The 68703-nt window shown below is 51.4% G+C and overlaps 5 protein-coding genes and 1 pseudogene across 5 annotated transcripts; 1 reads left to right on the top strand and 5 right to left on the bottom strand.

Moving 5' to 3' along the window:
* Nucleotides 1-9655: 9655 nt before the first annotated feature.
* Nucleotides 9656-13044, bottom strand: LOC102930743 (C-C motif chemokine 5-like). Its single transcript, XM_007070462.3, has 3 exons — nt 12744-13044; nt 11401-11518; nt 9656-10040 (listed from the first exon to the last, which is right to left on the bottom strand). Exons 1-3 carry the CDS (start codon nt 12814-12816, stop codon nt 9929-9931), a joined length of 303 nt encoding a protein of 100 aa, XP_007070524.2. The 5' UTR covers nt 12817-13044; the 3' UTR covers nt 9656-9928.
* A 4055-nt stretch (nt 13045-17099) lies between these two features.
* On the bottom strand, nt 17100-20535 carry LOC119563925 (C-C motif chemokine 13-like). The gene is made up of 3 exons (XM_037880888.2): nt 20400-20535; nt 19328-19442; nt 17100-18389 (listed from the first exon to the last, which is right to left on the bottom strand). The coding sequence occupies exons 1-3, from the start codon at nt 20470-20472 to the stop codon at nt 18284-18286; spliced, it is 294 nt and encodes a 97-aa protein (XP_037736816.1). The 5' UTR covers nt 20473-20535; the 3' UTR covers nt 17100-18283.
* Nucleotides 20536-29285: 8750 nt separating this feature from the next.
* LOC119563890 (interleukin-8-like) lies at nt 29286-32193 on the bottom strand. The gene is made up of 3 exons (XM_037880565.2): nt 31869-32193; nt 30977-31094; nt 29286-29634 (listed from the first exon to the last, which is right to left on the bottom strand). The coding sequence occupies exons 1-3, from the start codon at nt 31939-31941 to the stop codon at nt 29478-29480; spliced, it is 348 nt and encodes a 115-aa protein (XP_037736493.1). The 5' UTR covers nt 31942-32193; the 3' UTR covers nt 29286-29477.
* Nucleotides 32194-35006: 2813 nt separating this feature from the next.
* Nucleotides 35007-40979, bottom strand: LOC119563915 (annotated as a pseudogene).
* LOC114022034 (interleukin-8) lies at nt 40841-43749 on the top strand. The gene is made up of 3 exons (XM_027832643.3): nt 40841-41177; nt 41952-42069; nt 43412-43749. The coding sequence occupies exons 1-3, from the start codon at nt 41105-41107 to the stop codon at nt 43554-43556; spliced, it is 336 nt and encodes a 111-aa protein (XP_027688444.2). The 5' UTR covers nt 40841-41104; the 3' UTR covers nt 43557-43749.
* An 11452-nt stretch (nt 43750-55201) lies between these two features.
* On the bottom strand, nt 55202-61558 carry LOC102930302 (C-C motif chemokine 4). The gene is made up of 3 exons (XM_007070461.4): nt 61441-61558; nt 58355-58469; nt 55202-55757 (listed from the first exon to the last, which is right to left on the bottom strand). The coding sequence occupies exons 1-3, from the start codon at nt 61511-61513 to the stop codon at nt 55661-55663; spliced, it is 285 nt and encodes a 94-aa protein (XP_007070523.2). The 5' UTR covers nt 61514-61558; the 3' UTR covers nt 55202-55660.
* Nucleotides 61559-68703: the final 7145 nt, after the last annotated feature.

The following is a 68703-nucleotide window of genomic DNA, read 5'->3' as shown; positions in this document are numbered from 1 at the left end:
GAGGGAAAGGGATAGGAAGGGATAAAATAAGAGGGCGAGAAGTATAGGGAAGGGGAGAGAGGCTGCCCGTTCCTGACTTGTGCTGGGAACACCTCTCGGGGTAGGGGGGGTGACAGGGACTGTGATGGGTGCCCAAGGCCACTGATCCCCTGTTATCTGAAAGAGCTGAGCCAAGCGCCGTCCCGGCCGTGTGCAGGCAGAGCTCCCCAGAGCGGCCAGTTGTCTAGCCAGCGGGATGGAGGCCAGAGCTCAGCTGCAGTTCGGCTCACCTGGGCCCAGTCGCGGCCCCCAGCAGACAGCGCAAAGCACAGCTGGATTCAGCCACAGGCCGCGGCCCCCAGCAGACGGCGTGGCAGTGAGAGCAGTGGGGTGCGCTCCAGCTGGAGCAGAGGAATTCACAGCAACCATCTACATCAGCTCAGCGACTCTGCTGAGGCCTCCCTGTCCGAGCTGCTGCCATCATTATAGCAGGGCAGGAGGTTTAGCCCCAGCTGTCTACGAAACCGGCCCCCTGATTTTCCTGGACCCTTGGAACCACGGACTGTGAGTGAGGAAGTTGGGGGAGTCCTGCACTGAGAGTGGGAGGACAAAAACTGCACCAGCCCTTCAGGGTCCAATTGTCTGGGACTGTGACTTGTGCACTGTGATGTAACTGGGGGTGCAAGGTGTTAAAGTGTAACTCTTTGACTCAGGTCAACCTGGCCTTTCCCTTTTCTCTGCCCCCCACCCCCTCCGTAAAGTTTGTTTGTTTAAACCTCTGTGCTTGCAAGTGGGTATGGATTTGCCTAACAAAGGCACCCAGCGTGGTTATAGGTTCCCAGATTATGGGGTGGGGTCCTGAGCCGAAAAATGAAGAAATTATAGAGAATCCCCTAAAATAAGGCGCAATTGGCAGGAGGTTGCATTTTGCACTCTGCGTTGGATACAGGGCTTCCCATGGGAGGCTCTTTGTGACCGAATGCACCCTTGTATTCAGACCTGACCCACAATTGTGGTAATCTTTGTACAAAACATGGCTCATGAGGTATCATTTGAAAACTAATAACTAGGGCTGTCAATTAATCGCAGTTAACTCACGCAATTAACTCAAAAAAATTAATGGCGATTGAAAAAATTAATCACGCTTAATCGCAGTTTTAATTGCACAGTTAAACAATAGAAACCAATTGAAATTTATTAAATATTTTGGATGTTTTACTACATTTTCAAATATATTGATTTCAATTACAACACAGGATACAAAGTGTAAAGTACTCACTTTATATTATTTTTATTACAAATATTTGCACTGTAAAAATTATAAACAAAAGAAATAGTATTTTTCAATTCACCTCATACAAGTACTGTAGTGCAATTTCTTTATTGTGAAAGCAATACTTACAAATGTAGATTTTTCGTTACCTAACTGCACTAAAAAACAAAACAATGTAAAACTTTAGAGCCTACAAGTCCACTCAGTCCTACTTTTTGTTCAGCCAATCGCTAAGAGAAACAAGTTCTTTACATTTACATGAGATAATGCTGTCTGCTTCTTATTTACAATGTCACCTGAAAGTGAGAACAGATGTTCGCATGCCACTTTTGTAGCCAGCATTGCAAGGTATTTACGTGCCAGATATGCTAAACATTCGTACGCCCCTTCACGCTTTGGCCACCATTCCAAAGGACATGCTTTGGATGAACACTTTCACTGCAGATTTGACAAAACGCAAAGAACGTACAAATGTGAAATTTCTAAAGATAGCTACAGCACTTGACCCAAGGTTTATGAATCTGAAGTGCCTTCCAAAATCTGATCAGCATGTGGTGTGGAACATGCTTTCAGAGGTCTTAAAAGACCAACACTCCAATGCGGAAACTACAGAACCTGAACCACCAAAAAAGAAAATCAACCTTCTGCTGGTGGCATCTGACTCAGATGATGAAAATGAACATGCGTTGGTCTGCTCTGCTTTGGATCGTTATTGAGCAGAACCCATCTTCAGCATGGACGCATTTCTCCTGGAATGATGGTTGAAGCATGACAGGACATATGAATCTTTAATGCTTCTGGCACATAAATATCTTGCAACACCGGCTACAACAGTGCCATGCGAATGCCTGTTCTCACTTTCAGGTTCATTGTAAACAAGAACCAGGCAGCGTTATCTCCTGCAAATATAAACAAACTTGTTTGTCTGAGTGATTGGCTGAACAAGAAGTAGGACTGAGTGGACTTGTAGGCTCTAAAGTTTTATATTGTTTTATTTTTGAATGCAGTTATTTTTTGTACATAATTCTACATTTGTAAGTTCAACTTTCAAGAGATTGCACTACAGTACTTGTATGAAGTGAATTGAAAAATACTATTTCTTTTATTTTTACTGTCCAAATATTTGTAATAAAAAATAAAGTGAGCGCTGTACATTTTGTATTCTGTGTTGTAATTGAAATGAATATTTTTGAAAATGTGGAAAACATCCAAAATATTTATATAAATAGTATTCTATTATTGTTTAACAGTGCGATTAATCGCCATTAATTTTTTTAATTGCGTGATTAATCACGATTAATTTTTTTAATCACTTGACAGCCCTACTGATAACTCACTGGTCAATAACGCCATGACGAAATATGGGTAGCAACATTATATGTAAAGTTATAAGCATAAAATGGAATTAGGTCTGAAATGGGTTTACCAGATTAGTGTGGATAAACCAGTTTCTCAAAGACAAAAGACAAACTGACGCCTCTAGCCAGGCGTCCTGAAAGTTGATGGTCAATTACCTATCCAGTGGCTGTTCTTTGGCAAGGAAGTGGGACAGGAACAAACAGATCTGCATTTTAACAAACAACAGCATGGAACCTCTTTCACCATCAGACTCTTTGTCTCCATCCTCACAGCAGGGACGAACTTTATCTAGGGGTAACCCTCAGAAAAATGCATTTCAAAGAGGACTGGGCTATAAAAGTGAGGGGCAAAAACACCACAAGGGTATCTCTCCCTATCTATCTCTCTTTCTTTTTCACCTAAGAAGATAAAAGAAACAGCCATTTGACTTTGGGAGACATCCTGACCTGAAATTTGGTCAACCCTGTTGCTTGGAGCCTGTGGTAAAGATTTTATGGTTCTGAGAAGCTATCTTTCTGGCCTGTTTAATTAAGGAGAACCCCTCCCATTCCCTCTATCCCTCCTGTGTCCTTTGTCCCCCAGTGACTGTGTGATGGGGAAGCGACTCTCTGCCAACACCACTGTCATTCTCTCTGCAGACACAATAAAGTCCAGTGTTATCTAACATGTCCCAGTGCTGCAACTGATGTGAGTAGGAAATGTCCCCCCATTTCCTGAGCAAGGATGGGCCTTGTCACCATGGTGTCACAATGGAGACCCAAGAATGGGCCATATCACTGTGGTGTCACTATGCAGACTCAAGGATGGGCCTTGTCACCATGGTGTCACAATGGAGACCCAAGAATGGGCCGTATCACTGTGGTGTAACTATGCAGACTCGAGGATGGACCATATCACTGTGGCGTCACTATGGAGACCAAGGATGGACCAAGTCACCATGGCATGTCCATGCAGACAATTCCCCTCCCTCATTACATTGGGTGGGAGCTGGAATATAATTTTGTTCCTTTCTCCCCCAGCCACAGACTGATGGAGGGGGATTCTCCCTTCCCAGCTATGAGCAGAGGAGGACCCAGCCTTCCTGCTGTGGGCAGGGGCTGCTCTGGCAGAGGACGGGAAAGAACATCTGCTCGGGACTTTAGGGGGGCTCTGGGGCAGGGCCAGAAAGGCTGGAATGTCTGGGTCCATCATCAGCTAACAAGCCCAGCTTCCCTCTGCCAGAGCTCGGTGGAAGAGATTTGTCCTGCCGTGAGATGCTGTCAGTGGGTTAGGGATGAAAGGCCACTGAGGAGCCGGATGTTGCATTGTCATCATCCCTTTCCTGCCTGACCAGGTGCCAGTCTCGGCACAGAGACACCCCTGGCTTTGTTGCTTCCCTGACATAATGGCCAGGGAGCTCTGGATTATTCATGCTGAGGATATCCAGGGAATGATGTGTCACACGGGCAGTGCAGGGCCAATGTAAGAATCTGGAGAGGGAGGAATTGCAGGTGTTGCTAGAGTCACGCCCTGGGTTTCCCCGGTGTGAATAATCCAGACCTCCCTGGGCTGGGACTTTCAATTAGCCTCACAGTTTCCACAACACAGGCTCTCTCTCTCTCCCTCTCTCTCTCTCTCTCTCTAATTATATGGGGAACAAGTAGAGGTGTTGATAGTCAAGCTTGCCCGACTATTCCCAGTTCTTTCCACGTTTGGGGCTCTAACAGGTGGTGGTTGAGAGGGCTGCCTGGCCTGCTCCCTTCTCCAGCCCTGCTGCCGGGGGGTGGCCCTGCACGGGGAGAGGCCTCTGAAAGTGCGGGTGAGCTCAGCCGGCGAGCCCGGCCATCCATTCCCCGCCTCCGGGGGCCCCCTGAGCCGGCGCACACCCCCCCAGTCATGATCCTTCAGAGCCCTCGGGGAAAACATTGTTGGGACTTTCCCGCCATTCTGCGGCCTTGGGAAACTCTCAAACACTTGCAGGCTCTGGACAGGGAGACCAGATGGCCGGGCACTTGGCAGTGTTCCCAGCCTCCATCCCCCAGCCAGGCCGACCCTGGGGAGGGGCATGGAACTTCGCATTGCCCCGGGGAGACCGGGAAATTGGGTAGGGTCCCCAGACTCCCAGGGGGGCATTGCCTTTCATGGCTCACCAGCGGGCACCGGTCCTGGCTTCCCCACCCACCAGTGTCTGGGGGCCCCTTCTTCCTCCTCCTCCTTTGGTGACCCCTGGCTAGGCTGAGCCAAGGGACCCGGAGCTCAGCATGACTTCACATTGCGCTGGCTGGGACATGGATACCTTCCGCACTGAGAACTCAGCCAGCACTGGCCCTGCTCGGGAGCTTGCCCCTGCCCAGACCCTCTGGGAGGCTGGGAGGGAGAAGAACAGCAAAGGCACGTATTAAGTGTTTAATCTGTTGATTTCTAAGCCTGTCTCATTATTCTGGGGGATCCGGCTCCCGGTGTTTGGAGGCTCAAAGTTGGCCGTGCTGCGCAGGGGGCATTTTCTGTTCTGTGCATCAAACTCAGCACTGGGACAAATGTCTCCAGCCTGCAAGTCGGACCCTCTGCAAAGCCTCTGCATTTCCCATCCCAGCCTCCCCATCAGAGGGGGTAAAACTCAGATAGTTTGTGAGATCAGGGAGATCCCAGCCCCTTCCTCACAACACTGCTGGGGGTAGGGGGGAGCATAGAAATAGCACATTGATTTATCACTCCCAGCTGGCATCTCTCAGGAATCCTCCTTACCCTCCCCCTTCACTCCTCTCCCACTCGGTGCACAGCGCCTTAGAAACTCAGAGCTAGCTTCTGCCCCCCGGCTTGGAGCTGGCCACCCCCAGGCGAGGCCCTTTGCCGTGCACTGAGTGCTGATTGCATGGAGTGACTGGGCGCTGTATCTTCCGTAAGGGGGTTTGCCCTTGTGCCCCCTTACACTAGAGTCAGCCAGTGTGTAACGACTGAGCTGTGGGCAGAGGGGTACTCTGCTAGCTAGATTCAGCAAAGCAACTCGCCCCAGGGAGAATCCTGCACCTGCTCCCTGCTGGGAAAAGTGGCAGGGTTTTACTCCACTGAACTCAGCCCTGCCCCACACTCTTGTGCCTCGGGGAAGCATGGACCAGAAGACAATTCAATGCAGCTCAGACTTCCTGAGTCCAGGCAGAATTTAGATGCTGTGGTTTTCAGCTCATGCTAATTTCCCTCGCCCTGTTGGAATTTCAGTGGGATTGTTCTGCCCCATAGCTCCAGTGGGCTTGGGTCGTAAGGACACCCTACTGCCTGTTAAGGAGATTGACAGATGACGATGATATGACAGGAAGTCCCACCTACCTGTCACAGGAAGTCCCACCCTTCTCAATGTCACTGGAAGTCCCGCCTTACCTGACAATGACGATATCACAGAAAATGATGTTATGCACTATTTTTCCTCTCCCAGCCCCCAACTCAGCTACGGGCCTTACTGAGACTTTAATAAATAGACGTTCAACAGCTCTCGCTGAAAAATTGTACAGCAGGCAGCTTAGTTTTGTTGAATCATTTCACAGAACGAAGAAAACACAACACACGATTTCACAGGGCAGAGTTTTGGAGCGATTTAGATTTAGGGCACTGTTCTGTATGGCACCCTCTGTGTGTGGATATTACAGGTGCTCATACACACACGCACACATTCAACCACACTGTCACACCTTAATAATAGAAAGGCCAGGGCGTCTCCCAGTTAATAGGCATGACTTCCTTCCCCAGAGGGAATCAGTCTCGGAGCCCTGGAATGTCAGTCTCTCTTAGACGGCGTGTTGGTGTGAAAGGCGAAGGACTTCTGCCTGTACTTTAATGTTTATGGCGATGATTCGAGCTTACCCCACCTTATAGTGCCGCCTCTGGGCAAATCAGGTGTAAAGTACGCCCGGGATAAGGCCAACACGGCCCAACCCTGTTGAAGGGAGGCAGCCTTTGGGCCAATGTCAGTTGGGAAGAGTCCTGCTTAACTCTGAAGTTTTCTTAAAATATTCATTGTTGCAACCCACATGCAGGGTGGCTTTGTGGACGTCACAGATATCGAAAAGAAAGGAGAGGCCAGTTCTGAGAAAGTTTCCACAGCCTGACCTGAGGGTTAAGCAGCCGTGTGCTAACATCTGGCCACCTCAAAAGGAAAAGGGGCCTGCAGACCATGAACATAACTCATGGTAGACAGTTTTAAACTCCTCTTCATGCGTCCATCACCATTCTTAATAAGAAACGTGGACAGGTGACAGCGGATGTCGCAGCTTTGCTTTGCAAACAAGAGAAGTGGAGAAGTCAGTGGCTGTTACAGGCTAGCTGGGTAAAAGATTACACAACTTGTTTCCTCCAGTAGTTTCTCTCTTAACAGAAAATTGACTTAAAGGTTGTCAAAATAAATTCCATCTGCAACAGAATTAACTGAAGTCTCTAGCAGGTCTGCAGTCCCACACACATTGTCTTTCTCACCTAGTCCCTCACCCCAGTGAGGTGTTACTGCAGAATTCTTTAGTCCAAAGGGGGTAAATTACATCAAATAAACTTTTTCCAGAGTAGCCATCATTTCCTATATTGCTAACAGAATACAAGGTGACATTCAATATTACAATATCCTGCAGGTTATCACATAATTAGTTTCTTATTCTTTAATTAATAATTAACTTCATGTGTAATTTCATTTTCCTTAGTAACAGGAACATAATCAAAGATTACCAAATCGTATGTCAGGTTTCAGAGTAACAGCCGTGTTAGTCTGTATTCGTGAAAAGAAAAGGAGTACTTGTGGCACCTTAGAGACTAACCAATTTATTTGAGCATGAGCTTTCGTGAGCTACAGCTCACTTCATCGGATGCATAGCATGCATAGGATGCATGGTTTCCACGATATGCTATGCATCCGATGAAGTGAGCTGTAGCTCACGAAAGCTCATGCTCAAATAAACTGGTTAGTCTCTAAGGTGCCACAAGTCCTCCTTTTCATTTTACAAATCGTATGTGTTAGTTTGATCTTAATCCCCATTGCCACCAGGTGAACCCGTGTAATGTTGTGGCCTACACCAACCCAGGGGAGTTCCGTGAGTTCGTTATCCAGGGGTCTTCTGCCATAAGTGTTGGTGGAAGGGGTCTTCCACCACATGGGAAGGTTTGTGTCATGAGAAGAACAAGAGCAAAACGCAGAGATAAAAGCATGCAATCAAGATTCAGCCTGCATGTATCCTGCCTGCGCCCCCTCTCTCTGCCTGGAGGCCGGGGCAGCTCCTGAGTCTGCTCCCTGTTAAGGGAGGGTCTCTAGGTCAGACCCTTAGGGAACCATGTAGGAATCACAGGGAGATGCAGGTTTGTATCTCAGCTGCTGCCCGGCACCAGGGGAGGCCAAAGGGAAAAGGCAGAAATGCTCCAAATATTGTTAGGAAAAACCAAAACCAAACTGCTTGTTCCCTGGCACAGTTTGTGCATTAATGGTGCCATGGAAAGGGAAGGAGTCTGTGATGTCCTAGCCCCTCAGCACTGTCAGTGTTGTCACGGGGAAGGGGAGCAGAAAGGGGGGAGGGAGAAGAGGGAGCACATGGGCGCATTGGGCCTGTGGGGGGATGGCGAGGGGCTGATCCAAGGGGTGCAGGAGGGTTTTGGAGATGGAATGAAAGCAGGTTGGGAGCAAATATCGATGGGGGATGGGCTTTTCCTAGGCCTGTGGGAAGTTTTCGGGGGTCTGTTTGAGGTGATTGCCGTTGGAGGTGGGGGGGAGGGGTGTCGCCTGCTCCTCAGCCCCCCGGCCTCCTACATGAGAAAACCAAAGGCAGTTTCAAAAGTTATGGACTCTTAGCCATAGAGGGCAGGTCCAGCTCCCACTAGAGTCAGTGGAAAGAGCCATCAACGTCCCTGGGAGGTGGACCAGGTGCTTAAACAGTAAGACCCCAGTAGCTGCAATCGCATTTGCAGCTTCTAGTGGCACCCAACTGTCCAGACAGCCTCCCACCCCACCATGTGTCCGTTACCGGCAGTGCCTTGTCAGCCTGGGACAGGGACAAGCTACCAGGGAATTCGCATCCAAGAACTTTCCTTCTCCTAAGTCCTTCACAAACAGGGAAACCCAGGAACTCCAGGCCGGAGGGCCCATCAGCTTCCCATCCATTAGATCCACAGCTTGGAGCAGAGCCTGAGGCGGACTCAGAGCAAACAGATCAAGCAAAGCTGGGGGGAGGCTCAGCTTCTCTTCTGAACCCCAGTGGGGATCTGGGCCTTGGTTATCAGAACAGAAAGGCTAGTGCAGTGGGTTCCCCACCTTCTCCACACTGCAACCCCTTCCCATCTAGCCGAGATCCTGCTCCCCACAGCGATACGGGAAGGGTAGGCTGGCGTAGTGCCCTGGCATTTGTTCTGGTGTGGTGCCCCCCAGGCTGAGAACCTCGGGCTACTGCATTTAACCCCCTGGCATGCCTTATCCTCTGCCAGGTACCAAGGGCAGGGGACAGCAGGTAAATCAGTAAAGGAACCCCTGAGCCTGACTCTGGTCTCCCTCACTCTGGCACCCAGGGGAAGGGAGCTGCCCAGTGCCCGGTGGGAGCAAGATCGGAGTCAGCCCTGTGGTCACTGCCATCCCAGTGCTGGCACCAGTGAGCTACTACGAGGGCTGCAGCCAGCCTGGCCAGGGGACCAAGCACACCAGTCCTGCCTGGGCCACTGCCCTGCCTCCTGGGAGCAGCAGCCAATCAGGGCTGCTGCAGGAAGCAGCCAGAGCTCTGCCCTGCCCCCCTTGCCTCTCAAGAGCCAAAGGGGTTTTTTGGGGGGAGAGGGGGAGCAGCCTGCACCATTCGCACAGGAGGGAAGGGGGAAGGATGGAGCAGAACAAGCCCAGAAACCCAGAGTGGCCCTGTCCCCTCTTCCCCACGCACGTCCTGTGAGCAAGGATCAGTCCACTCCCTGATTCCCCCCTCCATTGCACCCCACAGCATCCTTGGTTCTCCATAGTGACACCATGGTGACAAGGCCCATCCTTGTTCCGAAATGGGAGGACATTTCCTACTCACATTAGTGACAGCACTGGGACATGTTAGAAACCACTGGATTTTATTGTGTCTGCAGAGCGTGACAGTGGCTTTGGCCAGCTGCCCCATCACATGCTCGGGGGGGAAAGGACACAAAAGGGATGGAGGGAATGGAAGGGTTTTTTCACATAAATTAACAGGACTAGAAAAATAAATTAGCAAAACGTTACACTGGTACATCAGTGCCAAATAAATAACATGGCGTGTTAAACCGAGATATAAATATAACGAGATATATATATATAAGTTATAAATAACATGGCGTGTTAAACCGAGATCGTGTCCAGCTGCTGCTGTCTCAGACCCGCAGGCCAAGTTTCTTTAAGGAGTTTTTCTGGTTTTCTTTGTACGTCTTGAACCATTCCGCACTGGGATCGACACAGACTTCCTTCCCCCTTCGCAACACCACACTGTGAATGGAAAGAGAAAGGGCCATGAGGCAGGTTCCCTTAGGAATGGGGCAGAGACGCACACAGACTCTGATCACGGCTCACGTGGCTAGGGGCCAGGGCAGTGACTGGGAGAGCGCTGGGAACGAAGGCACTTGTCCCTGAAACGGTCTGGTTCCGGAGTGAAATCGGTTCTCTTGAACGCAGGAGGCTGACAGAGTTGCTGGTCCCAGGCCCGGTGCTGTGGGGCTGCTGCTGTGGGCACCTCCCCCAGCTTTGACAACACACCTCAATCCGGACCTGCAACATCTTATGCTTCTGCAATCTGTGCCCCCCGCCCCCACACACGCAGACTGGTCAATACACCATGATCTTGGCCTGCAGCACTCCCAAGTACTCCAGCACAGCCCCCACCGGCTTTGTCAATGCATGGCTGTCCTAGGCTGGGATATCCCCTGCCAGTCCAATTCTGAGCTCCCACACGACTCAGTGCACTTCAGTTCTAAGATCAGTGCCACTGACTTTCAGCCAAGACACCTTGATCCTGATGGGCAGGCGTCCAGAGCTGGGGCAAACGCAGAGCTCTTTGAGAGCGTCTCTCACTACAGCATCTGAACTGATTGAGCCAGGCAGAGACATTCGCTAACAGTGACACCTACCCTTCCTCTGACTTTTCAGTTAAGCTATTGCTCCTTTCCAATGTCCTTTTCTAGAGGAATCTCATCAGTTCACACTGACTATGAGACCCCGTGGCTATCTGCTAATGTGCAACAAAATTGGCAGTTCACACACACAATATAAAGAGCAAGGATAGCTCATCTCATGGTGCGCTTTGCTCCTTTATGTTTACAGTGTCAGTCAGTTTTGATCCCCAGTAACTCTTCGGGCAGTAACAGATGATTTACCCCAGTGTATTTAGGGCTGGGCTGCATAGAAAGTTGCAGCAGTTGGCATGATTTAGGGAAACCAGTGCAAGTATCTGTGGATGCTCCCACTAAAGGGTCGTGTTGCAGGTTGATTAGGAACAGATTTTGATGGAAACTAAAATAAGCAAGGCCACTGGCATCTGTTTAACAAAACTGGTTTTTAAATCAGACCTTTAATGAAATGGGTGGAACTTTCCATGTAGAGCAGCCTTAATAATGAAATCCTAGCATAGAAACTACGATTAACCCCTTGCTGCAAAGGGGTATATCCGAGAGCTCGTTCTGCGTGCGACTCATCCGGTGGCGGATTAGCAAACCTGGAACTGAATGGGGCACAACCTGAGCAGCTCTCGGAAAGGACTTTTCTGGGGCGTTTACTGAAATAGATGGAGTTACAGACACGCAAAGCAAAGAAAAGCATCAAGCCCGTGTGTCTGCCACCCTGTGAAACTTACATTACGGCCTGGCGGGAGCATCTACGGTCTGTGGGTCTGTCACTCTGGATCAGTTTTGGAGCGATTGGTTTTCTGACAAAATTGTTTGCATAACAGCAGGTGTTGAGTTTCCTATCAACTGGAAAGAAGAAAGGAAGATGAGTGAGTTCTCATATGCTGGATAATAATGAAGAACTGGATAGACAGGATTAATCATGTGTAATAGTGACTGTGCTGGAAAGCGGCCAAACCTCTCTCTGGGGGTCAGGAAGGAATTATTTGATGCTCCCATTGACACCCCCCAGATCGGGTTCATTGCTGTTTTGCATGGGAGGGTTTCTGCCTTTCACTGGCACCAAAATATTGCAATTATAATATTCCCGGCTCTGCCACTGAGTCACTCTCGATCTCTTTGTTTAGCTGTTTGCCTCTCTGTGTCTCACTTTCCCCACTGGTAGCATGGGGACAAGGATGTTAAGGGGGCATGGGCGATGGTTTGCAAGGGTTAATTAATTTATGTTGATTGTAGCAACCTGCATGGAACTTGGAGGGAGAAGCACCGTTTGCAGAAGGCGGCAGGAAGCCAGTCTGCGTGCACATGGCTTGAATGCTCCTAGCAGTTGCAGGATCTCTGTGATTAGTTCTCTCAATAGAGAACCAGCTTAGTTTCAGAAACAGGGAGTCCTCTCATGTTGCGCAGGATATTAGGAAACACTGCTTCACTAGGAGGGTGGGGAAGCACTGGAATGGGTTCCCTAGGGAGGTGGTGGAATCTCCATCCTGAGAGGTTTATAAGGCCCAGCTTGACAAAGCCCTGGCTGGGATGATTTAGTTGGGGTTGGTCCTGCTTTGAGCAGGGGGTTGGACTAGATGATGTCCTGAGGTCCCTTCCCGCCCTAGTCTTCTATGATTCTAGATTCAGATTCAGTTGTGCCTAAAGGCCCCAAAAGAGATGGGGGCCCCATTGTGCTGGGCGCTGCACAGAGCCATGGGCTCCGCTCTTGTCATCTAAACAGACAAGACAAAAGGAGGATCGCTAGCTCCATTTCCCAGATGGGGAACGAAGCCATGGCGAGATGAAGGCTGAGGCTTTCAGAACTGCTCTGGGGATTTCAGTGCCTATTTTCCATCCTTTTAATGGGAACGAGCTGTTCAGACTCCAAAAACATCCCAGCCTCAGTGACTCGGCTCTGTCACACAGAGTCCGTGGCAGAGGTGGGGCTAGACCCAGTTCTCCCAAGGCCCAGCCCAGTCCCTCACCTGTGAGACCACCCTTCCTCTGCACTATGGGTAGCTTTCCTTCCAGATCACCTTATCTGGGCTGGGGTCTCTAGGAGAAAGAACGGGGCTGACCCTCTACTTACAGCTGAATGAGTGGGCTTCCATCCAGAGAGCGGCAAGGAGCAGTGTTACGAGGGCTAAGGAGATGACCTTCATTTCCAGGTGGGGTGTCTCAACTCCGGCTCCAGCAGCAGGCAGATCTGGCAGGTTGGGGTTGCCGACCTCTGTATTTTAAAGCCCTCAGCAGGGATTCCCATGATGGTGCTGGAATGTCCACGGAGGTGGGGAATAGCTTGAGATGAATACTTATTCCATTCATTCATTATCATCTATTAATACCTGTCTCCCCTTTTCCATCCCACGCTCCTGTGGCCAGGGGAGACAGAAGAGCAGTGTCACTGGAAAGTCTCTTGCTGATTTACAGATAAGGAGCCAGCCCTGCGCATGCTCACGGGGGAGGATAGAGAGGGGCAGGCAGAGGGTTCTAGGTTTAAATTTAGTCATTTGCAAACCACACAGGATGAGACTCGATTCCCTGCCCGTGTGTTTGCTGAAGGCCTGTGACACCGGCCAGCATGCCTTAGAAATGATGCATAATCCAGTCCATTTTGTGCAGATGGCAGGGGCGCGAAGATATATTGCAGGGGAGCTGTCTACGTACGGCCATAGAAACCTGAGCACCCCACGGTCACGAACCAATTTCATCTTCAGCCCCCTGGGAGGCAGGGAAGTCTCAGCCCCATAGTACACTGGGGCAGGGGTAGATTAAGTGACTTGCCAAGGATTACTGTGGCAGAGCCTGAAACTGAGCCAAGGTCTCCTCAGTCCACACCCTGTTGTAGCCCACCGAGAGAGGGGATTGAACCAGGAACCTGTTCCACTACACTCATAGGTCTCCGTGACTCGCTCTCCTGGCCTGAAACCCCGCAGTGGTGGAAGGACCAGCTTCATTTCCCTGTTATGCAGCCAGGATGCGGGAGGAGGAGAAAGCCCCACCCCCTTGGGAGGGTTATACAGTCACAATATTTTTAGGGTGCAGGTTAAGCTGTATGGATGTCCAGGAGCAAAATCCTGCTGTCATTTCATGGTGTAAATGCAGTGAAGTGCCATGGACTCCAATGGAGAGACTCCAGATTTACACCCATGTGTCAGCAAGCAGAATCCGGCCACTAAATACCTAGCTGCACACACAGATCCCCTAGGTAGCCATCGAAATGGCCTCCAGTGAATGAGATTCCTGGGTACACCAGAAGACACGCATGGCATGTGCATCGTGAGGCAGTGGGCACCACTTTAAAGCATTTGGAAATCAGACAGGCCGTTAACCGGTTTGGCTGAATTTTCCCATGCCGGTTGTCTGCCTCAGGCTGAATTTGATTGGCAAGTCTCCATCGTTTTCAGTAACAAGGTTTGAGCAAATGGAGTGTCTTGCCCAGCTGATGAAATTCTAACAACTGCCAGTGATTTCTCAAGAGGGTTGTAACTGAGCTAACCAGGGCAGATTTTCACAAAAGACACCTCTCTCTGTCCCCAGGGCACCCCCCAGCCGAACGCCATCCCCCGCTCTGAGCCCCATCGCTTCGCCAGGGACCAGTGACTGACAAACGGTTGCATTTTCCTAACCTTCTTGTCAGAACTGGCTGGAATTGTTTTAAATGAAACTCTCCAGAAACAATCAGCCTGAGGCAGACCCTGGCCTGGGAAATTTAAGCAAATGAAAGCATGGCCTTCGAATGAAAAGTGGCGGGCAACCTTAACGCTAGGCGGCATTTCCAGCTCTGCCTAGATCAGTGAGATCCAGGGCTCTGGCCCAGCCTGGGTTAGCTCTAGGGGCCACATTCCCCCAGCTCAGGGCTCTTTGGCCTGGGTCCAGCCCTGGCTGTGGGGACACCACATGTGTTTGCCTTTCCGTCGGAGGCAGGTCGGTCCCTGTCGGGGAATCTGGCTCCCAGGGAAACGCTGGGGCAGGGCGATACTGGTGCTGAGCCCTGCCCGGAGTCTGGTGGAGACTAGGAGGTGCCGAGGCACTGAGCACTGTCCCGGGATAACAGGCTTCTGCGCAGATAGAAAAGCTGAGCCCCTGCCTCACCCCTCCCTAGCCCTGGGCCCGGTGTGGCTGTCTCCCTTTCCAGCACCGCAGCAGGGCTCGGCTCAGATCTCCTGGCGCCATGGACAGGGGTTCTCAGTGCAGTGATGCTGGGCTGGGAACGGGAGGGGGACGGGCTGCAGCCTCCTCCTTGGACATAATCCGCCTGCACCCAGAGGAGGGAACCCCACTAGCATCTGCCAGCAAGGACTGCCCTCTCCCAGGGCACGCGGGCATCCACAGGGCACATCCACCAAGCAGCAAGACCCACTGCAGTGAGTCTCAGAGCCGGGGTCAGCTGAGTCGGGCTCACGCTGCAGGGCTCAACATAGCAGTGCAGGCCCTGGGGCGCAGGCTGGAGCCCAGGCTCTGAGACCCAGCAAGGGGGGAGCACGGTGAGTGTGTTTGTAGGGGAGTGTAGCGAGAGTACAGAGTGTGTGTATACAGTACCGTGTATGTGTGTCGAGCGAGCACAGAGTGTGTGTGTGTATAGCACACTGTGTGTAGGGGTGTGTGTACAGCACAGTGTGTGTGTGTGTGTGTGTGTGTGTGTGTGTGGAGTGGGTCTGCATGTGTACAGCACAGTGTGTATGTTTGTAGGTGGGTGTATTCAGCACAGTGTGTGTGTTTGTGGGTGTGGGTGTAGAGTATGTGTGTGTGTGTGTGTGTAAAGTTCAGTGTGTGTGTTTGTGGGTGTGGGTGTGAGTACAGCACCGAGTGTGTGGTTGTAGGTGTGTGTGTTCGGCACAGTGTGTGTGTTTGTGGATGTGTGTAGAGTGTGTGTGTTCAGCACGGTGTGTATATTTACAGGTGTGGGTGTTCAACACAGTGTGTGTGTACAGCACAGAGTGTGTCGTTGTAGATGTGTGTGTACAGCACAGTGTGTGTGTTTGTGGGTGTGTGTATGTGGTGTTTAGATGCTGCTTGTAATTATTAGAGCTGGGAGCACTGGCTGTTGGGAGTCTGAAAGGACAGGAAACAGGAAGGAGGGGGGAGAAGTTGAGGAGGGGAGTGAGAGCTACCGAGGGTGCAGCAGCTTCCTAAAGAAGTTTCCACTTTAAGAATAAAGGCCTGTTGAAGTTTGTTAGTACCTTGCCTGGTTGTTACAACAGTGTAGAGTGTGTGTGTTCAGCACAGTGTTTGTGTTTGTGGGTGTGTCTCCCGCACCCGCACACAGAGCAGTACCTTACACACTGTGCAGGCCCACTGGTTTCAGTGGATACGCCTGGCGGAAGGGACAGCTCAGGGAGGGTGGAAGACCCTCTGCTCTCAGAGCGAGACAAAGCCTGGGGTGAAGAGGCCAGTGGAGGAGAACATTGGCTGTTATGATCATTTGTAGCCCAGTGACACCTAGAGACCCCCCCCGGAGCAGCACCCCATTGCACACCGAGACCCTGGATAGGTGTTTAGCTCTCGATTGTACGCGATCGCTGTCCCAGCCCTGGTCAAGCGCCCCCTTCTGGACACTCACCAGGTGCTGTGTTTGCGTCCCAACACTGGACCCGGGTGCTTTGGGCATGTTGAGTTTGAGCACAGGCCAGAACCTGCCTCTGGCTTTGGGTCTCGAGACACGTTCCCAAGGTGCCGATCCTCCATCTAGCACCCTCTTCTGAGCGCTGGGACTTTGCAGTCTAGCTGCTTAGGCCCTGAGACTCGTACCAGCTCCCGCAGCAGCCTCGGCAAACCCCTCCCAGAGCTCCATCCCGCAGGCACTCTGGAGTACAGTTAACCCCTGCAGGGACACACCACAGTTGAAGCAGGCAGAGACCTTGCATCGGGTTTCTAACACAATCACACTTTACTTTAGACAGCCCAAGACATGTACAGATCTAGGCAAAATACAAAACACCAGTGTTTGGATCCCCACCTCCCATTCCTCATCACTCAGAGCATTCTTCTGGATCTGAATCCGTGTCCTCTTGGGGGTCCCGGTCCACCTCCACTTCTCCAGGTCAGGCTTCTCTCCCGAACCTCACTGACCTCTCCAGTCAGCTTCCTCTAGCCTCCTCTCAAAGTCAAACCGTTCCCTCTCCCTCCAAAAGCCTGTCGCTTTGTTCCTCTCCCAGTCCCATCATGGGCCCCTCTGAGATTTTACATACTAGTTCCCCCTTCTGGGGACCAACCCCCATCCCTGCAGACAAACTTGGGCCAGCTGGTTCCCCTAGGCTTCAGCCGTGCCACCACACTTCCATTTAACAGGGAGCTATCAGTGCAAATGACTCTCCATTGTCCCTGGTCTGGGAGGGAGGTGACAGGTGCCTGGCTCCATAGCCACTGGTGCATTCAGTGCCACAGCGATTTCACAAAACCACCGGATTCATCAGATCCCCCAAAGTAGCACAAACACTTAATTGATTTCATAGTTTATATATTTGTATATTTCGATACATAGAAGAGGAAGCCAGCAACAGTATTCCCAGGCCTTTCCGGAATCAAATGCCCACGTACGCACCCCTATGCTCACACGCAGGTACCCATTAAACTCGAAGTATTGTGTTTGACATTTCTTAGCCCAGAATGATAATCCAAAGTCAGGGGACGTGGGAGCTGCACAGGAAGCGTTGTTTAGCTAACAGCATCTGGCCGGGTGTCTCCCTCACTGGCTTGGCAGGGCCGCGTTTGTCTGAGTCTGCACAGGATGGGGAAAGACAGCTGCTCCCCCCTCCTTCTACTCGGCTGGATGCCATAACCTGCTGTTTGCATCATTGCTCAGGGGTCTGTACTGGGCTGGGGCAGGGTCACCTAATGCGCTTTGCAGACTAGGTGGGACACAGCTCTGGAGAAGAGCCTCAAAGGGGGCGGCTCGTCCCCGGGGGGAAGGACAAGCATGCCGGGACATGGCTCGTGGGGAGCTCAGGGGAGTTTCTGCTCTCCTGGCTCTGCAGCAGGAGAGGAACTGCCTGTGCCCCTTGTGCCAGCCATAACAGACACAGGTCTTTGGGGTCCTGAACTCCTGCCTGCGGGGATGGGCCCTTCCTGTGCTGGTGGCTACTGAGGAAACTGGGAGGTTGTCCCAGCTCCCTGGAAGGAACTCTCCTGCTGGGCCATGGGGAGGTGGACAGCCTGGTCTAACCAGGCTACACAGGGAGCAATCTGGGCCTGCAGGGTAGGGCTGGGAATTTCAAAGATGCTGAGGGATCTGGGCACCCCGTTTTCCATGAGAACAGAACATCTGCTCCCCTAGACGGCTTTGCAAAGTCCCCCCAAGGAGGTGACCCCACTGTGGTACAGACACACACCCCGTGGGGACCTCGTGGGAGAAGGTGCACTCGGGGGGCTGCTAAACCCACTGGGTCCCAGCAAAGCTGCCAGCAACATCAGACGCCTCTTCCCGTGTCTGGAGCCTCCCCTGAGATGGGCTGTGACAAAGAGCCGGGAGCGGCTTCCCTGGAGTGTCAGATCCTGCGCCGGGGAAGGACAGAAGAAGCAAGTTTCTGTTAAAGGCTCAAAAGTCAAGCTAGCAAGAGAAGTTTGCAGCTGTGTGTGTGGGTTATAGAGCTGGGGGCTGGTCTCCAGGATTCTCCCCTCACAGCTTGTCTAGTTGGGGACAGACAGGGAATGCGGATGGAAGAACCCCTGGTATTTCTGCACCCATCGCTTGCCAGGGTTGGCACAGATCTCTTTGCCTATTCGAGTCTTGAATCTGCAGGAGGAGGAGAAAGAGCTGGGTTAGCAAGGGGCTGCATCGAGACGGATCACAGTTAGAATGACGGTGGCACCAATTTTCAGAAGGGCTCCGCAGGTGAGATTTTCAAAGGTGCCTCGGGGCTAAATCAATGGGAGTTGGGGTCCCGCTCCATATGGCTTTGGGGCCAGATTGGCCAAAGAGCTCGGCGCGTTGGGTGCACATTGCCTGCTGAGCTCACCCGAAAACCCATCCCCAGCTGTGGTGACCTGGCCCCAAGCCTCGGTTTTATACCTGAGCCTGACAGCAATGGGGTGGCTCCTGATTTACACCTGGGGGCATGAGAGCAGGGTCAGGCTCTGGCATAGATGCAGGAATGTCCGGAGTGGGAATCCATTTCCCCACGGCTGTTTGCGGCCGTCTCTGGACTCAGCCGTGTTGATGGTGTCTCTGGGAGCAGAGTGCCCGGTGCCAAGGGCCTTTAACTGCTCTAAGAGCCACAGCCAGGCTACCGCGGGGTCCTCATGGGCTGCCTCACAGAAAGCCAGGACCTGGATTCTAAGCACCCCAAATGTCTCCCTCTGCCCCAGAGAAGGCTGCAGGGCTGGGTGTCCATTCAGGGGCTGAGAGCTGGCACTGCCATGGGGCTGGGCTAAATCCGAGTGCAGGGCAGAGGTGTCCTGGGGCATCCCAGGGAGCAGCAGGAAAGGCCGGGAACGTTCGGCTACAGGGAGTGCCAGCATTTGCAAAAAGCCCTCGTCTGTGCAGCTTTATCATCTGGCTCTGGGGCTAGCTCAAGGTATCGACCCCTCCCCTGGTGCTCCCCACCTTAATTCCCTCCTCTCTCCCCCCACCCCTCACTGTCACCCTCTCCTCCTCTTCTGGCCAGCTGGCCTCTCTCAGTCCCCTCCCCCACGTCTCTCATCCCCAGGAGCCCTGTGCGTGGGGATACTCACACCACGGCTGGGTAGGAGCACTCGGGGCTGGTGAGGTACCAGCCAAGGATGTTGCCTTTCTTGATCCTGCTTGTCTGGAACGTGAAGCAGCACTTGTCCGGCGTGCCAGGGGCCTCTAAGGGGGCAGAAAGCAGCCCAGATGAGGGTGAAGTTGGTTAGATGGGGACCCCATATCCCCTCTCTGGGCCTCCCCAGCCCTGGAGCAGGGGGTGTGGGATGGGCGAGAATCCCCAAGAGTTCCCTCACTGAGGGTTCCTCCTGGGGGCAGCTCCCTGAGGACGGAGGGCCGTGCTGGCACTGGCTGGAGCGACCCCTCTGTAGTTCCTGTCCCACTGCCCTGCGGGCTGGGACCAAAGATCCGAGTCACCATTCACTGACGTAAACCCGGACTAGCCCCAGCAAAGCCAGTGGAGCGGGCTGGGGTCAGCGGTATCCGAATGAGACCCCAGAATAACTTGCACCACTGCTCACGTCGTCCCTGGATTTGGCCTAGAGCATCTGCGCGAGCTATTCCTGCCTGGCTGCCTAGTTGTGTCCCTAGGTCACGGTAGCTTGGGTCCGATTCTCCCCTCACTCAGCTCACCCCCAGATAACCCTGCTGAGTTAGCACGTTCCCAGCCATGTAAATCAGAGCCTGCCCTATTGACCCCGGCGGCCAGAAGAAGTTTGCCCTAGTGAGCACTGTGGTGGGCTCTGCTCTGCCTCAGCACACGCCTGCCAGCTCGGCTCTCCTGGCGGGGTCCTCGCTCTGGGGCAACTGTCAGCAGCTCCTGCATTTGCAGAGTCCAGGCAGAGTCTGCAGCTCAGGGCAGCTCGTCCCCATCAAATGAGCCTGTTTGAACTGGAGTCCCCAAGAGGGACCCGCCTCCCCACTGTGTCACAGAGTCACTCTACACGTGCAGGGTACAGAGAGTGGGACCATCTGGCGAGGGGCAGTCTGGGACCCCTGTGTCCTGCCCCCCATATCCCAGCCATGCCCTGACACCTCTCCCCATCTTGACCCTGCACTGAGATCCCGTGGTGCTCCCAGAACCAGGTCCCGTCTCCCCATGCAGGGGACACCTGTACTCACTCTGAGCCAAGCTCTGGCAGCAGAAGGAAGCCAGCAGGAGAAGCGCGCAGACAAGCCCGGCTGCCTTTGCCATGGTGAGATGGAGGACGGTCCTGCTGGGGCTGGTGAGCAGGGTTCAGCTGCAAAGGACCCCTCTGGCTGGATCTGCCTCCCTGGGCTGCTTTTATCGGGGTGGTCTGCTGTGGGCGGATAGGAAAGGATCTGGCTTCAGCTGCATGCGTGGACGGGGAGGAACCAGCCAATATCCATTTCTCAGTCCACAGAGAAATGCAGATTTTCTTTCTTTCCCAAATAATCCCATTGAGGAAGTGATATGTCCCCTCTGCTTTTAGTGCTGGAGACCCTCCAAACTGTCCCGCAGCCAGGAGCTCGCCTTGTTATTGTCAGCTTAAACTGTAACCGCAAACCTTATCCTCTGCCTGAGCTTCGCTGTTCCTAGGGTTTCTCCCTGCAGGTCCCCTCTGCCCCTTCCCCTAGCCTCATGCTCTTTTGTGCTCCGGACTTTGAGCTAAGAGGATCCAACTGGTCTGATGGTCGGTGTGAGTCAGGAGAATGGCTCTGCATCTCTATGCAGCGTCCTTGTAGCTTAGGCCCTCTCCAGCTCCCCTGGGCGGAAGGGACCTCACAGGATGTCTGCAAAAGGAAGGCACATAGCTTAGGACAGGTGCCTGTGCTCCCAAACTCATTAACCCTTGAGTCACCGCAGCAAAGCACACCTAGAGAAACACAATGATCCCACCTCTATGACTTCTGACGCCTTGTCACATCTAGCTGTAAATGTCACAACCCCCTGAGCCACGTGGGCAGTGTGGAGAACCATGGACCTGTCCATGTCGCAGCTCTTGTTACCACGTGGATGACTGTGACCTCGATCCAGCGGGAGTGTGAGCAAGGGCTAGGCCTGGGCTCAAGGACGGTCAAGCGTGAGGAGAAGCCCCGACCCTGGCAGTAAAGAGTCTCAGGACCCCACGCCCTTGACTCGCACCAGCTGGGCCGGGCTCTTGCTGTTCACCTGCAGGAACATCTCAGGTGAAGGCAGGTCAGCCTCAGACGGGTCAACTCTGGCCCATCTGACGCACCTCGGGTGGCACCTGGAGGTTTCCAGCCGCCTCTCAGCAGCACTGGGCCCGGGCTGCTCGTGCCCTCTGAGCCTGCCAGGCTGTGTTGTGGTGGCTGCTTGGGCCAGGCGTGGGTTAACCAGGGCACGACTGGGGCACTTGCACAGGACCCTCATCTCGGGGGGCCCGCAACCACCAGGAAAAAAGACAACTGCACAGTGCTGTGCCACCCCTTGCTCCAGTTTGGCCGGCCACCCCCGGGGCGTGACAAGGGGCAGGTCGGGGGTGGCTGCACCAAACCTGAGTGGCGTGGGGCCACGGGAGTGCGCAGGCGGTGGAGCTGGGTGGCTGGGGTCAGGAGGAGTCGCTTTAGCCCAGGATGGGGCCAAAGCAATGAGCCGGGGGGGGGAAGGGCTAGGAAAGTCCCAGGGTGGCACATGAGGGGCTGGGGATGAGCTGGTGGTGGGCTCTGGGGTGAGTGGGGAGCACTTGGGGGCAGTGGGGTGAGGGGTTATAGCCAGTGGGGTTGAGGCATTGAGGGTGGCCTCGAGTGGGCTTTATGTCAGGGCGGCTGGGGTACATGGGGGCCGGTCAGGACAAGTGGGGTTGGTGGAGGGTTGGTGGGGTATGTGTGGGGTGGGAGGGGCCTTTGGGGGTCTGGGTCTGGGGTGGGGAGAAAGGGGCATTCTGGGGTCATGTGGGGAGGGGTACGTGTAACCTGGGAGGGGCATTCAGGGGTCTGGGTGGGGCATATAGGGGGTAGGGGTGCTTTGCTGTTTACTTTACAGAAGCTGTGTGTGGGGGGGCATTTCCACAGTGCAGAGGGCCCCTGGTTTCAGCGTTGTTCTGACAGAAGCCCGGAAGGTCAGGAAAGAGAGCGAACGGAATGGGGAGGACGTGCCCTGTGGGGCAGGAGAAGACGGGACTGGAAAGCTCACACTCCGGGAGTTGATGGCTCAGCCATGGGTCTGGTTCCCATTTCTTGTTTGCCCAGCGTCCGGCTAAGGAAGGCGCGGCGGTGATGGTGAATTCTGGGGCCTGGCCATGGTGGCAGCAGCCGTGATGGTGATACTGATTGGCACTAGCTGGCTCCCATAAAACACCCTCCTTTCTCCGCCCAGCCAGGGCCAGGGCCAGCTCTCCCTGGATTCTAAAAATGAAAACTGGCCACTCCAGGCTTGTATTAAACTCCCAAGGTTGCAGCTTTTCTCTGACCTTGGCTTGGTAAACACTGCCACCACCCAAGTGAAAAACTGCCTCTTGCAAATCCTGGAAAACACACTTGGAAAGTTTTCCCTGAGGCCCCTTGGCTTTTCCACCTCTCCCTCAGGGAAGCTAAGAAAGAAAACAAACAAAAAGGAAACACAGCTGTTGCCACCAGCTAATTGAAAAACATATGCACAGACCTTCTGAGACACAAAACCAATCAGGCTCTTAAAAAAGAATTTTTTATTAAAAAAAAAGAAGGAAACTCATCTGGAAAATCCGGCTATTGCTAGATTTTATAGAGCAACTGGAAAGGGGTTAAACCAGGAATGGCTCCCTGGGGTCCAGCTTAACGGTACAAAAGGAAACAAAAATATCTGAGCTTAGCACAGAGGAGATCCGCAAACCAAAATAAAGAAATAAACCTGATTGCGTCTATCTAAACAGTCTCTGTCCTAGTGAATCCTTCGAGGTATGGAAGATGATTTTTCATGCCTGGTCCAAACTTTACACAGCATTCCTGCTGCCCCTCTCTTCAGCCAAGAAAGAACAACAGAGAGACAAAGGGAAAGCTTTTTTTCCCCATTTTAAAAAGTTCTAGCATCTTTTGGTCAGGTGCCCACTCCCTTTCCTTTACTTGGGGGACTTTTTTTAACCCTTTCCAGGTAAAGCAAGCAGAGAACAGCCACCAAGAGAGACTCTATAGCTAACCGGCTGGCTGGGTGTCCATAAAAGGGAGCTACCTCCCCCTTCATTTATCACAGAACAGAACTCCATTCCCTTACCAGCTGTAGTGACAACCTCATTCCGTCAGAATGAACCAGCTGGATCAAATCTGTGCCAGGTCCATTTATGGACATTTTCTCCCATCAGAAAACCATTGGGATCTATTCTTAGAACATTTCTGTGACCTCAGCAGGACCCTTGAAAATCCCTGATCAGCTCTTTCAATATAAACATGGTGAATTGCATAATTTCTTTGTCTCAGTTTTGTGGGGGGTTTTGCTAATGATTTTGCAGTTCATGCTTGTGGGGTCTGGATGGGGTGGGGTGGGAGACTTCTGTATGTCGGGGTGGGGGGGAGAGACCCACTTTGGTTCCATAGTCAACCCAGCTAGGCTCAAACTGACATGATGTGTGCCATATTAGCAAAACTGCAAGGACCAAGCCCTTATTCAAGGTTTAATGCAAGGGACATGCAAAGCTCCTGCCAAGCTAAGAGCATATTCTAGGCACGAGTCTAGCACTCGGGCATCACCCATGAGTGCTGTTGTGATAACTGGGCCTAGAAATTTACCCTAATTGTGAGCTCAGCTGCAAAAAGGGAGTAAAAGTTCAGAAAGTGGCACAATAACCTATAATAATAAACGCTGATGGGAAAAGGTAGAACAGGGAGACAGACAGATTGAATTAGTCCAGATAAAAGGCCTCCTGATGTAGCTCAGTGACTGTGTTAAGATGATGCCTGATAAACAAGAGAAGTGTGGGAAAAGGAATCAATGAACCAGTATTGGTGTGTCAGACATTAGGCCTAACTGGTGAACAAAATAATGAGGGATGGGCTATTCCACCCATCACTTGCTTTTGGGGTCCTAAATAAAAGAGAATTAAAGAGGAAAATTAGCTAAGGGGTGTTGACTAACATATGCTGGCTAGCATATAAATCTATATCATATTAATAATATCTATTATCCACACCATATATTATATTCGTATGCCTTAAGCACCAATAACTTTAAACATAAATATTATAACAGTGATATAGCGTAAACTGGCCTAGCCCATAATCCTATTCACTTATGCCAAGTATCCCAGAACACCCTGCATTTGCTGAAGCAAGCATTTGGCACAAGCAGATAGGAAATTGTCAAAATCAGGATACATTCATTTTATGTCTTAGTACAAGCTTGGGAAGAGCCCTCAAGGATGAACAAAGATAATGCAGGAACGGAACCAGCTTGGGACCTGGGACAAACTGATAGGTTGGATTTGAGTGAAGTGTAAAGTCATGTGTAATGTGCGAGATCATATAAATAATCCCAGCTGAAATGTGTAACTTGGGGAGCACAACTTCTGCGTAAAGTTAATGTAACATCACTGCATGGGCAGCTCTTCGGAGACTGGCATCATATAGAACCTTCTTCCTGTACCATACTCATAAACCTGATTGACTCTGGCTATATTCCATAATGAACCACAGTGTGTTCAAACAACAGACTCTGTAATATATCAACAGGGAACATGAACACAACAATTGCTGATGGAAAGAAGGGGAAGGAGCATGATTCACCATCAGGACTGCCACCCCCGCTGTCTCCTGGGACCCCGGGTTTTACGGTAACTCTATTGGGCCTTGGTTGCCCTGACACTGACAGATGTCTTGACCAGACTGTGCCAGAAAGAGAGATGCAGAGGACATCCCCACCTCCACCAGCTTTGGCTGTATCCTGAACACCCACTGAGACATAACGCTTTGTTATGTACCACCCTCTTCAGGGGTCCTTTTTCTTCCCCATCTTTTCTTTTCTTCTCTATCCCTCCCCTTTTTTCCTCCTGTCTAATATGAGTCTGGCTTAGCCGGCCAAGACAGTATATTCTGAACACTGCTGTAAGCCTGTGAGCAGCGAGGCAGATAAAAGCAATGTCCTAAGCAGCCCGATGCTGGTACGGGTTTGCCAGGTCTTGGACTGGCTGATAAGATCAATCACCATGCCTGTGCTTTTCCCGCAGTGAGATTTCAGCTAAACCAGACACAGAGGCCGCAGTTTCTATCGTTGCTGTTCTTTCCTCTTCCTCTTTTGCGTGTTTCTCGTTTTCTCTCTTAGGAAATGGGGCAACAGCTCCAGCCCAGCTCAACCAACTTCTCATGTCCCCCAACAGAACAGTTATGACCATCTTTGATCTAGCTAAGGGACTGTCAGATAAGGGGGGTTTTCCTTCTAACCACTCTCACCAGCGAAAGGGAAAGGGACCGGGGATGTTGTTAAAACAAAAACCTTATTCAATACTTTACATTTCAAATGCTTTAATTGTTTTTCCTTTTTTTCTGTATCTTTAACAAAGGGTTAAAACGATTTTTAATGGCATGTTTGCCATGGCATTAAGCAGGCTGATGTCTCTGTAGACCATGCCTTGACCTTTGTTTAGCACTGTTTCATGCTGGATAGTGACTGGGTCATGTTAACACCTTTGATGTATCAAACCAGCTTTGCGACGATGTGGCATGCCCTCAAACTTGTGTTTGATACATCATCCTCCCTGGCCTGTGAGGCCATGGAGGAGCAGCGGGAAAGTCCAGGGGGTTTCAGATCTGGGACATGACTGAAGCTTGGAAGAAGCCAGTTGTCAGTGTAGCTGCATCTGCAGGGCCTGGCTCCAGCTGCTTGGATCATTTCCTTCCCGGTGTCCTCCTCATTAACCCTTTCCCCCTCTGTCTAGTACTGGTTTGCTGCCTCCCCATCCATGTCTCTGTCTCCATCCCGGTTCTGCTCCCTCTCTCTGAGTCTCGCTTTCGGGGCCTGAGCCCCCTCTCGCCTGTGCCCTTGTCAATCAATCTCTCCCCCACAAAGGAGACTCAAGTCCATGTGCTTAAACCCTGGGAGCTGGCTGAGTGAGTGCTGAGAGCTCCGTGTCCCACCAGGCACATTCAGTCAGTGCCCACGACAGGGCCCTGTGCCCTACCCACTGGGAGCTAGCAAGCCCCCATAGCCAGGGTTGTGCCCAGGGGAGAGAGAGGCAGGGGGCCCCCGATCAGACCTCAAGCCAGGGCCTGGCAGCAGGATGAAGCCGTCAGAAGGGCACAGACACAGCCAGCCCCTGACCCTGAGGAGATGCGGAGAGCCCTGAGGGAGCTGGCCAGTGGCTTGGGCCCCCAAAGGCCCTCCTGGTGGGCTGCATGATGATACTGGTTTGCATACGGACAGGGTGGCGGGGCAGGGGGAATGAGCCGGCTCTGGTTCGGGAAGGATGGGAATGTTCCCATTCTCCTTCATCTCAAAATAGGGTTCACCTCCCCACTGTTTACCTCTTCTTGTTAGTTGCCTTCTGAAATCGCCACAAACTCATACGCTCATAGATTTCAAGGCCAGAAGGGACCATCATGATCATCTAGTCTGACCGTCTGCACATCACAAGCCACAAAACCTCACCCAGGCACTCCCTAACCTCTGGCTGAGTTACTGAAGTCCTCAAATTGTGATTTAAAGACTACAAGATACAGGGAATCCACCATTTTCACTAGTTTAAACCAGCAAGTGACCCATGTCCTATGCTGCAGAGGAAGGAAAAAAACTGCCAGGGTCTCTGTCAATCTGACCTAGGGAAAATTCCTTCCCAACCCCAAATATGGTGATCAGTTAGACCCCGAGCATGTGGGCGAGACCCACCAGCCAGACGCCTGGGAAATAATTCTCTGTAGTAACTCGGAGCCTTCCCCACCTAGTGTCCCATCTCCGCCTGTTGGAAGTCTTTGCTACTAGCAGTCGCAGATGGGCCAGATGCCATTGCAGGCGATCTCAACATAGCATCCCCTCCATAAACTTATCAGGCTCAGCCATTAGCACTAGTAGACTTCGATTGTAAGACACACACTACTCAACAGTCCAGCAGGGAGAGAATGTCTCCTGTCTCCTGTCTCAAGACTCGCTGTCGTTGTGAGACCTGCCTCAAACGACAAGAACGTAATTGCTGACATATATAGACAACTCCTCACACATTTTCCATACATACATTTCACAATGATTATGGTCATGTGACAGGATTTCCTTACATGGCATTTCAGCTGACTGGTGAACCCAGGAGATCCCTGTGTCTCCACACCCCTGAGCCCTCTGCCACTTGGCCTTCAGAGGACCTTGGGACACAGGTCCCTTGTGTGTCCAAACTGTGCACTGAGTGAGGCAGGGTCCTGTGGAACAAACCATCTGTGATCACGTGCAGAGCTCCACTGTCTGGCTCAGCAGCAGCGCTTTCAATCCAGCCGGGCCCGGGGCCCTGAGGAGCAGGCCGATGAGTAAATGGGAGGAACTGGGCTCCCCACCCCCTCACCGCTCTCCACTGAATTTTGAAATTTGAAACTAATTCAAAAGTTATTGCAGTGCAGACGGCCAGGCAAGGTGAGAAATACTCAGTGTTGGGTCTCGCTTTGCCACGCCAACAGAGAAGACATTTACCAGGCAACGTGGAAGGACCCCAGGGAAGCCCCGTAGACAAGAGAAGGTCTTAGTGTGAAGAACAAGGGTGAGTGTGTGTTAGTGTGTGTGTAGGGGGCAGGGTGTGAACAGAGGAACAAGCTCAGGGAAATCCCGAAGTCCAGGGGCTACGCAATTTGTCCCATTGCTGGGAGTGGGACGGGACCCCTATGAGCTCCATGGTTCCTGGGATGTTCCTGGGGCTGCGAATGGGGGTTCATGGATTTTTGCTAGTTGCCCTGGGAGGCCAGAGAAACAATCGCATGAGAGATCATAAAGGAGAGAGCTAAATGCTGAAGCTGCCCTGGCTAGGGGGAGGTGGGAGCTTGAGGGTCTGGGGGAGCTGACTGGCAGGAATGGCATCAGAGAGTGAGAGATTGGAGTGTTTAAGGGTCTGTCTACAGAGCAATCGGGAGGGGCGATCGCAGCACGTCTAGACGTACCTGAGCTAGCCTCGATTGAGCTGGCATGCCAAACGCCGCAGCCCTAGCCAGCCACGTACAAGCCCGCTGGGGATCTTCAGTACTCCCTTGGGCGGCCAGCCCCTGCCACTGGCCATGCCAGCATGGCTCCACTGCTGGGGTATCTGTAGATCCACAGCACAGACCTCTACCACTTCAGCTAATGGAGTGACTGGTAGCAGTAGAAGACTGTTATCTTCCATGAGGGCCTGGTGCTAGAGTGGGATGGAGACACACACTTTGCCAGAGGGTTTCACAGCTATTTGCTGAGGGCAGAGGAATGGTGTGACGCAGGACTCCTGGGTTCAATTACAGGTTCTGCAAAGGAGAGTGTGACTCTTCTGCTCCTGTGAGCAGGCTTCCACACAGCCTGTCCCTGAAACCTTCTACTCCGATCCCTGTCACCCCAGCTTCTGCTCCTCTCCCCTCCCACCTATGGCATCTCACGGCAGGCCACTGACCTCTGGCAGAGGGGAGCTGGGCTTGTTCACTGACAGATGGCACCAGACATTTCAGCCTTCCCAGCCCTGCCCCAGAGCTGCCTCCCAAATCTGAGATGTTCTTTCCCTTCCTCTGCCAGGGCCGCCTCTGGCAAGAGCAGGAAGACTGGGTCCGGGGCTCAGAGCTAGGAAGGGAGAACTCACCCCCCATCAGTTCTATGACTGGGATCCTATTCCAGCTTCCGCCAAACGTAAGTGGGGGGAATTCTTTCCTGAGACACACCATGGTGGCATGGCCCATCCTTGGTCTCCAGACTTACACTATGGCAATATGTCCCATCCTTGGTCTCCACAGTGACACCATAGTCACCTGGCCCACCTGTGGGTCTCCATAGTGACACCATGGCGACCTGGCCCATCTGTGGGTCTCCATAGTGACAACATACTGACATGGCCATTCCTTGTCCAGGAAATGGGGGCATTTCCTACTCACAGAAGCAGAAGCAATGGGTCACATTGGAAAACACTGGACTTTATTGTATCTGCAAAGAATGACAGTGGTGTTGGCAGGGGGTCGCTTCCCCATCACACAGTCACTGGGGGACAAAGGACACAGAAGGGGTGGAGGAGTGGGAGGGGTTCTCCTTAAATAAACAGGGCTAGAAAAATAGCTTCCCTAAACCGTGCACTGATGCACATCAGTCCATGTCAATAATGTGGAGCATCACACTGAGTTCTTGAGCAGCTGCTTCTGTCTCAGCTGTGCAGTCTGGGTGTCTTTTTGGCTGTCTTTACGTGATTTTTCTTGCTTTCCTTGACATGTGGCCAGCGATATCTTACTGGGATCAACACAGACTTCCTTCCCCTGTGTGAGCGTCACTCTGTGAGGAGAAAGAGAGAGAGAGAGAGAGAGAGATGAGCCCGGCTCCCTTACCAAATGCAAGGTGACGCCCAGACTGATGCCAGCTCCTGCGGCAGGGCAGTGACTGGGAGAGCGCTGGGAACCAAGGCACTTGTCCCTGAAACGGTCTGGTTCCGGAGTGAAATCGGTTCTCTTGAACGCAGGAGGCTGACAGAGCTGCCTGAGCCCAGGCCCGGTGCTGTGGGGCTGCTGCCGTGGGCACTTGCCTCCCGCAGCAACAACACAGCTCAGTCGGACCTGCAACAGCTTGTGCTAATGCAGTCGGTGCCCCCCACGCAGACCGGTCAATACACCAGGACCGTGGGCTGCCGCGCTGCCACCTTGGAATAGGAGCCCCACCAGCTTGGTCAACGCACTGCTGCCCTCGGCTGCCGATCCCCTGCCGGCCCAGTTCCATCCCCCACCCCCAGCTCTGCCAACACCTTTCGCTCCTGAGCTACAGCCCCCACCCTGCTCCTGGAACCAGAGCCCCCAGGCCTCGGCTTGTGCAGCTTGGGCCTGCTGAGCTGGGCTCCCGGCTAGCCCAGAGCGGGGGAAGCACATGCAGTCCTTCTAGTGCGTCTCTGACTCCTACAGCCCCGAACCTCAGTTAGCCAGGCTGTGTCATCGGCCAGCAGCGCTGTCTGGTGACACCCGCCCCTTAGCAACGGTGCGATTGCCCCTTTCCACTTTCCTTTTGTAACTGAGCCCCAGGCAGTCAGGCTGACGGCCCTGAGACCCCCCTGTTTGTTTACTTGATCGTTTGCAACACAGGCCGTTCAGGCGCACCATCAAAATACAAAGACATCCCGTCCCACAAGGCACTTTGTTCCTGTCGGGAGACAGTTGGTCACCTACACTTCCCGACTCCATGTCTGTAAAAGTGCCACCGAATAGTTACAGGTTTCCGAGGAGCAGCCGTGTTAGTCTGTAGCCGCAAAAGGAACAGGAGGACTTGTGGCACCTTAGAGACTAACCAGACCATTAGAGCACAAGCTCTCGTGTGCTACAGCCCACTTCAGCAGATGCAATGAAGGTGCCACAAGTCCCACGAGTTGCCACAAGTCCTCCTTTTCTTCTTGCAGAATATTTCGGAGCGAAGTTTCAGCATTAGAGGACGTCGTTACAGCAGCTGAGACTGGATCTCGGCTACAGAGTAGCGAGGCGGTAAAGACCATGGAGTGGGAGAGGAAATTACTGGGGTTGCATATCAAAGGTAAAAGCACGTGGCGGCATTTTATTTGCCAGTATTTGGCAGCGCTACGGCCCCAGGATGAGACAGACACGGCGAGCCCGTGTGTGGGACGCCCTGGGGTACTCACATCACGGCCTGGCGGGAGCAGTTAGGACCTGTGGGTCTGCAACTTCTGATGTGTTTTGGAGAAATTCTTCTGGGAACAAAATTATCTTTCATGCAGCATGTGTTGCTCTGGCTGACGACTGGGGAGAAGAAGGGAAAGGGAATTAGTTCTCCTTCCCTCAGGAACAAGGAAGCGCTGACTGGAGAGAATTTCTTACACTGACTAGTTCTGTTCTCATTAACAGCCACCCCCCCTTTCTGGAGGCAGGTGGGAATTCTTGGATGCTCCCCCGGCCCCTCCGCAATCGGGTTAATGGTTGTTGTTGTTCTGCCCTCCACTGGCACAAGAAACGGACTATTCTCCATTCTGCCACGGAGTGATCTGGGCTGTCCCTTTGCTGCTCTGTGCCTCGGTTTCCCTGCCAGCAGCATGGGGGTAAGGGTACGGACACTCCCACTGGGGGCTGGAGAGGGTTAATTCAGTGATGCTGGTGAATGCCTTTCAGAGCCTGGGATAAAGGGCTATCGATATCTGAGCTCTGGAGCAGGCAGCTCTCGGCCTCCAGATCACAAAGCCTTATTCCCATTTCATAGATGGAACCTGAGGCCCAGAAAGAGTCCGGCTCAGATTTCCAACGCTTCCTAGGGGATTTTGGTGCAATTTCCATGGGACTTGGGCAGCCAAACCCCTCAGGCAGCTTTGGAAATCCAGCCTCAGTGACGGAGACTGGACTTGTACCCACATCTCCTGAGTCCCAGCGCAGGGCCCACCCACACCCCTTCCTTCCTCTGCTTCACCCACTGCCCTTCCAAAGCTCCCGGGCCCTAACGCCGATGCTGGAAATGGCTGGGCTGGAGGCGTCTGGCAAGGCAGGGCTCTGTAGAGTAAGGACAGGGGTGGATCCGGTACTTACAGGAATCACAGTGGGCTTCAGTCCAGAGAGCGGCAAGGAGCAGCGTTGTCAGGGCTAAGGAGGTGACCTTCATTTCCAGGCAGGTTCTCTCGGCTCCCGCTGCAGCAGAGGCAGGTTCCTCCACAGTGGGGTGGCCGAGAAGGGTCTGGCTTCCCCCTCGCCTGCCTCTGTATTTTATAGCCCTCAGCAGGGATTTCCATGGCTGCGGTGGCAAGTGTGTGGAGGTGGGGAAGGGGATGGAGGGGAATACTTATTAATAAATGATAATGAAGGAATGGAATCTACCTCTCCCCCACGCATGTACCAGTGGCCAGAGGGGACAGAACAGGAGCTGGAAAGTCTCTTGCTGATTTACAGATAAGGAGCCAGCCCTGCACATGCTCACGGGGGAGGGGCAGGCTGTGGATTTTAAGTTTAAATTTAGTCATTTGCAAACCACACAGGATGACACACGATTCTCTGCCCCTGTGTTTGCTGAAGTCCTGCACTGAGTCTCTTTCAAACCCAGCCTGCGAGCCCTGGAAAGGAGACAAGATCAGGCCCATCTCGTGCAGATGGGACGGTGGGGTTGGATGGGCTTCAGTGGAGGTTAAACCCTCCCCACACATTTCGTGTGCTTTGCTACGCAGGTATCAACGGTAATAGCAGAGTGCCCCAGTCCTGGGTGGGCCTCCTCCGCGCAGCTCCCCTTGCAGATGGCAGTGCTGTCCTGCTTTCACACCTGGGGAACTGCAGCACCAGAGACCCTGGGGGACTTGTCCAAGCTCTGGTGGGAAGGCTTTGGCTGAGCTGGGAGTAGGATCAGACCCCTTGAGTCACACCCCAGTGCCTTCCCCCTTTGCCATCCTTTCCCCCCAAGCTGCTCCCCGCTCATCATGCACCCCAAGAGCTGGGCTTGCGATGCAGTTGAGCAGCCCCCCTAAACCAACCCATTTCAGGGGGAATCCCACCCTGATGAGAAGGTTTCTGCATGTACCGTAGTAACCAGGTAGCAACGTGCCCATTGCACAGCAAGTGACATTCAAGACCTTAGGGGCTGATTTCCAGCCTGGGGCACATTAGCAGCAGGATTAGAATTAGTGGTGCAGGTAGGGATCATGGAATAATTTCACACATTGTAAGGCCAGAAGGGACCATATGATAATCTAGTCTGACCTCCTGTACAACACAGGCTGGAGAATTTCACCCATTTCCCCCTGTATGGAGCCTAACAGCTTGTGTTTGGCTAAAGCATCTCTGTCAGACAGGTCTCTGGGCTTGGTCTGAAAACGCCCAGGGATGGAGACTCCATCACGTCCCTTGGGATTTTGTTCTAATGGTTGATCACCCTCCCTGCGGAAAATGTGGCCCTGATTTCTTACTGGGATTTGTCTGGTTTCAGCCTGCAGCCGTTGGTCATTGTTCTGCCTTTCTCCACTGGGTTAAAGACACTTTATTGCCCGGTATATTCTCCCCACGAAGGTGCGGGTGCCCGGTCTCCAAGTCACCTCTTGCTCTTCTCTCTGAGAAGCTATCTAGACCGAGTTCTTTCAGTCACTCTTTGAAAGGTATTTTTTCCAGCCCTCGACTGATTCTTGCGGCTCTTCCCTTGACGTGCTCCAGTTTTTCCCACATCCCTTTTGAAATGCAGATACCAGACCTGGGTGCATCTGTCAATATGTGGAAAACCTTAAGCGGAAGCCGGACCTGGGCAAGGCCTTCGAGTTGCCATGCAAGTGGGATGCCAGCAACCACTTCCTCCCCGGTGGCAGCTTCACCCGATTTGCCTACTGGAGGTTCATCCACAAGGCCCGGCTCAACTGCGTCCCGCTGAATGGAGCCATCCACAGAGAATCAGGACAAGTGATGGAAGAAGTGCAGCTATGCCAGTGAGACACTACCCCACTTCCAGTGTAGCTGCAAACCCCATTCCAGAGTCTGGCAGCCGAGACACAATACCACAATACCACAATGTCATCTAGTCCAACCCCCTGCTCAAAGCAGGACCTACCCCAACTAAATCATCCCAGCCAGGGCTTTGTCAAGCCTGACCTTAAAAACTTCTAAGGAAGGAGATTCCACCACCTCCCTAGGGAACCCATTCCAGTGCTTCACCACCCTCCTAGTGAAATAGTGTTTCCTAATATCCAACCTAAACCTCCCCCACTGCAACTTGAGACCATTACTCCTGGTTCTGTCATCTGCTACTACTGAGAACAGCCGAGCTCCATCCTCTTTGGAATCCCTGCTTCAGGTAGTTGAAGGCTGCTATCAAATCCCGCCTCACTCTTCTCTTCTGCAGACTAAATAACCCCAGTTTCCTTAGCCTCTCCTCGTAAGTCATGTGCCCCAGCCCCTTAATAATTTTCATTCCCCTCCTCTGGACTCTCTCCAATTTGTCCACTTCCTTTCTGTAGTGGGCGGGGGGCGGGGGGTGAACTGGACACAATACTCCAGATGTGTCCTCACCAGTGCCGAATAGAGGGGAATAATCACTTCCCTCCATCTGCTGGCAATGCTCCTACTAATGCAGCCCAATATGCTGTTAGCCTTCTTGGAAACAAGGGCACACTGCTGACTCATATCACGTTTCTCATTCACTGTAAACCCCAGGTCCTTTTCTGCAGAACTGCCGCTTAGCCAGTCGGTCCCCAGCCTGTAGCAGTACATGGGATTCTTCCATCCTAAGTGCAGGATTCTGCACTTGTCCATGTTGAATCTCATTAGATTTCTTTTGGCCCAAACCTCCAATTTGTCTAGGTCACTCTGGACCCCAACCCAACCCTCCAGTGCATCTACCTCTCCCCCAAGCTTAGTGTCATCCACGAACTAGATGAGGGTGCAATTCATCCCATCATCCAGATCATTAATGAAGATGTTGAACAAAACTGGTCCCAGGACCGACCCCTGAGGGACTCCACTTGATAGCGGCTGCCAACGAGACATGGAGCCATTGATCACTACCCGTTGAGCCCGACGATCTAGCCAGCTTTCTATCCACCTTATAGTCCATATAGTCCAGCCCATACTTCTTTAACTTGCTGGCAAGGTTCATCAATCTCAAAAGACCTGACAGATCTTGCCCAATAATCGCACTGATGCCAATTCTTTAGTAACTAAAACTAAAGGTTTAATAATAAAAGGAAAAGAGAAGAGAGTTGCAAATGGTTAAAAGATCAATATACATACCAATGACTTCCAGTGTTCATAATTCAGGATTGCAGCAGTGGTGGATTAAATTGCTGGCTTGTAAAAGTCTCTCTGGAATTATCCCAAGAGGTCAGAATCCAAAGGCAGCTTAAATCTAAAGTCTGTTAAAGTTTTTCCATGCATTTTCCAGGTTACAGGCAGTCCTCGGACTTACGACACAAGTGGTTCCTGGAAATCACGTCTTAAGTCAAAACATCGTAACTCAGAACCGATTTTCCCATAGGAACCAATGTTATATCTGGGTGACTGGTTCCTGAACCAAGGCCCAATACACTATTTTCACCAAAATAACCCAAATTTTTGTACTCAGTCAATTATAGAGGAGTAATATAGCTATATTAATGTATTTATATTGTAAATAGCAATCATGTTGACATAAAAAATCACATAATAAGATAACGATACATAAAGAGCTATAGTATATGCAGTCCTTCGGCTTAGGACACCTTCTTCCGAGTCATGAGTAGGTCTAATTGGGTGGGGTTTTCAGGGGTTTTTGAGGTGATTTGGAAGGACTTAAACAAAGTATGCAAGGAAGTTTGGACAGATGTTCTCCTCTTTTCCTTGTAAATTTCTCTGTAGCAGCTGTACATGTTGGATATGCCTCTATTCACAGATGCACTGCGTTCAATATTGGCGTCATGTTCCTCAAACAGGGACACGGCAGCTTCCATATGTTGAAATACCTCAGCCAACACTTTTGTTGTCAAGACTTTACGAGGAAGAGTCTCTTCAACAGTTGGTGCATCTTCTTCTTCCTCTGCCCCTTTTTGCTGTTCCAAAGCAATGAGGTCCTCATTAGTTAATTCTTCAGAATGTGAGGCCAGCAACTCATCAATATCCTCTAGTGCAACATCTAAATTGAATTCTTTGTCCAATTCAACAACAGCTTTGGTCACCTCCTCAACAGTGTCTGTAAAGCCTTGGAAGTCAGACACAATATCAGGACACAATTCTCTCCAAACACTATTCAAATTTGATTGTTTGACTTCATTCCATGACTCACCAATATTCTTAACTGCATGGTAAATGTTGAAGACCTTCCAGAATTCCTTCAGGGTTGGTCTACCTTCCTTCTCGGTTGCCCTGATGGCCTGGGGAAACATGCTCCTAAGATAGTAGGCCTTGAAGGATGCAAATATCCCCTGGTCCATGGGTTGCAACAGTGAGGTGGTACTGGGGGGCAGAAACACCACTTTGATGTCAGGACACATGTCGTCTAGGATGGTTGGATGACCAGGAGCATTGTCAGGGATTAACAATGCTTTAAATGCAAGACTATTTTTGCTGCAATAATCCCTGACACTTGGCACAAAATGATGATTAAACCAATCCTCAAAAATGTTCCTGTTGACCCGTGCCTTAGGACTGGATTCCATATCACTGGGAGAAATGCTTTGGAATATCTCTTGGAAGCCCTGGGGTTTTCTGAACAAGCAAAAGTTTAAGTTTAAAGTCACCTGCAGCATTTGCACCGAGCGAAAGAGTGAGCCTATCTTTAGCAGCTTTGTGCCCTGGCACGGATTTCTCCTCTTTCGGAATGTCAGTTCTTGACAGCATTTTTTCCCCCAAAAGAGCCCAGTTTCATCAACATTCAAATCATGCTGAGCACAATCCCCTCGCACCCCCCACCCCCAATGATCTCAGCCAATGTCTCAGGAAAAACACGAGCTGCCTCTTCATCAGCACTGGCCGCTTCACCGGAAATCTTGATGTTATGCAAATTGGCCCTGGCTTTAAAATGCATCAACCAGCCCCTACTGGCATTAAAAGGCTCAGCATTGGAACTCTCCCCTGCGGTATGTTTAGATCATCATAAAGACTCCTGGTCTTCTCCTGAATTCTGCATAAACTCACAGGAGCACGGCGTCGATTTTGATCCTCCAGCCAAACAAAGAACAGTTTCTCAACCTGGGCAATAAGTCCAACACACTGATTAGTTATCACAGTGGCTTGCATAGGAGCTGAGCTCTTAACATGTTCCTGAAGTCGTACCTTGCCTTTCAGGATGGTCACGATGGTCGTTTGGGGGATATCCAAAGCTCTACAGATTTCAGTCGGTGTCTCACCTTTTCCGGACCTCTTAATTATTTCCATTTTTGTTTCCATAGTCATTGTTCTACTTTTCTTAGAGAAGAAACATCACTTGCATCAGATTTATGCTTTTCTGCCATTATTATGGGCACAGAACCAATCAATTTTAAAAACAGTTCGGAAGCACAAAGATTCAGCACGTAAAAATGGTGTCGGAACAGCAATTGAGCATCTTGAGTCAGGGAGACGGGCGGCGCAGAATGTCGATGCGCACATCTGAACCTGTTCACTGGCGTGGCTTTGCGTCATCTTGAGCACCGTAAAGTCGAAATCGACGTTGGAAAGTCAAAACTGGGTGTCAATTTATAAATGGTGTAAGTGCCGTTCGTCATAACGCGAACGTCGTGAAGTCGAGGGCTGCCTGTATTCCAAATAATTATTTGGAAGATCTCCATCTTACGACTTATACTTTCCTTGTTCAAAATTTAAGCAAACTAGAGATGAAAGAATCAGGCCCAAAGCTTTCCTTTATAATTCTTCTAGCCAGCTGACAAGCCTCCTCACAAAAATTGTCATAGCAGGGCTTTCCTGGGAAGATGAATAGGCAATGTGGACCTTTGCTTTGAAAGGTTTCAGAGTAACAGCCATGTTAGTCTGTATTTGCAAAAAGAAAAGGAGGACTTGTGGCACCTTAGAGACTAACCAATTTATTTGAGCATAAGCTTTCGTGAGCTACAGCTCACTTCACTTTCATGCTTTGAAACTAATCTGTTTCCTCTGCATACACAGGTGGCTAGTTACACTCATTCACATAAGGCAATTAGACGATCCTCCATTATAACAGAGATAGTTAAGCTGAAGACAATATAGATAACATTATTAGTTTCCTGCAGTATCTCACATCTTTGATCTTAAGGTTACTTGGACACAGTCACATACATAATTAAGTCAATTAACTAATGAAAGGGAATTAACAGCTACAAGCTAGTCTGGTTACATTGTTAAACTTTTAACAAGATATAGGTAAACACAGACAAATACATTAAGCATCTACCCTTTGATTCTTATCAATACAGAGTAAATGAGTTGAGGATTGATAGCATAATTAACATTTCTTTGACATCCAAACATAAGTGAGTCATCTTGATTACAATTGTTATGCCTCCTGTTAAGGTACAATGGGTACACACTGGTTGGCTGATCTGTCAATGTCACAGCATCATCTAACTCTTTGTTCTTTGATAACAGAAATATTCTTGTTTTCACTAGACAGTATATTGATCTGTCAGGGTTTTCAAACTGGGGATCACGACTCCTCAGTGGGTTATTACGTGGCCAGCCAGGCAGGGGATGGGTGATGCTGCCCGGAGCTGCAGGCAGCAGAATGTGCCCTTGCAGAGCCAGAAGGCCAGCCCCTGCGTCCCCCCTTCCTGTGGGCATGGTGGCCAGGGGCTGTATGGCCAGAGGAAGCCCAAAGGCTCAGAAACTCCCCCCGTGCAGCCTGGCTTGGGTGGCCGGCGTGCGGAGTCAACACTGTGCCCTTCTTTCCAAGAAGGCTAACGGCATATTGGGCTGCATTAGTAGGAGCATTGCCAGCAGATGGAGGGAAGTGATTATTCCCCTCTCTTCGGCACTGGTGAGGCCACATCTGGAGTATTGTGTCCAGTTCACCCCCCGCCCACTACAGAAAGGAAGTGGACAAATTGGAGAGAGTCCAGTGGAGGGCAATGAAAATTATTAAGGGGCTGGGGCACATGACTTACGAGGAGAGGCTAAGGAAACTGGGGTTATTTAGTCTGCAGAAGAGAAGAGTGAAGGGGGGGGGGGCGGGATTTGATAGCAGCCTTCAACTACCTGAAGCAGGGATTCCAAAGAGGATGGAGCTCGGCTGTTCTCAGTAGTAGCAGATGACAGAACCAGGAGTAATGGTCTCAAGTTGCAGTGGGGGAGGTTTAGGTTGGATATTAGGAAACACTATTTCACTAGGAGGGTGGTGAAGCACTGGAATGGGTTCCCTAGGGAGGTGGTGGAATCTCCATCCTTAGAGGTTTTTAAGGCCCGGCTTGACAAAGCCCTGGCTGGGATGATTTAGTTGGTGTTGGTCCTGCTTTGAGCAGGGGGTTGGACTACATGATATTGTGGTATTGTGGTATTGTGTCTCGGCCGCCAGACTCTGGAATGGGGTTTGCAGCTACACTGGAAGTGGGGTAGCGTCTCACTGGCATAGCCGCACTTCCTCCATCACTTGTCCTGATTCTGTGTGGATGGCTCCATTCAGCGGGACGCAGTTGAGCCGGGCCTTGTGGATGAACCTCCAGTAGGCAAATCGGGTGAAGCTGCCCCCGGGGAGGAAGTGGTTGCTGGCATCCCACTTGCATGGCAACTCGAAGGCCTTGCCCAGGTCCGGCTTCCGCTTAAGGTTTTCCACGTATTGACAGATGCACCCAGGTCTGGTATCTGCATTTCAAAAGGGATGTGGGAAAAACTGGAGCACGTGAAGGGAAGAGCCGCAAGAATCAGTCGAGGGCTGGAAAAAATACCTTTCAAAGAGTGAGTGAAAGAACTCAGTCTAGATAGCTTCTCAGAGAGAAGAGCAAGGGGTGACTTGGGGACCGGGTACCCGCACCTTCGTGGGGAGAATATACCGGGCAATAAAGTGTCTTTAACCCAGTGGAGAAAGGCAGAACAATGACCAACGGCTGCAGGCTGAAACCAGACAAATCCCAGTAAGAAATCAGGGCCACATTTTCCACAGGGAGGGTGATCAACCAACAGAACAAAATCCCAAGGGACGTGATGGAGTCTCCATCCCTGGGCGTTTTCAGACCAAGCCCAGAGACCTGTCTGACAGAGATGCTTTAGCTAAACACAAGCTGTTAGGCTCCATACAGGGGGAAATGGGTGAAATTCTCCAGCCTGTGTTGTACAGGAGGTCAGACTAGATTATCATATGGTCCCTTCTGGCCTTACAATGTGTGAAATTGTTCCATGATCCCTACCTGCACCACTAATTCTAGTCCTGCTGCTAAGTGTCACAGGCTGGAGATCAGCCCCTAAGGCCTTGAATGTCACTTGCTGTGCAATGGGCACGTTGCTACCTGGTTACTACGGTACATGCAGAAACCTTCTCATCAGGGTGGGATTCCCCCTGAAATGGGTTGGTTTAGGGGGGCTGCTCAACTGCATCACAAGCCCAGCTCTTGGGGTGCATGATGAGCGGGGAGCAGCTTGGGGGGAAAGGATGGCAAAGGGGGAAGGCACTGGGGTGTGACTCAAGGGGTCTGATCCTACTCCCAGCTCAGCCAAAGCCTTCCCACCAGAGCTTGGACAAGTCCCCCAGGGTCTCTGGTGCTGCAGTTCCCCAGGTGTGAAAGCAGGACAGCACTGCCATCTGCAAGGGGAGCTGCACGGAGGAGGCCCACCCAGGACTGGGGCACTCTGCTATTACCGTTGATACCTGCGTAGCAAAGCACACGAAATGTGCGGGGAGGGTTTAACCTCCACTGAAGCCCATCCAACCCCACCGTCCCATCTGCACGAGATGGGCCTGATCTTGTCTCCTTTCCAGGGCTCGCAGGCTGGGTTTGAAAGAGACTCCGTGCAGGACTTCAGCAAACACAGGGGCAGAGAATCGTGTGTCATCCTGTGTGGTTTGCAAATGACTAAATTTAAACTTAAAATCCACAGCCTGCCCCTCCCCCGTGAGCATGTGCAGGGCTGGCTCCTTATCTGTAAATCAGCAAGAGACTTTCCAGCTCCTGTTCTGTCCCCTCTGGCCACTGGTACATGCGTGGGGGAGAGGTAGATTCCATTCCTTCATTATCATTTATTAATAAGTATTCCCCTCCATCCCCTTCCCCACCTCCACACACTCGCCACCGCAGCCATGGAAATCCCTGCTGAGGGCTATAAAATACAGAGGCAGGCGAGGGGGAAGCCAGACCCTTCTCGGCCACCCCACTGTGGAGGAACCTGCCTCTGCTGCAGCGGGAGCCGAGAGAACCTGCCTGGAAATGAAGGTCACCTCCTTAGCCCTGACAACGCTGCTCCTTGCCGCTCTCTGGACTGAAGCCCACTGTGATTCCTGTAAGTACCGGATCCACCCCTGTCCTTACTCTACAGAGCCCTGCCTTGCCAGACGCCTCCAGCCCAGCCATTTCCAGCATCGGCGTTAGGGCCCGGGAGCTTTGGAAGGGCAGTGGGTGAAGCAGAGGAAGGAAGGGGTGTGGGTGGGCCCTGCGCTGGGACTCAGGAGATGTGGGTACAAGTCCAGTGTCCGTCACTGAGGCTGGATTTCCAAAGCTGCCTGAGGGGTTTGGCTGCCCAAGTCCCATGGAAATTGCACCAAAATCCCCTAGGAAGCATTGGAAGTCTGAGCCGGACTCTTTCTGGGCCTCAGGTTCCATCTGTGAAATGGGAATAAGGCTTTGTGATCTGGAGGCCGAGAGCTGCCTGCTCCAGAGCTCAGATATCGATAGCCCTTTATCCCAGGCTCTGAAAGGCATTCACCAGCATCACTGAATTAACCCTCTCCAGCCCCCAGTGGGAGTGTCAGTACCCTTACGCCCATGCTGCTGGCAGGGAAACCGAGGCACAGAGCAGCAAAGGGACAGCCCAGATCACTCCGTGGCAGAATGGAGAATAGTCCGTTTCTTGTGCCAGTGGAGGGCAGAACAACAACAACCATTAACCCGATTGCGGAGGGGTCGGGGGAGCATCCAAGAATTCCCACCTGCCTCCAGAAAGGGGGGGTGGCTGTTAATGAGAACAGAACTAGTCAGTGTAAGAAATTCTCTCCAGTCAGCGCTTCCTTGTTCCTGAGGGAAGGAGAACTAATTCCCTTTCCCTTCTTCTCCCCAGTCGTCAGCCAGAGCAACACATGCTGCATGAAAGATAATTTTGTTCCCAGAAGAATTTCTCCAAAACACATCAGAAGTTGCAGACCCACAGGTCCTAACTGCTCCCGCCAGGCCGTGATGTGAGTACCCCAGGGCGTCCCACACACGGGCTCGCCGTGTCTGTCTCATCCTGGGGCCGTAGCGCTGCAAAATACTGGCAAATAAAATGCCGCCACGTGCTTTTACCTTTGATATGCAACCCCAGTAATTTCCTCTCCCACTCCATGGTCTTTACCGCCTCGCTACTCTGTAGCCGAGATCCAGTCTCAGCTGCTGTAACGACGTCCTCTAATGCTGCAACTTCGCTCCGAAATATTCTGCAAGAAGAAAAGGAGGACTTGTGGCAACTCGTGGGACTTGTGGCACCTTCATCACAGCCGCTGAAGTGGGCTGTAGCACACGAGAGCTTGTGCTCTAATGGTCTGGTTAGTCTCTAAGGTGCCACAAGTCCCCCTGTTCCTTTTGCGGCTACAGACTAACACGGCTGCTCCTCTGAAACCTGTAACTATTCAGTGGCACTTTTACAGACATGGAGTCAGGAACTGTAGGTGACCAACTGTCTCCCGACAGGAACGAAGTGCCTTGTGGGACGGGGTGTCTTTGTGTTTTGATGGTGCGCCTGAACGGCCTGTGTTGCAAATGACCAAGTAAACAAACAGGGGGGTCTCAGGGCCGTCAGCCTGACTGCCTGGGGCTCAGTTACAAAAGGAAAGTGGAAAGGGGCAGTCGCACCATTGCTAAGGGGCGGGTGTCACCAGGCAGCGCTGCTGGCCGATGACACAGCCTGGCTAACTGAGGTTCGGGGCTGTAGGAGTCAGAGACGCACTGGAAGGACTGCATGTGCTTCCCCCGCTCTGGGCTAGCCGGGAGCCCAGCTCAGCAGGCCCAAGCTGCACAAGCCGAGGCCTGGGGGCTCTGGTTCCAGGAGCAGGGTGGGGGCTGTAGCTCAGGAGCGAAAGGTGTTGGCAGAGCTGGGGGTGGGGGATGGAACTGGGCCGGCAGGGGATCGGCAGCCGAGGGCAGCAGTGCGTTGACCAAGCTGGTGGGGCTCCTATTCCAAGGTGGCAGCGCGGCAGCCCACGGTCCTGGTGTATTGACCGGTCTGCGTGGGGGGCACCGACTGCATTAGCACAAGCTGTTGCAGGTCCGACTGAGCTGTGTTGTTGCTGCGGGAGGCAAGTGCCCACGGCAGCAGCCCCACAGCACCGGGCCTGGGCTCAGGCAGCTCTGTCAGCCTCCTGCGTTCAAGAGAACCGATTTCACTCCGGAACCAGACCGTTTCAGGGACAAGTGCCTCGGTTCCCAGCGCTCTCCCAGTCACTGCCCTGCCGCAGGAGCTGGCATCAGTCTGGGCGTCACCTTGCATTTGGTAAGGGAGCCGGGCTCATCTCTCTCTCTCTCTCTTTCTCTTTCTCCTCACAGAGTGACGCTCACACAGGGGAAGGAAGTCTGTGTTGATCCCAGTAAGATATCGCTGGCCACATGTCAAGGAAAGCAAGAAAAATCACATAAAGACACCCAGACTGCACAGCTGAGACAGAAGCAGCTGCTCAAGAACTCAGTGTGATGCTCCACATTATTGACATGGACTGATGTGCATCAGTGCACGGTTTAGGGAAGCTATTTTTCTAGTCCTGTTTATTTAAGGAGAACCCCTCCCACTCCCTCCATCCCTTCTGTGTCCTTTGTCCCCCAGTGACTGTGTGATGGGGAAGCGACCCCCTGCCAACACCACTGTCATTCTTTGCAGATACAATAAAGTTCAGTGTTTTCTAACCCATTGCTTCTGCTTCTGTGAGTAGGAAATGCCCCCATTTCCTGGACAAGGAATGGCCATGTCAGTATGTTGTCACTATGGAGACCCACAGATGGGCCAGGTCGCCATGGTGTCACTATGGAGACCCACAGGTGGGCCAGGTGACTATGGTGTCACTGTGGAGACCAAGGATGGGACATATTGCCATGGTGTAAGTCTGGAGACCAAGGATGGGCCATGCCACCATGGTGTGTCTCAGGAAAGAATTCCCCCCACTTACGTTTGGCGGAAGCTGGAATAGGATCCCAGTCATAGAACTGATGGGGGGTGAGTTCTCCCTTCCTAGCTCTGAGCCCCGGACCCAGCCTTCCTGCTCTTGCCAGAGGCGGCCCTGGCAGAGGAAGGGAAAGAACATCTCAGTTTTGGGAGGCGGCTCTGGGGCAGGGCTGGGAAGGCTGAAATGTCTGGTGCCATCTGTCAGTGAACAAGCCCAGCTCCCCTCTGCCAGAGGTCAGTGGCCTGCCGTGAGATGCCATAGGTGGGAGGGGAGAGGAGCAGAAGCTGGGGTGACAGGGATCGGAGTAGAAAGTTTCAGGGACAGGCTGTGTGGCAGGAGCAGAAGAGTCACACTCTTCTTTGCAGAACCTGTAATTGAACCCAGGAGTCCTGCGTCGCACCATTCCTCTGCCCTCAGCAAATAGCTGTGAAACCCTCTGGCAAAGTGTGTGTCTCCATCCCCCTCTAGCACCTGGCCCTCATGGAAGATAACAGTCTTCTACTGCTACCAGTCACTCCATTAGCTGAAGTGGTAGAGGTCTGTGCCGTGGATCTACAGATACCCCAGCAGTGGAGCCATGCTGGCATGGCCAGTGGCAGGGGCTGGCCGCCCAAGGGAGTACTGAAGATCCCCAGCGGGCTTGTACGTGGCTGGCTAGGGCTGCGGCGTTTGGCATGCCAGCTCAATCGAGGCTAGCTCAGGTACGTCTAGACGTGCTGCGATCGCCCCTCCCGATTGCTCTGTAGACAGACCCTTAAACACTCCAAGCTCTCACTCTCTGATGCCATTCCTGCCAGTCAGCTCCCACAGACCCTCAAGCTCCCACCTCCCCCTAGCCAGGGCAGCTTCAGCATTTAGCTCTCTCCTTTATGATCTCTCATGCGATTGTTTCTCTGGCCTCCCAGGGCAACTAGCAAAAATCCATGAACCCCCATTCGCAGCCCCAGGAACATCCCAGGAACCATGGAGCTCATAGGGGCCCCGCCCCACTCCCAGCAATGGGACAAATTGCATAGCCCCTGGACTTCGGGATTTCCCTGAGCTTGTTCCTCTGTTCACACCCTGCCCCCTACACACACACTAATGCACTCTCACCCTTGTTCTTCACACTAAGACCTTCTCTTGTCTACGGGGCTTCCCTGGGGTCCTTCCATATTGCCTGGTAAATGTCTTCTCTGTTGGCGTGGCAAAGCGAGACCCAACACTGAGTATTTCTCGCCTTGTGTGGCCGTCTGCACTGCGATAACTTTTGAATGCTGATCAATTTCCAATTTTTAAAATTCAGGGATGTAGATGGACACAGGAATCTCCGGGGCTCACCAAAAAATGAACTGTCATATAAGGTCTCTAATGAAAGTCTGTGTCACATGACCATAATTGAGGGCACAATTTAGTCACCGATGTGATGGAAGTCTTTACTGGCCCTCCATGACTTTGGCTTCAGCTGTCAGCATCAGGGGCAGAGCCGGGGGCTGTGCGCCCCCAACCTGTGGCTGTGGCTGGAGTCAGGGCTGTGCACCTCCCACCCCTCCTGCGGCTTCACTCAGGGCCGAATCCAGGACCCCTGCCCTCTGTGGCTGCAGCTAGAGCCTGGGCTGTGCGCCTCCCGTCCCACTCCCGTGGCTTCTGCTGGTGCTGGAGCCTGGGCTGTGTGCCTGCCCCCCCTTCCCCAAGTGGCTTCAGCCGGAGCCGCTGCTGTGTGCCCGCTCCCCCGCCCCCCCCATGACTGCAGTAGGGGCTTGAGCCAGGGCTTTGTTGCCCCCATGATGGTTGGGCTGGGGCCAACAGTGCCAGCTATGAGGCTCCAGCTCTCAATCCTGCCCCTGCCCCCTGCAGCCCTCTCACCCCACATTATGTTTAGTAAAAGTCATGGCTCCTGTGAATTTTTGTTTATTGCCCGTGACCTGTCCTTGACTTTTGCTAAAAATAACCATGACAAAATCTTAGTCTTAACCATAATTATTGTGAGATATATGCACGGATATAAGAGACGGCTAAGGGGAGATATGATTGAGGTCTATAAAACCATGACTGGTGTAGAGAAAGTAGATAAGGAAGTGTTGTTTACTACTTCTCATAACACAAGAACTAGGGGTCACCCAATGAAATGAATAGGCAGCAGGTTTAAAACAAATAAAAGGAAGTATTTCTTCACAGAATCATAGAATATCAGGGTTGGAAGGGACCTCAGGAGGTCATCTAGTCCAACCCCCTGCTCAAAACAGGACCAACCCCAACTAAATCATCCCAGCCAAGGCTTTGTCAAGCCTGACCTTAAAAACTTCTAAGGAAGGAGATTCCACCACCTCCCTAGGTAACCCATTCCAGTGCTTCACCACCCTCCTAGTGAAAAAGTTTTTCCTAATATCCAACCTAAACCTCCCCCACTGCAACTTGAGACCATTACTCCTTGTTCTGTCATCTGCCACCACTGAGAACAGTCTAGATCCATCCTCTTTGGAACCCCCTTTCAGGTAGTTGAAAGCAGCTATCAAATCCCTCCTCATTCTTCTCTTTTGCAGACTAAACAATCCCAGTTCCCTCAGCCTCTCCTCATAAGTCATGTGCTCCAGCCCCCTGATCATTTTCATTGCCCTCCACTGGACTCTTTCCAATTTGTCCACATCCCTTCTGTAGTGGGGGGCCCAAAACTGGACACAGTACTCCAGATGAGGCCTCACCAATGTCGAATAGAGGGGAATGATCACGTCCTTCGATCTGCTGGCAATGCTCCTACTTATACAGCCCAAAATGCTGTTAGCCTTCTTGGCATCAAGGGCACAGTGTTGACTCCTATCCAGCTTCTCGTCCACTGTCACCCCTAGGTCCTTTTCTGCAGAACTTTGCCTAGCCTCTCGGTCCCTAGTCTGTAGCGGTGCATGGGATTCTTCCGTCCTAAGTGCAAGACTCTGCACTTGTCCTTGTTGAACCTCATCAGATTTCTTTTGACCCAATCCTCCAATTTGTCTAGGTCCCTCTGTACCCTATCCCTACCCTCCAGCATATCTACCTCTCCTCCCAGTTTAGTGTCATCTGCAAACTTGCTGAGGGTGCAATCCACACCATCCTCCAGATCATTAATGAAGATATTGAACAAAACTGGCCCCAGGACTGACCCTTGGGGCACTCCGCTTGATACCGGCTGCCAACTAGACATGGAGCCATTGATCACTACCCGTTGAGCCCGACAATCTAGCCAGCTTTCTATCCACCTTATAGTCCATTCATCCAGCCTATACTTCTTTAACTTGCTGGCAAGAATACTGTGGAAGACTGTATCAAAAGCTTTGCTAAAGCTTCTTCACACAACGCACAGTCAACCTGTGGAACTCCTTGCCAGAGGATGTTGTAGGGAGACCAGACAGTAAGTGTGAAAAATCGGGACAGGGGGTAGCGGGTAATAGGAGCCCATATAAGAAAAAGACCCCAAAATCGGGACTGTCCCAATAAAATTGGGACATCTGGTCACCCTAGAATGTTGTGAAGGCCAAGACCATAAACAGGGTTAAAAAAAGATCGAGATAAATTCATGGTGGATAGATCCATCAATCGCTGTTAGCCAGGATGGGCAGAAATGGTGTCCCTAGCCTCTATTTTCCAGAAGCTGGGAATGAGTGACAGGGGATGGCTCACGTGATGATGACCTGTTCTGTTCATTCCTTCTGGAGCACCTGGCATTGGCCACTGTCAGAAGACAGGACACTGGGCTAGATAGACCTTTGGTCTGACCCAGTAGGGCCATTCTTATGTTCTTATGAAAATGTGTGAGGAGTTGTGTATATATGCCACCAATTATGTTCTTGTCGTTAGAGGCAGGTCCCACAACGATAGCGTGTCTTGAGACCGGAGATGGGAGACACTTCTCTCCTTCCAGGACTATTGAGTAGTGTGTGTCTTACAACAGAAGTCTACCAGCATACTGAGTCAAGTGCTAATGACTGAGCATGATAAGTTTACGGAGGGGATGGGATGATGAGATGTCCTACAATGGCGTGTAGCCGATCCGTGATTGCTACCAGCAAATATCTCCAATGTCTGGTGATGCGACACTAGATGGAGAGGGCTCTGAGTTACTACAGAGGACTCTTTCCCAGATGTCTGGCTGGTGGGTCTCACCCACGTGCTCAGGGTCTAACTGATCACCATATTTGGGGTTGGGAAGGAATTTCCCCCCAGGTCAGACTGGCAGAGACCTTGAGGGGGTTTTTTTTGCCTTCCTCTGCAACCTGGGGCATGGGTCACTTGCTTGTTTGAACTAGAATAAATGGCCAGGCTGCAGCCCTGGGCTCGCCCACACTCACCCCCACTCCGGCAGTCCAGGCCCACCAGCTTGTGGCACTGGGATGGTGCCCCCCTGACCATGGTGCCCTGGGCGGTCACCCACATCACCCACCCCTAAGGCTGGCCCTGTTGGGGGCTGTGTGCTGAGCCTAGTGCCTGCTGGGCTAGGCTGAGGGCTTCCTACTGAGGGTCTAGCCTGCCATCCTGGGATCCCTCATCCCTTTAGGATTGGGGGCTAGACAATGGGATGGGGCTATCTTGGGGTGAACAGGGATTTAAAAAGCCAGCTCCTAAGTGACCAGAGGGGGTAACGAACAGGAGCAGTAAACAGGGGAGTTTTGCAAGGGAGAGGGAGAGCCAGATACACCTAATAAACATATGCTAAACTTAGGCCAATAGCCACCCACTCCCCAAACAAACAAACCCTGCAGGAGTAAAACTAATGCAGGCAGAAGTCCAGCAGCAGAGCTGGGGCTGTCCAGTTTATCGCACTGAATGCAGCATATCTGATTACCTGTCTCGTGGGCAGGTGTTGTACGTGTGCATTTGGTGCAAGCAGCTCTTGGCCCGCAGAGATCGAGCATGGGCTGTTGAGACCAGGGTGGCTGAACAGGAGGAGCGAAGGGAGACAGACAGGTACATAGATGAGACTTTCCAGGGCACAGTAGAGCAGATCCCACCCCAGTCTGACAGCCTCTGTGCTGTTGAGGAGGATGAAAGTCTCAGGGAAGGAGAACATCACCCTGGAATGGAGGGAAACAATCCCATAGGTGGGACCCTCCTTCCAGATGATGTCATGGTGTCCTCTGGCCCTGAGGATACCCTTCCAGGGGGAGGGGACCCAAGTAATTAGGAAAAGACAGTTAATAGACATGGGGGATTTGATTATTAGAAATATAGATAGCTGGATTTGTAATAACTGGGAGAACCGCATGGTGACTTGACTGCCGGGTGCCAAGGTTGTGGACCTCTCAAGACATCTAGATAGACTTACGTGCAGTGCTGGCGAGGGGCTGATTGTCCTGGTATGTGTAGGTACAAGTGACATAGGGAAAGATAGGAGAGAGGTCCTGGAGGCCGAATTTAGGCTGCTAGGTAAGAGATCCAGGACCTCCATGGTGGCATTCTCTGAAATGCCTCCAGGTCCATGTGCAGAGCCGGTTAGAGAGGTAGAACTGCAGGGTCTCAAAGCGGGGATGAGACCATGGTGTGGGGAAGAGGGGTTTAGGGTTATTAGGAACTGGGGTACCTTCTGGGAAAAGAGGAATCTTTAGAGGAAGGATGAGCTCCACCTAACCCAAAACAGAACCAGATTGCTGGTGTGTAAAATTAAAAAGGTATAGAGAGGAGTTTTTAAACTCAGGGCTGGGAGACAGCCGACAGGTGCGGGGGAGCACACAATTCAGACAGAGGCATCCCTTAGGGGAGGATCTATTAATGGGGATTCTCTATGTCCTAGTAAGGAGGAGAGGATAGAAGTTGATAAAGTACATCTAGGAGCTGAAGAGAAACAACCAAACGAAAGAGACTCCCATTCAATGACATCATATGAAGGCAGATAACTAAGTACTGACAAATATTATAAGTGCTTGTACACAAATGCTAGAGGTCTAAGTACTAAGATGGGCGAACATAAGTGCCTGGTATTAAATGAGGATATTTATATAATAGGCCTCTCAGAAACTTGGTGGAACGATGATAACAGGACACAGTAATACGAAGGTACAAAATATATCAGAATGACAGAGTAGGTCACGCTGGTGTGGGGCGGCCCAATATGTGAAAGAAAGCAGAGAGTCAAATATAGTAAAAATCTTAAACGAAACAAATTGTATCATAGAATCTGTATGGATAGAAATTGCATGCTTGAATAATAAAGAGTATAGCAGTAAGGAAATACTGACCAGGATGGTGACGGTGATTGTAAAATGCTCAGGGAGACTAGAGAGGCTACAAAAACAGAAGATCCAGTAATAATGGAGGACTTCAATTATCCCCACATTGACTGGGTACACTTCACCTCAGGACAGGAAGCAGAGATAAAATTTTTAGACACCATTAACGACTGCTTCTTGGAGCAGCGGGACCTGGAACCCACAAGGGGAGGGGCAATTCTTGATTTAGTCCAAAGTGGAGCACAGGATCCGGTCCAAGGGGTGAATATAGCTGGACCTCTTGGTAATGGCTACCATAATGTAATTAAATTTAACATGCTTATAGAGGGGAAAATACCAAAGAAACCCACCACAGTAGCATTTAACTTCAAAAAGGAGAACTACACAAAAACAAGGAGGCCAGTTAAGTGGAAACTAAAAGGAACAGTCACAGGAGTGACATGCCTGCAAACTGCATTGGAAGTATTTAAAAACAGCACACTAGAGGCTCAAACTAAACATATACCTCCAAAAAACAGTACATAGGACCAAAAAAAAAAAATCACCATGGCTAAATAACAGAGTCAAAGAGGTAGTTAGAGGAAAAAAGACATCTTTTAAAAATTGGAAGACAAATCCTAGTGAGGAAATTAGAAAGGAGCATAAAATCTGACAAACCAGGCTGAAAAAGAATTTGAAGAGCAACTAGCAACAGATACAAAAACTTACACCATTGTTTTTTCAGCACATCAGAAGCAGGAAGTCTGTCAGTCAGGAGGACCACTGGACTATTGAGGTGCTAACAGAGAATGCAAAGAAGAAAAGGCTGCTGCGGAAAAGCTTAACAAATTATTTGCACTGATCTTCACTGCAGAGGATGCGATGGAGATTTCCACATCTGAGCCATTCTTTTCAGATGACAAATTGCAGGAACTGTCCCTGACTGGGGTGTCCTTAGAGGAGGTTTTGGAACAAATTGATAAATTTAACGGTAATGAGTCGCTAGGTCCAGCTGGTGTTCACACAAAAGGTCTTAAGGAACTCAAATGTGAAACTGAAAAATTGCTAACTGTGGTACGTAACCTATTGCTTAAATCAGCCTCCGTACTGGATGACTGGAGGACAGCTAACATAACCCAGATTTCTGAAAAAGACTCCAGAGGTGATCCTGGGAATTACTGGCCAGTAAGCCTAACTTCAGTGCCAGTAAAATTGGTTGAAACTATAGTAAAGACCAGAAGTATCCGACACATAAATGAACATGATATGTTGGGGAAGAGTCAATATGGCTTTTGTAACGGGAAATCATGCCTCACCAATCTACTAGAATTCTTTGAGGGGGACAACAAGCATGTGGGCAAGAGTGATCCAGTTGATATATTGTACTTAGACTTACAGAGGTCCAACCCAAAGGTTCTTAAGCAAAGTAAGCTGTCATGGGATACAAGGGAAGGTCCTTTCATGGATCAGTAATTAGTTAAAAGACAGGAAACAAAGGGTAGGAATAAATGGTCAGTTTTCACAATGGAGACAGGTTACTACCAGGGTCCTCCAGGGTCTGAACCGTGGCCTGTGCTGTTCAACATATTCATAAATGATCTGGAAAAAGGGGCAAACAGACAGGTGGCAACGTTTGCTGATAATACAAATTTACTCAAGCTAGTTAGGTCCAAAGCTGTTATAAAGAGTTACAAAGGGAACTCACAAAAGTGGGTCACTGGACGACAAAATGGCAGATGAAATCCAGTGTTGATAAATGCAAAGTAATGCACATTGGAAAAGATCATCCCAACTACACATATAAAATGATGGGGTCTAAATTAGCTGTTACCACTCAAGAAAGATCTTGGAGTCACTGTGGATAGTTCTCTGAAAACAGCTGCTCAGTATGCAGCAGCAGTCAAAAGAGCAAACAGAACATTAGGAACCGTTAGGAAAGGGATAGATAATAAGACAGAAAATATCATAATGCCCCCCAGAAGCATTATGATATTATGCTCTGAGTGTCCCTAGCCTCTGTTTGCCAGAAGCTGGGAGCAGACCTCAGGGGATGGATCACGCCATGATTGCTTGTTCTGTTCATTCCCTTTGAAGCATCTGGCCTGTTAGCCATTCGGAAGACAGGACCCTGGGCTAGATGGACTGTCGCTCTGACCCAGCCTGGCTGTTCTTATGTTCATCAGTAAGCCTAGGGAGTAGGGGCTAAGGGGAGGCAGGGGCTACTGGGCCTTGCCAGCTAGATGGGAGCTCTCAGAGAGCTTAGAGAGGCTCCGTCATTGCCGTGAATGACGTCAACAAGCCCACAGGGGGAAACCACCTGTCTTGGCACCTAAACCCTTCACTCTCCCCAGCTGTTTGGCTCACACAGCACCAAAGCCTTAAATGCCCCTGTTTACGAGGAAGATTTTCTGGCACCAGAAGCTTTCTCCAGAGCTTCATGCCTGCGAGCTGCAGGGAAGCCATGTGATCCTCTGGAGGGATCGCAGGCCCCCCAACTCACCCAGCCCCCGCAGAAGGAGAAGCTGCCTTCAGGCACAGTGCTGCGTGCTCCTTAAAGCACTAGCATCGGGGAGGAAGGCCAGGCCGTAATGGTGCTCCAGGATCCTATCCCCCTGCCTACCCCGCCCTGGTCATTCCAACCCGTGGTTTCACTCTATCCCCCAACAGCCAACAGCCCTGGGGAAGCTATGCTCGCTGTCACACCCCAGGGACAGCTGGGCACCCAGGGAGTCTCTGAGGATCCTTTCTCAGTGCTGGGTTTCAGGGGTACGCTCTCAGCCTTCTGGCTGGAAGAATGCAGCCACCTGGGAGAGGCTGAGAGTGCGGATCGCTGAATTATTTGGAATCCTCTTTCTGTGTTTACATGGAATTAAGCATTTGTTCAGGGAATCCCAGCAGATGCCTCCTTCTCATTCAGTACACACCAGCTGCGTCGTCTTCCCTCAGAGGCCACTAAACTGCCTAGAGCCAAGTCGCTGCATGTTTTGCTTTGTTCTCCAAATCCCTGGCTTATTTCCAGGGCAGGGCTAGTGCTCAGTCATTTATAGACACTGCCGGAAGCTGACAGAGGCAAGCAATCTCCTAGCTCAGGGCACTGCCCGGCACCAGGCGCCAAGGGGCTAGCAAGCAGCCATAAAGTGCCTGGTATACCTAATCCCTGATCCTGACGCAAGCCAACCCCTTTGGATTTGGCCAGCAGATAGCCCAGACTCAGCGCTGACAGAGCATCGGCACGGTGGTGTTTTACCATGATTGCAAGGAGCAAAGCTGCGGGGTAAAGGATTGCAAGGAGCAAAGCAGCTAGTCCAGGGGTGGGCAAACTTTTTGGCCCGAGGGTACCGATGTGGCATTGGGTACAGAAATTGTATGGAGGGCCGGGTAGGGAAGGCTGGGGGAGGCCAGAACACACCCTGGCTGAATCAGACCCCAGAGGTCCAGCATTTGGTCTGTTCCAGCTGCTTCCAGGCAGTGACAATGCAGGAGGCATGTGAGGCCCAGATACTCAGATACAGCCTACAATGGGGGCCGGTTGTGGCTCCTTGCCCCTGGGGCCAGTTCTGCTTTAGGGGTGGTGTCTATGTGGCCAGCAATAAGCCCTGAGGGACGACTGCTAGCTGGGAGCAGCCAGCATTCAGTCTCTCCAGCCATTCCCCTTCTATCAGGGCAGCAGGGGGTAAGGTAGGAGCTCTGCATGCACTGAGGACTCCTCTGTGATGGGGGAATCCTCGGCAGGGGGAAACCGGCTGCTTTCTGCGCACAAAGCCAATGGAGGTCTCCGGGCTGGGCACAATCACAGCCAATGTGTGTCCGTTCCAGTCGCAATACTGAGTCGCTGAATTAAAACCATGCAAAACACACCAGTGTTTCTCAAATGTGGCCACCACAGGTTTGATGGGGGTGGTGGGCAAAGAATCAGCCCCTGCCTGTGCCTCCCTGTTGTTCCTGGATGCGCTGCCCTGAACCACCTCTGGAAACAGGTGGGGCACAACGCTGCAGGAGGAAGGTGAGTTCTCCACCCACCTTGGGGGAGGAGGGCCTTGGGCTTCAGCCCTGGGGTGGTTGGGCAGGAAGCTCCAGCTGCAGGACTTTGGAAGCCTGGCCATGGGGCTTTGGGCATTGATCCCTGGATGCAGCAGCGGGTGCCGACCTCCAGCTCCGGCCAGGTGACCCTGTCTTCGGGTTCTGATCCTGGGCTCCAGCTGGTGGGAGCCAGCCCTGGGTGCTGACTCCTGGCCCCATCTGTATAGCAGCGGGCTCCGACCTCCGGCTCTGCGGTGGTGGGGCTCAACCCCCCACATTGCCTCGGGCCCCTGCTGCCTCCACTGATCCTCCATCCATCCCCCCATCTGGGCCTCTGCTGCCTCCCCCAGCCTCACATCCATCCTGCCATCGCCCCTGGCCCCCACTGCCTTCACTCCAACCTCCCCCGGCATCCAGGGCTTGATTTGTCGGGGGGCTTGCTAAGAAAAGTGATATTAACAAACATACAAATATCACTTTTCACAGCATTGTTTTTATTATCGAGTCCTCAAAAAACCCTACATAAATAAATGACAATGATTTGTGTATATCTGCGTATTTGTTTGATTTTCCTAAAGTTAATGAAGTATTTTAGGAAAAAGTCTCAGAGCGGCCACCAGCAAGGGTTGGTAGCCACACTCTGAGGCCACCAAAAATTTTGTTGTGAGACCCCCTCTAGTCTGTTCCCCTACGGTCTGCTTTGTCTAGGCTAGTTTGAGAGGGATGTGGCGATAGCTGGCCTAACCACACATCTTTTCTTACGTTCTTGCTTCCCTGCCTCACAGGAACACCTGGAGGGATTTTTCCTCTCTAGTTTAGGGGCATGAAGGCAATAGCAGCTGGACACACAGCTGCCTTGGTTATTTCTGCTCACTGGGGCTGCACACTAGCAACCCAGTTCCCCCAGGGCATCCCGAGCCCTTCAGAAGCCGCTGCCCGGTTTGCGGGACCGAGGCCTGAATAGCGCGTGAGGAGGATGGCTTTTAATGAGCCATAACCAGACCAACAGACTCTACTGCTGCTTATGCAGTTGGGATTTTTATTGATGCTAACAAGCAAATCAGGCAATCACGGCAGGCGGGGACATCTCAGCAGAGGGTGCTTTGTAGCTGAAACCTCAGGAAGGTCGCTCCACAGAGGGGTAAAGAGAGGCAGTGAAAACCCCTTGAGTGAAGAACATTTTGCTCCTAAAGGTTGCTACTAGATGAATTCCATCATGGGACTAACATCTGAGACAACAGCCTCCTCCCCGTTTCAGGGCTCCTGTCCCTCTGGTCTCTCAAGGGACCATGTCAGAATAACCACAGCTATTAACCAGCATTCAGCACAGCAGAGGGTGATTATATAATTGCAGTTGTGAAACAGGAACATGCTTTCTAGATGAAGCTAAAGCGGATTCCCTTGTGCCACGAGACGTGCACAGCAAGCGAGCTGCGAGCTCCTGGCTCGTCTCCCAGTGGCCTTCAGACTTTACGAGCCAAGCTGAGAAATTTCTGGTATTCTTTCACCCAGGGCTTGTCAGGCTCGGCACAGATCTCCTGGCCTTCTTTCATTTTGAATCTACGAAGGAAAACAGTGAATCAGCCAAGAGACAGCAATGTTGGGGTGAGGGTAAGAAACATGGGGGTGAAACTCTGGCCAAAGTGCCCCCCAAAGCAGGATGTAGGTGCAATGGGCCAGCACTGGTATCCTGTTCAGGGGGATCCCAGACAGCCCAGAACTGTGATGGCCCAGCCAGATTACAGGCCAGTGACAGGCACATAAATGCAAGCTGTTAACTCCTTCCCGCCCTGGCAGTCTGTCCCCGCTCCACTCTCTATTCCGCCCCTCTGATGTTGTATGATTAAAATATGAACGTGTAGATCACTGCTGCTACAAGTGTTGTATAACTGCAACAAATCGTATATGAAGTATGTCATGTAAGGTGTCAATGGAGAAGTTACGATTTGCTAAATAGGATTATCCTGTTTGTACGAATGTATCATGTTTGTAGCTGAAGTTATGAGTATTGACGATGTACCAGTATTTCTAATGTGTTTGCTCCTGGGGCAACACCCCCAAGGTAATTGACATCCAGTCTGGTCAGCACATTGTGAATGGACCATTCAAGGAGATGGCCCTTTAATGAACACAATGGGCCAAGAAGAAGCTTATTCCCGCCCGATGGGCCTTCCTGTGGACATTTTAGCCTTCGACGCCTGCAAGGGCGTGTGACGAACTCGTGTGACTCTGGACTCCATCTTGTGCCTGTACGTTCCCACAGCCCCTCCGCATGGGAGAGGGAATGCAAACCCTTGGGAGCATCTCCCTTGTGCCTCTTTCCTGCTCTGACCTCTGGACGATGGACTTACACTAAAAGGAGCGTTCCAGTCAACGGACTGAGGACCCTCCATCGTTTGGAAGTTACTAGAGATGGAACAAGCCAGCAGTGTGACGTCATTGCTACGAACCTGATACAAGAACTCTGCAACGTTTGTATGTATTTCATTCCTTTGACCATTTTAACTCTCACCTCGTTCTTTTCTAGTGTAAATAAACCTTTAGATATTAGATACTAAAGGATTGGCAACAGCATGGTTATTGGGTAAAATCTGAGTTATATATTGGCCTGGGTGGGTGGCTGATCTCTTGGGATTAGAAGAAGCCTTTGGTTGATGAAACTGGTTTTAAATAATCACTCATCATTAAGCATCAGAGGGGTAGCCCTGTTAGTCTGTATCCACAAAAACAACGAGGAGTCCGGTGGCACTTTGTGCTTGAATAGGGACTGGGAGTGGCTGGCTCACTACAAAAGCAATTTTCCCTCTCTTGGTATTGACACCTCCTCATCAATTATTGGGAGTGGCCACCATCCACCCTGACTGAATTGGCCTTGTCAACACTGGCTCTCCCCTTGTGAGGTAACTCCCTTCTCTTCAGGTGTCAGTACAGTTATGCCTGCATCTGTATTTTTCACTCCATGCATCTGAAGAAGTGGGGTTTTTTTATCCATGAAACCTTATGCCCAAATAAATCTGTTAGTCTTTAAGGTGCCACCGGACTCCTCATCATTAAGTCTAGTGTCTGGGTGGTGAGATAAGGGCTGGGATACCTAAGAGGGCTGCATTTCTGATTTCTTGTTAACCAGTGAGGGGAGACAAACGTTTACGTTTATTACTGGTTTGGTATATCTTATGGAAGAATAACCACCAATCTGGGATGGGTCTGCCCCATTTCTCAGCAGTTTGTCCTGAATTTGGTATTCTCAGCTGTGACTGAAGCACAGTGACAGCCCCTCTCCCTCCTTTTGTACCCCAGGACTCAACCTGTGTCCCCGCAAAGAGGCCTGACGAGCCGCTGAGCCCTCCTGGAGAGCGGGACGGCCCTTCTAGCTAGAGAGAATTCTGCTTGTAACGTCACATGGGGGCTGGCTGGCTCATTTCCTCTGTGCCGATGGATACAGGGTCTACGTTCCATGACAGTTACCAGCTCCGGTTGTTTACCCTCCTGCCTTTATCCATCACAGCTGGTGGCATGGAAAAGACGATGTCAAAGCAAAGGATGGCATGAGCGCCAGGGGCCCATGGTGCCAAAGAAGCAGAGATCTTTTCCACATATTGATGGTGCCCACTTAGATATAATTTTCTAATCAAAGGCTTAATGGTGACCGACCCAAAGGAAGCAGATCCCCGTGAGCCAGAGATCATCAGCTGGACACTTGCCGTCTCTCTGGAGCCTTTCTCCCAGGGACCAACCCCCACTGGCTCCAGGAAAGGCCAGACTCTATGTAAAAATAAACCAGTGCTGGTGAGCCATCCTGGGGCGCCCAGAGACATGGCACCACTTAATCCAGACCCACTTTATGGTCCTTCCTGCACCGGGAGGCCCCAGAGAGCAGCAGGAAAGGCCGGGGATGTTCAGCTACCGGGAGCCCCAGCATCTGGAAGGACCCCTTGTCTCCGCAGCTGCATCAGCCAGCTCTGATGCTAGCTCATGGCATCAACCCCGCCCCTTGTGCACCCCACTTTAATCCTCTCCTCTGTCACCTCCCTTTGTTGTTACCTCGTTCCCTGCTATCTAATCCCCTCCTCCCTGCTCTGCTCCCGGTGCATCCTGCGGCCTCTCAGCCCCCCCGCCCCCGCCATTGTCCCCAGGGCTCTGCGCTGGAGGATACTCACACCACGGCTGGCTGAGGGCACACTGGGCTGGTGCGGTAATAGCCAACTGTATTGTCTCTCTTGATCCTACGTTTCTGGAATCTGAAGCAGCACTTATCCGGCACAGCAGAGCCTTCTAACAGAACAGGAAAGCCTCATGGATGAGGGTGCCCCCAGCTAGATGGGACCCCCCCCCATCTCCTCTCTGGGACCCGTCCCCACGCCCGGGGCAGAAGGAGAGAATTGGACTGGGTCAGCCCTAGAGCAGGTGGCCCCGCAGCCTCCCCACCCCCGCCTGGGCCCTTATACATAGCACACAACTGGGACCCCCCCCCCACTGCTCTCCAGGGTAAGGACCTGGCACAGACCTGCCCTTTCAGTGCATTGCACCACAGGGTGTCACCAGGACCCCATACCTCTTCCAATAGTTTGATCCCCATGAGCCCAGCAGGGCCATCCTCACTCACGTAAGCAGCTAATGGAGCCCATGGAGGCTGCCTGGGGGGATCCTGAGGAAGCGTGGCCCAGGTGGTGGCAGTATCTCAGTAACAAGCTCTGGTGTCTTCGCCTGGCCTGACTCTGCTCTCACTGAGCCGGGTGTGAATCCAGAGTCACTCCAGTTAGCTCAGTGGATTCTGGTGTGAATCCAGAGTCACTCCAGTTAGCTCAATGGAGTCATACTGGGGTAAGTGCTGGCACAATCTGGCCCACAGTTTGTGAGGCCATTGTATGTAAAATGCCAGATGGCAGTAGCAAGGCTCTGTCTGGGTGTTAGGCTCAAAGGGTTTGCTGCTGCCCTTGCTACTGCTGCGGGGAATCAGGAGTGACGCCCACGGACGCATCAGAGTGACAGCAGCGTACGTGAGGGGGAGATCCGGCCCAACAGACACACGGGCAAACTCGTCCCTGTGCCAGTGCAAGAGGCACAGGGCCTGAGGGCAGTGATGAGCTGCCAAAATCTTAACAACGGGTTCCCTCCTCACCCCACGAGGGGGTCGTTGCCCACCCCCGTCCCCCAGGACTCCTGCCCCATCCAACCCCCCCGCGTTCCTTGACGCCCCCCCCAGGACCCCTGCCCCATCCACCCCCATCCCCTGTCCCCTGACTGCCCCCAGAACCGGGCAGGAGGGTCTCGTGGGCCACCGTAGTGGCTGCCCACCCCACCCCTAAGAGCCAGAGGGACCTGCCGGGGGGCGAGGTGGGGAGTCCCGGAGGTGCTTACCTGGGGCAGCTCCCAGGAAGCCTCTGGCAGGTCCCTCTGGCTCCTAGGGGCGGGGGAGCGTAGCTAGGGGGGAGCAGGGGGAGCGGCCGCTCCCCCCACTGATCGCATCAAAAGTGGCGCCTTAGCCGTCGACTCCGGGGGTGTTCCGGGGCTGGAGCACCCACGGGGAAAATTTGGTGGGTGCAGAGCCCCCACCGGCAGCTCCCCGCCCCACCCCCAGCCCCAGCTCACCTCTGCTCTGCTCCACCTCCTCCCCTGAATGCGCCGCCCCACACTGCTTCTCCGCCCCCCCCCCGGCTTCCTGCCAATCAGCTGTTCACGCGGGAAGCCGGGGAGGGCTGAGACGCAGGCGGCAGCTTCGTGCTCAGGCCCAGGGAGGCGGAGGCGAGCTGGGGCGGGGAGCGATTCCCCTGCAAGCCCCCCCGCCCGGGTTACCTGCTGCGGCACGGGCGGCCTTCCTCGCACCCCCCCGCCCCAGCTCACCTCCGCCTCCCTGGGCCCGAGCGGGAAGCGTGTCCTGCTTCTCAGCCCACCCCGGCTTCCCGCGCGAAGAGCTGATTTGCGGGAAGCCTGGGGGGGCGGAGAAGCAGGGTGGGGCAGCGCATTCAGGGGCGAAGGCGGAGGCGGAGTGGAGGCGATCTGGGGCTGGGGGTGGGGCGGGGAGCTGCCGGTGGGGGCTCTGCACCCACCAAATTTTCCCCGTGGGTGCTCCAGGGCTGGAGCACCCGTGGAGTCAGCGCCTAAGGCGCCACTTGGGGCCGGTTAAATTTAGAAGCCCTTTTAGAACCGGTTCTCCCTCGCGGAACAACCGGTTCTAAAAGGGCTTCTAAATTTAACAACCGGTTCTAGCGAACCAGTGCGAACCGGCTCCAGCTCACCACTGGCTGAGGGGAGCTGGCTTGGGTCAGCCTTACGCCAGGGCTGAGGGGCGAGTGCAGACTAGGGCAGCCAATTTGCATCCCCTGCAAATAGCCCCCAGGGGCTTGTGGCAAGAAATTGCCCTGGTCACTTCTCCTTCTATCTTCGATCCACCCCCACCCCCGCCGGCCCAGCCCTGATGTATCCCCATCCACCTCCATACTGGTCCTATTCCTCAGGGGGCATTGTGGCTGCCCCGTGATGCCAGGGGCAGTACGGCACCTATGGATCTTGCCCACAGTATCGTTCCTGCAGCCAGGCTGTGCTATACATGTCTTTCAGAGAGCATTGTGCCAACGGCAGGAACCCAGAGGGAGGAGCACAGGCGCAGGAGGGAAGAGTTTGGAGGAGACACCAGGAGCTCAGTCTGTGTGCCTATGGCTGGAATGCCCCCTGCACTTGCAGCAGCTCCATAAATAGGTCTTGTAATAAAGAGCCAGTTTAATTTTACAAGTGTGGAATTCTCTCCTGCCGTTCCGCAGCACAAGGTGCATGAAACAGCGCCCCGGCATCTGGGGGTAGTCCCATATTTCAAGCAGTAGATCCCCAAGAGCATTTAAAACTCACCAGGCCTGATTCTCCCCTGTTGTTACTGACCCGCAGGCAGAGCACGGGTGTAGAATGCCACCAGACTAACATGGCCACTGTTTGCCCTGGTTGCAGAGATGGGCTGCTACCCAAGGTGCCCATCAGCAGGGAGCCAGGCGCCATATTCATTATGTCACCGCGATACAGGGACCACCGCTTGAGTCTGATTGAGTCTGCTCACTACACCTGTGTTACCCCAGCTAGACACCCACGTGAGAGCAGGCCCTACACCTGCTGTGTCTCGGTGAGGTCTGCCCTCCGCGCCCCAGAGATGCCCTGGCACCTCCCCGCACCTGACCCTGCCCTGAGATCCCACGGTGCTCCCTGACCCAACTCCCGTCTCTCCATGGAGGCGGCAACTGGGGACACCTGTACTCACTCTGAGCCAGGCTCTGGCAGAAGAAGGAAGCCAGCAGGAGAAGCGCGCAGACAAGCCCGGCTGCCTTTGCCATGGTGAGATGGAGGACGGTCCTGCTGGGGCTGGTGAGCAGGGTTCAGCTGCAAAGGAGCCTTCTGGCTGGATCTGCCTCCCTGGGCTGCTTTTATCGGGCTGTCTGCCTAAGGATGACACTTGGCTTTAGGAAGCAGGGGAGGGGGGAACCCAGCAACTTTCCACTGTTTGGCCGAGCTCCCAGAGGGCTGGGCAGGGGAGGATTTTTTCTTGTTCCAAAAGGGGATGGGGATTTACCTGACACCTGCAACCGTTGTCAGTCACCTCGGCCATGCAGCGACTGGGCGTGCCACCCCCGGAGTCAGTGCACCACAGTTCAACAGAGCGCCCGGGGAAGGTGACAGAGCTGTCTAGCGCTCAGGGTCAGGAGTGGGAGGGGAGTGAGTCCTGGCCTGGCCCTGGGTGCTGGAGCCCTGGGGGCTGCTGCTGGCCCTGCTGCTAACCTGTTGTGCCACCGTGGGTGAGCTGCTTCCTCTCCCGCCCCTCCTCTGTCTGGTTTCTGTATGGGATGGATCTGCCCAGCAGGGGCCTGCAGCTCGCAGCAGCCACCGCCCCACGGCATGGGGCCTTCCCCAGCCCAGATACGGGGAAAGGGATGAGCCGGGAGGTGGGAGAGGGGGCTGCAGAGAAGCCCAGGGACTGGCCGCGTGGGAACCGGCTGGGAGTGCCGGGAGATACAGCTGGGGGCAAGGCTGTGTGAGGTGTGGACGGGAGCAGCAGTGGCTGGCGGGGAGCTAGAGCAGAGGGGCCCCAGTGAGAGTCACCAGCTGAGCCTGGCTTTGCTTGGCTGGAGGCTGGGCTGGAGCGGGCACCCTGAGATCGAGGCTTGCCGAGCCCTGGCTCTGGTCTGGACGCGCCGGGGGCCCGAACCGGAGCCGCCGTTGCTCACGCTGAACTGTCAGTGCTTAAGTCTCCGTGCCTAGGGGTCCACACTGGGTGTCTGCACGGTTACTGGGACCCACCAGGGCAAGGCCCAGCTGCTGAAGCCGTTATAATGCTTGCCTCTGAGACGCGGTACACGGGGCATGTTACAGGCGCCCCAGGGGCTTGAGGTACAGAGTAACCCCAATAATCCCACTTAGACTCTGGTCTCCTATGGGTGGGGTCGTCGGTTACTCTGTATCTGTGCAGCACCCAGCCCCGGGGAGCCCTGTACTTCGTGGGGCCTCTCGGTGTTACATAATAATACATAATAATTATCTGGCCATTGCTCCATCGCCTCAGGTCTCCGTTCCCTAACTGTGGCCAGTGCCTGAGCTTTTAGACAAGCGCAGCCCCCCCGGCCCATACTGCACCTGGCGAGTGGGCAGTGGGCAGCCACCGGGGAGCCTGGGAAGCGGGAATTCCTTCCTTCCACTGGTCTGACCCAGTGTGACCGCTCTTATGTACTTATGAAGCAAACCCCTGTCCGTTTACTTCCTCGATGAAGGATGCCAGGATGTGTCTCTGCACCCCCACATAGACCAGAAGAGGCCTTTGATGTTCACCTGGAAATAGGGTTCCCTCCTCCCTGTTGTTTAGCTCTTCCTGTGAATTTCCTTCTGAAGTCTCCGCAAGCCCTTTGTTGTCAGATGTTCGGCTGCGTGTGTGTGTTCTCGCTGCGTGCTGCACTGGCTCTGGCTGGACAGCCCAGACAGCAGGCTCCGGTCGAACTGCCCAAAAAGACCACAAGACTTGGCTTAGAGCAAGGGCGCCCAGCCAGGTTTATTGCTGGCGAAGCAGGGTAATAGCACCTGGCAGACTCTACAAGGATACTAAGACATGGATGCTCGCGACAACGGATGCAGCTCAGTTAGTGGCGGGACTTTCCACTGCTCCCTCGGCTGGCCAAAGACACTCCCTCTGAGATACGTCTTTATACACCAGTACCAACAAATTACGAATTGCCCCTGACATTTCAGGGTGCCATCCTCTGACGTATTAGGGCACCACCCATTACCTGGTACGTGTTGGTTTGATCAAAACATCTCTATCCATCATGCTGTCATCCTGACCTTATCCTTAAGATGGTCAGCGTGTTCCTGTTCTCTTTGTCCAGGTGTTCTGGTACCACCTTTCTGGAATGTGTTTGCGTGTATATTCTTATGCCTAGCACCACTTAGGAATGTGTTTCTGCAATATTAGCCTTGTTCTTGCCAGATTCTCTGAGCAGGGCCTGCCTCTTGCTCACACCTTAACGTTGTTTTACAGCAGCAAAGTTTTGACTACTTTAGCCCAGGCCCCAGGCCTCATACCAGGCCTCTGATACATGGGCTTATGCTTCAGGCCCTCTTCCTACTACATTCCCCCACTTTTTGTCTTTTTATGGGGAGAATGTTTACCCATCATCCCAGAAAAGCATAATACATGGACTGAAGATGACCCAGTGGGCTAAACACTGTTATGTGGTTACCTTACTTTACCATCCACGCATTCGTGCCCCATCTGTCCCTTAGTTTGCACATTGCCTCGTACAACTGATGGCTAGATTTTATTTTCCAGTCATGTGTAGTCCCTTATGGTGGGCCTGGGAATGTTAGGCCTGGGACCATGACTGAGGAATGTAGTTTTATGACTGAGCTTTAGAGGCATGCTCAAATAATTAATACATATGAGAGTAATATGGAAATGGTGCATATATTTGTCGTGTGTTTATATATTTAGAGAGAGAGAGAGAGAGAGAGAGAGAGAGAGAGAGAGTGTGTGTGTGTGTGTACATATGACACCACCTTATAGCCAAGCATAACAATACTTTTTCAATCTGGTATTGTAGGTTGGCCCTTGTGTTATTGCAGATAGCAACACACTCCTATTAGGGCAATCACAGTTACTATCATTAGTAGTAGTAAGCTGAGTGTTTTGAAATACTGGGATAGGCATTATTACAGTGTCCCCCCCAGTGCTATGTATATGAGAAGTAAAACAGAAGTTGGGAGTAGTGACATTACAAATGAGGCCTTTATATATAAATGTCTTGTAATTAGTTACGACCCAGTACTGTCCATTCATGTTATAGGTTCCCCTTACCGCTGGTTGTCACCCTCTGGTAAGCTTCACTGGGCAGGAAACAGGACCGGCTAGCTTCTCTGGTCGATTGGTTGCACTGCTCTGTGATACACCAGTAGCTGACGTCGATCCAGTTGTTTTTTATGGGCGCTGTCTTTCAGCTAACCTGCTGACTGGACAGTAACCAGTTGATCAAATGTCGCTGGGTCAGGATGTAGTGTTGGTCTCCAGACGCTGAACAAGATTGTTTTGAATACAGTGTGCCTCAGTTCGGATGCAGTGGCACTGACCTCCCGTTGTGACTGGTACTACCGGGGAATTTGTTCCCCCAATTTGTCGTTACTGTGTTACTTAATTTCTTTACCAATTTGTTTTCCCTGTGCCTTCGTGTTTTCTTGCTGCCGGTCGTTAGTTGATTTTTACCTGGGTGTTGGTTAAACAGTTTAGCAGCGTTAGGCACATTGTAAATAATGTACAGTGATACAGCAACGATCCAGTTGCTTTTACATAGTAGCCAAGTTTAATTTAACTGACAGTGGCTTTTAGCTGATTGCCAATTTAATTGTCCACATATGGTAGATTGAGGGGTATTTGACCAGTCTCTTATTTACAAAGCACTTCTTTTTGCAAATACAGACTAACATGGCTGCTACTCTGAAACCTGTCATTTTTTAAATGGATGCTTGGGGGTTTCTTCACTGTGTATTGATGTCTCCTGGTGTCTTCTGTTTTCTTTGGTCTGGAGGATGCAACCTCAAACAGCTAGTTAGTTAACATCATAAAGTTTTTGTCTGTTTTACATTTCTTCTTGTTTTCAGTCATTCAAATTTAATACACTGATTCACGTAGTTCGTTTACAATGTAATGGGAGGCCAGATCTTTTATAACACAAGTTATACTTTTGCAATTGTTGTATAGACCGTTTTTACTTGAGGTGCATTCCTAATATTTTATACTAAACGTAATGCTTAACTGCTAGAATAGATGCTCACCATCTTCTAAGAAAAGGTGTATTGCTTTCCCCTGCTGAGCACTCTGTTTTAGGAAAAGAGTTACTAACATAATTTTAACCAAGCTTTTTAGAATTAATTTGCTTGTGATACCAATTCCATTTTTGTTAACTGTTCAGAAGCAGAAATGTTAACAACCACTGCTTCCCTTTACCATAACTTAAAAGAAAAGTGTATAAAATTAAATCAAAATAAATTTTAAATGCAACTCAATGCAAACACATTGAGGGCATCACATTTTCATGACACTGTGCTGTGTTTGTGAGACAAAGGTGGAAACCTGTGGAAAAGGTGGAAACCTGTTGAAATTGTTTGGTTAGCTTTATGCATCGATTGCTGGTTTTAAACATTTTTGCTATAATATTCTTACAACTCTATTTAGAAGTGTAAACAAGACTTTAAAAACCCAGGAAGAAAGTGACATTTTGTTAATATTATTTTTACGTTAATGTTGAGGGTTCCCCCTCCTTTTTTTGAATAAAAAAATTAAAAAACAACCAAAAAACCCAATAAAGATCATAAAAAACCCAAACCAAACCGTGATTACTAAAAGAGAATTATTTTTGTTTGCAATTGCATTATTTGTTGAGGCAGAAATATATGTACATCTGTTTATAACTGAGACTTCTTTGAATTTTGAAAAAAATTGTAATAATATGATGATGGTTATAACCCAACCATTATTTCAAAATAGTGTAGTACCACTTACATTTTTTAAAAGGGTATAAAATTGAATTTTGTTGCAACAAAATAAAAATAATTTAAAAAGTAGTCACGTGACACACAACATACAACACAGGACAACATACATAACACACAGGAAAAACTTACAACTGAAAACAAATGGTGCCAGAATTCTGTTTATAACTATACAAAATAAGGCCTTAAGAACTCAGTTCTTAGAACAATGCATTAAAAAAACAACAGATAAACATAAGGGTTAAACATTTAAATAAGCAAGTTATTACCTGATTTAAAACTTTTTTAAAAATTATATCAATATTTGTCAAATTTGTTGTATTAATTTAGTAAATTAAGGCATTTTCTATTACTTAACATTAAACTTTATTTTAAAACTCTGCTATGTGGTAATCAAGAAAGCCCGTGTTTCAAATATTAGTTAGTGGTTAGGATTAAAAGCAGAGTCTGCATTTCTCTTGCTTGGCAACTGTGTCTTCACGAAAGTTAGGAGTAATTCCAGCTGTTGCGGTCCTGAAGGGTTAAACGAATTAATTTACTGGATTTATTTAAAGTAAGGTTTTTATTTTGGTTTGTTGTTGCAGGGGGAAAGAGGGGTGAAAAGCACCCTAGGAAGATAGGGAGACCTGAGCCAAGAAAGATTAACTGTATCAAGGTATTTTAAAGTACAGAGAGCAGCAAACCAAGAAAGGATATAAAGGAAAACGTAACTGGTATGTAAAACTATTTGAGAAAGAAGGTTCTATTTTCAGCTGTGAGAGTGGAGTGTGGTTCTGTGGGTGGAAGCAGTTGGGAACCTGGACTCCTGGTTTTTATCCTGGCTCTGAGAGGAGAGTGGGCGTCGTTACCTGCTTTTGTAAAACACAAATTTGTTCCCCCAGTGTATGTTGCTTTTTGTGGGCATGTCCGATAGATTGCGGGAGTGCCCTTTTTTGCTGTAGTTAACTGTTTTGGGGCAACTCCATGTGTTAATGCATTAATTCTAGGTGTTAATCTGCTCAATTCTGGTTTTTCACTTTGAAACTGTTTTTTATTCACTTCCCAGAGACCGAGTCGCAGCTTCTGTCTCCTAATGTGCTCTGTGAACTGTTCCATTTTTTCTTTCATTTCATTGACCAATCCAGTAAAAATATCGTTTGCTACGTCTCCTTCCTGGGCACTTACTTTTCCTGTTCTGACAGGCACCAGTCTAAGTTTCAGTTTCAGTTTAACCAGAACCTGGCTTTTCTCGTAAGGTGGGGGTTGCACTGCAGTGGCCCCCATTTCATTTTTGAATTTTGCTAGGGCCACCTTTTTCCACTTCTGTCCCCATTCTTCAGGCACAGGGGACCTACCTGAAGCCTGCTGGTCACCACCAGTATTTATAACACGGGACAGCACATCTCATTTTGTAGGTTTCTTACAGCTGTTTCCAACGTTTTATTTTGTTCCTCTGCTTGCTGTCTCTGGCCGGCTTGCCACCCTGCGAGGGGAGCAGGAGCATTCCAGGGCTCTATGGCTTCTCCTGCTCCTTTTAACTCTTTCTTTGGTTCTGTTACTTGCCCCGCCAGTTCTGTGGCGTGCTGTTTTAACCATTTAACAACCATGATTGTCATTTGCAATATTCTCCATTTTAAGGCTATAGTCTCTGCCCTAGCCTTACAGATTCTATTCTATGTTTCTTCCCCACTATATGTTTTAAATTCATATGGGCCTGTTTTCCTAGCAACCCAGCACGTCCATACCTTATTAAACTCTGTGGGGATTTGCAGGGAGGGATTAAGGGAGTTCCCTAGCTCGTGGTCTTCTGTCATGTTAGATGGCGATTCCTACAGAGGACAGCTCTCTTATTTACCAGATCAGCTGTCGGGGTCACCAGTGTTGTCAGATGTTCGGCTGCGTGCTTGTGTTCTCGCTGCGTGCTGAACTGGCCCTGGCCAGACAGCCCGGACAGAAGGCTCTGGTCGAACTGCCCAATAAGACCACAAGACTTGGCTTAGAGCAGAGGCGCCCGGTCAGGTTTATTGTCGACGAAGCACAGTAATAGCACCTGTCAGACGCTCCCGGGATACTAAGACACACAATACACAATGGTCCAGCAGGGCGATCACCATCTCTCCCTTCCGGCCCAGAGAAGTCTGTCTCAAGGCACGCTACCTTTGATGGACCTGCCTTGAACTACAAGGCCTAGAGAACATAATTTTCAGCATACCTACATGGCTCCTCGCACGTGTTCCGTCCCTTCACCTCACAATGATCGTGATGACACTGACTTCAATTAAAGACCTAACGTGACATTCTTTTGATGAACCCAGAGGATGTCTGTACCCATACCTAGGGTGGGGCGAGCAGGGCAGCTGCCCAGGGCACAGAGCTGCCAGGGGCACAAAAATGGGGTGTCCCACAGGATCGGGCCCAGCAGCATCAGCCCCTCCCCGCCGCAGGATCAGGCCCAGCAGTGACCGGCCGGAGTGCTTCATTAGCAAACAGCGAGGCTGAAGGCAGGCTAAGTTGAACA

This window comes from Chelonia mydas, chromosome 17 (genome assembly GCF_015237465.2).
Source record: "Chelonia mydas isolate rCheMyd1 chromosome 17, rCheMyd1.pri.v2, whole genome shotgun sequence".
Classification (NCBI taxonomy): Eukaryota; Metazoa; Chordata; order Testudines; family Cheloniidae; genus Chelonia; species Chelonia mydas.
Note: the sequence above shows the minus strand (reverse complement) of the source record. Positions and strands in the feature narration are given on the sequence as shown.

Excerpts from the sequence above, each read along its gene's own strand:
- LOC119563890 (XM_037880565.2), bottom strand. The coding sequence starts at position 31,941 with ATGAAGGTCACCTCCTTAGCCCTGACAACGCTGCTCCTTGCCGCTCTC. Across the intron at positions 31,095-31,868 it reads TGAAGCCCACTGTGATTCCT|TCGTCAGCCAGAGCAACACA; the intron begins GTAAGTACCGGA and ends TCTTCTCCCCAG. Across the intron at positions 29,635-30,976 it reads TGCTCCCGCCAGGCCGTGAT|AGTGACGCTCACACAGGGGA; the intron begins GTGAGTACCCCA and ends TTCTCCTCACAG.
- LOC102930743 (XM_007070462.3), bottom strand. The coding sequence starts at position 12,816 with ATGAAGGTCATCTCCTTAGCCCTCGTAACACTGCTCCTTGCCGCTCTC. Across the intron at positions 11,519-12,743 it reads GGAAGCCCACTCATTCAGCT|TTGATAGGAAACTCAACACC; the intron begins GTAAGTAGAGGG and ends TCTTCTTTCCAG. Across the intron at positions 10,041-11,400 it reads TGCTCCCGCCAGGCCGTAAT|TGTGGTGTTGCGAAGGGGGA; the intron begins GTAAGTTTCACA and ends TTCCATTCACAG.
- LOC119563925 (XM_037880888.2), bottom strand. The coding sequence starts at position 20,472 with ATGGCAAAGGCAGCCGGGCTTGTCTGCGCGCTTCTCCTGCTGGCTTCC. Across the intron at positions 19,443-20,399 it reads CTGCCAGAGCTTGGCTCAGA|AGGCCCCTGGCACGCCGGAC; the intron begins GTGAGTACAGGT and ends CTGCCCCCTTAG. Across the intron at positions 18,390-19,327 it reads TGCTCCTACCCAGCCGTGGT|ATTCAAGACTCGAATAGGCA; the intron begins GTGAGTATCCCC and ends CTCCTCCTGCAG.
- LOC114022034 (XM_027832643.3), top strand. The coding sequence starts at position 41,105 with ATGAAGGTCACCTCCTTAGCCCTGACAACGCTGCTCCTTGCCGCTCTC. Across the intron at positions 41,178-41,951 it reads TGAAGCCCACTGTGATTCCT|TCGTCAGCCAGAGCAACACA; the intron begins GTAAGTACCGGA and ends TCTTCTCCCCAG. Across the intron at positions 42,070-43,411 it reads TGCTCCCGCCAGGCCGTGAT|AGTGACGCTCACACAGGGGA; the intron begins GTGAGTACCCCA and ends TTCTCCTCACAG.
- LOC102930302 (XM_007070461.4), bottom strand. The coding sequence starts at position 61,513 with ATGGCAAAGGCAGCCGGGCTTGTCTGCGCGCTTCTCCTGCTGGCTTCC. Across the intron at positions 58,470-61,440 it reads CTGCCAGAGCCTGGCTCAGA|AAGGCTCTGCTGTGCCGGAT; the intron begins GTGAGTACAGGT and ends CTGTTCTGTTAG. Across the intron at positions 55,758-58,354 it reads TGCCCTCAGCCAGCCGTGGT|ATTCAAAATGAAAGAAGGCC; the intron begins GTGAGTATCCTC and ends TTTCCTTCGTAG.